General features: G+C 49.3%; 1 protein-coding gene, 2 long non-coding RNA genes and 1 other non-coding gene across 4 annotated transcripts; 3 read left to right on the top strand and 1 right to left on the bottom strand.

Moving 5' to 3' along the window:
* Positions 1-557: 557 nt before the first annotated feature.
* DUSP5 (dual specificity phosphatase 5) lies at positions 558-13331 on the bottom strand. The gene is made up of 4 exons (NM_001304282.2): positions 12788-13331; positions 8045-8193; positions 4813-5032; positions 558-2053 (listed from the first exon to the last, which is right to left on the bottom strand). The coding sequence occupies exons 1-4, from the start codon at positions 13164-13166 to the stop codon at positions 1647-1649; spliced, it is 1155 nt and encodes a 384-aa protein (NP_001291211.1). The 5' UTR covers positions 13167-13331; the 3' UTR covers positions 558-1646.
* Positions 13332-14634: 1303 nt separating this feature from the next.
* Positions 14635-14702, top strand: MIR2394 (microRNA mir-2394). Its single transcript, NR_031170.1, has one exon. It is a non-coding gene; the product is annotated as a microRNA mir-2394 (primary transcript).
* A 26579-nt stretch (positions 14703-41281) lies between these two features.
* On the top strand, positions 41282-43605 carry LOC101905817 (uncharacterized). Its single transcript, XR_240220.5, has 3 exons — positions 41282-42081; positions 42994-43049; positions 43383-43605. It is a non-coding gene; the product is annotated as an uncharacterized lncRNA (long non-coding RNA).
* Positions 43606-62847: 19242 nt separating this feature from the next.
* On the top strand, positions 62848-69085 carry LOC132343962 (uncharacterized). The gene is made up of 4 exons (XR_009493001.1): positions 62848-63378; positions 63521-63601; positions 68550-68662; positions 68909-69085. It is a non-coding gene; the product is annotated as an uncharacterized lncRNA (long non-coding RNA).
* Positions 69086-70497: the final 1412 nt, after the last annotated feature.

Below are 70497 nucleotides of genomic sequence, written 5' to 3'. Positions count from 1 at the left end.
GAAGGATTTACCTAGGAACTCCTCAGGGAATTATCTGTAAGAATTAATCCCAAGGGTAAAAAAGAACAAGCATTTAAAGCAAACCTTCACTTCATTCGCTTATTTGTCCCTCGGTCATTTTTCCATACTTTTCTGAGAGTCTGCCATACGCAGGTACCGGGGAGAAGGCTGACCACAAGCTTGCCACTCAGGTTTGCTGCCATCAAGGGTCTCAGGTTCTGAGGAACTTTTGGGACCATCTAGCTTAGTTCACTCATTTCATGGATGAAAAAGCTGAGGTTCAAGTTGAACTCTACCTGGGGCTTAAGGGAGTGAAGAGCTCAGGGTGGATAGATGCTCTGACCACCTCCCCATGTGGCCTGGATCTAAGAATTCTCTTGCAAGCGAACTTAGGAAAGCCTCCCAACTGGAAAGCATTGAGTAGACAAACAGCCTCATGCCTGCACACTCACCACCATCACCTTAAGAGTTCATTTGGATAGAGCCCAGAAAAGTAGGCTGGGTCCCCACCTCAATGTACCCCTGCCTGAACTCATTAACGTGAAGAAGCACTTTCGTTCTTTTTACTATTTTTATTTTGTACTATAAAAAAAAAACGACAACCAGTAACATACTGCTTTTCTTCACATTCATATGGATTTTAGGAAATTATTGCCTTTTCCCCTGGAGAAATAACCTATAGACAAAAAAAAAAGTAGTACCACATTGAGAAATCTGCAAATCCCAGAAGTCAACAGCTTGAAGACAACCCCCAGGGGCAGGGAAGAACACAAGTGTCATCAGAGACGAGACAAGCACATATAAAGACAGCAAGCTGGGCTGACGACCGTTGCAATGCCACTGACCCAGGAAGTGGGTACCCTTTCTCTCTCGTGGCACCCACTGCCACCACCTCAAACGGGTGATTTTTGGTCTATGGTCTAAAACTCTTTTCAAATGACACAAGAGTTGCTTTGAGGAGAGGTGCAACGAGAAAGGTTCAAGTATGAATAAGAATCATGCCCAAGTCCAAAGTCAGGGAAGAACCCACAGTGAGAAGGAAACCGGAAGTGTTCCCGTCTCGCTACTTCACCCAGCTGACTCCACCTGATCCAAGACAGAGTCTCAAAAGCATCCGAGGGTTCAAATCGGCATATACTTCATGTCCCTAAAACCCTGCAGGGTTACTTTCCTGACTAGGTGGTGATCAGCTTATGCCCTGAAGCAACAGAGACAGATATAGAGACTGCCAAAATTTAAAAAAAAAAAAAAAGGTGGAAATTGTGCTTCCTTCAAAATGAATTGGCTTCATGACTGCCTTTTCTCCTGGTCTAGCAACAGCTTTCTCCCATGTTGCTGCAGGTTATTTATTGCCTTATGCTTGAAATGAAAAGGCGAATTTTGAGGTGCAAAGACTGGGCAGTCCTGAGGGCGGGGGTCTGGAAGTACAGTAGTCAGCACGCACTGTGCTCTCATAATGGCTTGGCCTTCCTTCAGTCCCGAGGTCAGTCTCAAGTTTGTCTGCAAACCTAGTGACCCCTTCGCTGTCCTACCAGGACAGCAGGACAGGGTGAGGTCTTCAGTATTGCACAGGTGTGAAATGTCCACGAGTCAAAATACAAAATCACAGTTGTTCTTGGGGCTGGGCTGGCTCCCCCAGCTCGGGTTTAGCAGGATGTGGCTGTGGCCAGGGGGCTCTGGCTGAGCTCTGAGGCTGTCGAGTGGGTGGGCACCGGGGCCAGCACCGAGGTAGGGAATGTGCAGTATGAAGCCTGCACATCAGGGCTCAGTGTCTGCAAGTGGGCGAGGAATGAAGGGCCGGCTGCCTCTCCTTGGCAGGAGGGAGCCTGAGGGGCGGGCGCAGAAGGCAGGATCTCAGACTCATACTGTAGGAGCTGGCCCATGAAGCCAAAGTTGGGCGAGACCACACTCCTCCTCTGCTTGATGTAATCAAAGGCTTCCTTCAGGTGGAACTGCTTGGTCTTCATGAGGTAAGCCATGCAGATGGTGGGCGAGCGGGAGATCCCAGCCTCACAGTGAACCAGGACCTTGCCTCCCTTTTCCCTGACACAGTCTGGAAGAAAGAAGAGACAGTGGGACTGAGTTGGGATGGGGACTCAAAGGCAATTGGGTTTAAAAAAAGTGACTTTAAAAAAAAGTGACCTAGTTATCAAGTCTCATCATGTCTGCTCAACAGCAGTGGTCCCACAGTAGGCTTCTGCCAGTCTTTAATCCTCACTGGCGAGGAGAGACCTCGGAGTCCCACTGATGTCCATCCCTCTGTAGGACCTACACAAACCTTAGTTTGTCAGGGTACTTGCACAGGTTCTGCCACTAGAGAGGCTCTAGACCTGGAGTAACCCCTTCCTGGGGATGCCATCTTAACTTGGGTTTCACAAATGGGTTTCAAGAAGGCTTTGGGAATATCTTTCAAACTGCATGCAAGTTTTTATTGCACATTCACATTTTTCTGAGAGGCTCAAAGACTGACTTGGAAAAGCAATTCCTGTCTCTCAGGGTCTGATTCTAATGGTGATAACCTAGTCCCCCATCCTGGGAGAGGCCTTCCAGCCTCCCCGGGCACCTTGTTTGGCTATGCCAGGGCGCGATGCTTGGCTCAGCCCCCAGGGTTCCCACCAATGAAACATACAATAAATAGTGTGCAGCCGCTAATTATAGCCTTGGCTAAGTGACGCTTACGAGACGGAGGATATAAATGGCTTTGGCAAACTCCATCTTGCACAACAACGGGAGTTGCTGCTATAAAGCTACCACCGTCAGTTAGCATGGTTTAGCTCAGTTTCACAAAGGTGGGGGGCGGGGGCGGGGTGCCCTCCTTTTCTGTTCTACTCCTACCCCAAAAAGAGCTCTAACTGTTAAAAATGGGCAGGGGTAAAAGGTTAAGCATATATACACATCAAATTAAAACCACAAAAAAGAGTCTTTCCAATTCCCTCTTTTGCTAGTGAGGAAACAATTACATCACAGGAAGTTAGACATACCTGGCACTATGTCAGGCCACCAAACGCAAAAACATTTAAGATTTTGAAAGGCCAATAAAAGTCAGCCCCCTTACCCACCTCCTTCCTCATGTTTAAAAAAGGTTTGCAGCTGCATCTCTAAGATCTAAAAGATCATGTTTCTGAGCAGTCAGGAAGGATCCCTTGAGTTTCCAGAATGAAAATCTCAAAGGATGCCCCATGATAGTTCCTTAGAGGTGCCCCCAATATAGTCTCTGATTCAAAAGGAAAAAAAAAATTGTAAATTAGTTCAAAGGGGACTCCAAGTTCCTAGGATTACAGGGTCATGACTCCACAATTTTCTTCTGCTCCTCCACTGGCCTCCTTGTCATCCAGCTTTTAGTTGGCCCAGAGCCAAATCCCAGAAACCAAAGAGCCTACAGAACATTGCTTCTGGATTCCATTCCACCCCTCGGGGCTTGCCTTCCATGTGGCCCTTGGAAAGGGGCAGTGCGAGCATGGTTTGGCCTCAGTCCCTCCCTCCTTCAGCAGGGGGAGGGGTCTGGGGAAAAGTAGCTCGTGTGCCTTCAGAATGCTGTGGGTTTGTGTGCTTGTGTACACAACAGACACAATACACACACCAGATGGGGAGGGAGGCATCTGAGAAGTGATGGGGGCTGTTTCATGACCTCACTGAGAAGCTATCTAGGTAATTAAATAACAGGCTGAAGGGCAAGGCATTCCCAGGGACAGGGAGAACAAGTCAAGGATTTCCCACCCTGAGCCCATCATTTCAGCTGCCCCTCGGAGGCTCCAGAGGAACCGTCTCAGCCCAGAGGCTCAGGGCCAGGGAGGGCAGGCTCAGCCTTTTGCTTGCAGTGAGTTTCTCGGTGGGTTTCCATGGAGTAGAAATTGTGTGTGATGAGCAGAGGGCCCACCACGTGGCAGAAGAGGGGAGCCCTTTAATGGCTCCCTGCACTAAGATATCACTGCTACACTCAATACCAGCCTTTCCCCTCCAACATCCCTCACAGCCAGAAGCAGGAAGACCGCTGCTCAGCTTCAACAGCTGTGCAACGTTAAAGGGGAAAGAGGACTCTGGAAAGGGAAGCAAGTCCACAAGAGTGGGGAGCGGTGCCCAGCCTAGTCCCCAAGGGAGATGGATGGGAGAAAAAGATGTCAAATGAAAGAACAGTCCAGTCTGCCCTGAGGAGTTGAAATCCCAAGGCCCAAAAGCCCTTTCTAGGCAGAGGGACCAGAAGTTCCCAGGCCTACACAATGCAGTAAGTGATAACTACCTTACGGAACATACAAAGGATGCAAAAAGATGCCAACTTCTCTGTGCATAAAGCACGGAGCTTGAGTCGAGTGTTACTGTTAATCCAAAATGAGCTGAAAATGCAAAACAAATTGCCCCCAAAGCAGTTTGCCAAAAACCGTGGAAAGCTGCTGGGGCCCCGGGGGTTCAGTGCGTAAGTAATGCTCTCTCGATCCTTCTGTTTGCTTTTAAAAATATCCCAATCTACGTAGAAGCACAGTCTGCGTGGTTCTTTCCCTCCTCTGCGTCCCTGGCATGCAGCATCACTCTTGCACGCACTCTGCTTCCCATCCATCCAGAAACACTAACAGAGCGGTAGTGAGTACTGCCTTAAGATGATATTAACTAATACATTTATCCTGCAAATTAAAGCTCCTATTAAACAGCAGCTCAAATCCTCCCCTCTGTCCTTCTGAGGTGAATCTCTTCTTGGCTCCCACTTGTGGTGGTTGCGCAAACAAGATGCTTTTCTTCTCAGCGATGGGGTGACCTCCATCAGTACATCAAAATCCAAGAACAGCCCCCCCCCAAATAACTGAGGACGGTGGCACGTACCGATGAAGTCTATTGCTTCTTGAAAGTGGGAGCTGATGTCAGCTGCATTGCTGTCTTCCACGGGGATCCATTTGTAGTGTAGGTGCATTGTGCAGGCCTCGGAGGTCCGCCGGGAGACATTGAGCAGGGCTGTGATGTGCAGGTTGGCAAGGAACTCGCACTTGGATGCGTGGTAGGCACTTCCAAGGTAAAGGAAAGGAAGGATTTCAACTGGGCCACCCTGGAAGCAGGGGCAAAGGACAACCAGGAAATATTGATCAGCTTGCTCTTTGGGGAGAAGAAAGAAAACAATCCTGACCTATTTGTTTTCAATTCGGAGGTTCCCTCTCTGGTTCCCAGGTAGAGAGTTGAGAGCAGGGCAGTTTAACCAAGAGTTTGGGTAGAGCCTCCATCCTGGTAAACTCTCTACCCTATGCCACTGCCTTGGGACTCAGGGACAGTAAATCCCACACAGCTGAGATTTTCATTTCCTTACATATATCGAGGTGGAGGGAAATGTTGGCAGCCCTTCTAGACTGACAAGGATGAGAAGCAGGGTGGGGTGGTGGAAGACTTGAGAAGACCATGTTGAAGTTCTAGCTGCCCCATGAGTGCCAGGCCAAGGCCTGAACCTTGGGAGCAACCTCGATTTCCTTCTAGAGCCCCATCCTTTACAGTCTTGACCGTGGATGTAATGTGTTTCATCAAACCTAGGACACTGTTGATCCTAAAAGGCATTTGGATCTAACACCAAAACGTGCCTCCCACTATCCCCAAAAGTATACGTCTCAGAAGTGAAAATAATCACTATCTATCCGAAATCCTCAGATAAGGAAAAGCTGTTAGGCCATGATCAGAGGCTTGGTCTTTTTTTGTTGTTTTTTTCTTAGCTATGCTGCTCAGCATGTGGGATGCAGGATCTTAGTTCCCTGACCAGGGATCAAACCCACGTCCCCTGCAGTGGAGGCACTGAGTCTTAACCAGTGGACCATCAGGGAAGTCCCAGGCCTGATCTTTAGTAGAGCTGAGTTTTGCTGAGAGATGCTTACATCCTTACCCTTTTGGGAGACAACCTATACCTGAGGTTTCTAGTTACGAAGGATCCAAAGAACCAGAGACCATCTACCCTGAGGCAAAGCTAAAAAGAACTGCTGGCTAATCAGACTCTGGCAGTCTCAGCATTTCCAGGGTGGCCAGAAAAGCTATCGTTCCACAGCGGGAACAATGGGAGCCCGGGATCTACAGAGAAAAACACTGAGCTGGGGTGACGGTGGCTGTGTCTTTGGCTGCCTTTCTCGTATCATCCATCCGTTTCCTGTGTTTCCATTTCCTGTCCTGGAATAAAAGTGGAATGGAAACTCTCTGCCAGCCCCATGGTAGGGAAAGGGGCAATGGGATGAGGGCCGGCAGAAGAAGGCAGTTCTCAGAATACTCCGCATGGGTGCCGGCTTTTCCTTTCCGGAGATGTCGGGTGTTTAAGGCAAAGGCCAGTTTGACCACTTGAAAGAAACTTAAAGTGATTTTACAAAATGTAGTAATAGTAACAACCAGTACTTTTGCTAGCTGGCCCCTGGGCTTAACATTTAAGATGTAACTACATAGACGTCTCCCTCTCTTTAGAGATTGGAAAATGCTGCCACACCAGACCTGGGATCCTACTCAGTTTCTCCTGGAGCTTAGCCCAACCAACACCCCTGAAACCATATTTCTTTCCTTTTTTGAATCTTCTTCTTAGACTCAAGAGGAAGAAACCAAAGGGCTTCAGAAACCTCAAAGGTTAACACGACCTCCCCCAGCTTTTCTCAAGGCAGAAGCACTTCTAAGAAGTAACACTAGGGGCTTCCCCAGATGAGTCTTGGAGACACTTCAGGGCCTCCCCCGGTTCTTGCTTGGCCAAAGAGCTGCTGCGCTTTCACAACATCCTGCAAATTCTCATTTCTCTTTCACTTTCTGAGAAAGGGAGGGGGGAAAACACCACCCAAACAAACAAACGCAAATGGAAATCCAGCTAAGCCGGATGCCCACGGCTTGAAAGCCCAGGGTTCATAATACTCTGTAATTTTAACAAAGGAAAACAAACAAAATAATAACCTTGGCACCTCGCCAAGCGAATAGGTTTCCTGACCAAAGATTCCATTCAAGGAAAAGCCACCTGGCTGAACTTGGAAGTCTATCCCCAGGGGGCAGAGCTCTGTTCATGGCAGGCAGCTGGCATCTTAGGTAGTAGCATCTAGAAGTCTTCCTTCTTATGATTTGGGTATGTTCTTATTTTGTGTGAAGAACCTAAAAAGTTCCTCCTACCAAGTCAGGTACCTAATGGAATGACCTTCTTCCAAAAGAAGGCAAGTGGCAAACAGAACAGGGTCCTAAAAAGGACCAGAGCAAGGGATGAAAAGAAGGGAGTTCTGAGCTTAGTGCTGCCATGAACCGAGCAGCAAAAACCAATCACCCACGAGCTGTGACAGTTTTTCCCTCTATAAAATGGGAAAGTAGGTTTTGACCTCTGGTTTCTGCACATCTGGGTCCTTGCTTGCTTCCCTCCCCCTCCCCCCATTCCTCCTGCATCATAGGTAACCCCCTAGCTGAGCTGTCCACTTTTTTTGCCTTTAGTGGGTTGCCAGAAAGTACAACTCTAGGAAGGGAAAAAACCCACGTGTTTGTAGACACATGAAATCCTCTAGTGTCTCTTGATCTCTGGTTTCAGAATTTATGGAATTATAAGCATCAGAAACCCCTAAAGGAAGCTGCATAGCCTTCCAAACAGTAGTTTCTCTACAACCCTCCCCCAATCTTCTTCCTTCAGTTAAAAATGCCAAGACACGCCTTTACAGGTACCGGGTTGGTTTGCAGAAACTGCAGAGTGTGAACAATTACACAGAAGACCAACACAGGAAGCCTGAATGTCATCTCTGAAAACGTCTTCAGGGAAACCTAAACTGCTATTTCGATGCTTCTCTGCACCTCCCAGGCCAGCTAACAATAATATATCTTTCACTTCCCCTTTTCCCCAGAAGCCACCAAGCATCCTGAAGCGTGTTTGCTCTTGACAGCTTATTTGCTGGAAGGAAGCCCATGTACTCTTGGATGGAAACTCAAGTTGGCAAGCAACAGAGGTTCTCCAAAGCTAGAGGCCTCTGCCAGCTCCCTGATCCGCAAAAGAACCAACCTACGTTAGTGATCAGGGAGAGGGAGAGCCAGGGTGCTGTGCAAGGAACAGAGCCAGGGGCCTGGATGGCACTTCCACACTACGTACCTGGTCATAGGCCGGCCTGTAGCTGATGTTGAGCACTGATTTCCCACACTGACTGATGAGGGCTCTCTCAGTTTCAACCTTCTCTTGTGAAATGGGTTTTACATCCACACAACACTCAGGATATTCTGAGTAGAAAGTCTCATATCCCCCTAAAAGACAAAAATAAAAAAGCAAGAGAGATATAAGTTCGGACTTTTTTTTTTTTTTCAGTCTGTGAGAAAATGCCTAGAATTGATCAATACCCTGAGAGTGGAATATTAAAAAAAGGTATTAAGTCACTATACATTCTGGTCTTATAAAAAAAACTGAGCCAAAACAAGTAATAGTTTTAGAATAGAAATGGGCTCCACAGACAAACACATACTCACTCTCTCTTTCTCTCCTAAAAAGCTATAGTTCAAAGGCAATGATTAACTTTTAATGTCTATCAGAAGAAGCTTAAGCTGTGAAAGGAAATATATCTGACATCTGGCAAATATTAACCAAACCCCTCCAGACAACAAAAGCCATTTTCTCATATTTATCTAAAATTCAGGTGTGATTATGCAGAATTTCATTAATTCTTGAAAGAAGCTCCTAAACTGGTCTGTTTCATCCATAGCCAATCAGCTCTAAACAGGATTATAGATGAAACCCCCTCTATAAGGGAATGGGGTCTTACATGAGGTTTTAACCTCAGGGCCATAAAATAGCCCTGCCCTTTCTCCTTCCCAAGGTGCTAAGAACACTGCTGACAGTCCTCTCCACAGGTCCAGTGTAATCAATCTAGTTAATTACCTTCTAAACCAAGCTAGAGGAATGAGGCCTTCTGAACTTAATTCTTATCTCCACTCCCAACCCCCGCTGCTTTCCCCTTGATGGCCACCTACTCTCCCCTTTATTATTACCCTCCCCTCCTGAACTTTCTCCCCAGCTACACACGCCCTTGTGTGTGCATACACACCCTCAAACTGATAAGTCAACTACCCACAGGTATGATTCTATAAAAATCCTAACTACATTTAAACTTCTGCAATTGGATCACTTAAGGTTAGAACTACTCTGACCAAATCAGAGAAACTTGAGGATGTAAATTCTTGGGCCCATACAGGAAGTGGGGAGAACCAAACAAAAAAACTGGCCCTGAAGCCTGAGAATGCCAAGTGCTGCTGGGTGACTAGGCCAGCCTCATGTGGGGAAACCCCCTGCTTCCACTCCAAAGGGACCTAAGCCATTTCCTAGAGCCTCCAGAAAACCTGCTTCTTTTTCCAGAGAATTGGGGTCAAAACATCACTTTTTTTTTGGCCACACTCTGTGACTTGCAGGATCTTTAGTTCCTGGACCAGGGATTGAACCTGGGCCCTGGCAGTGAAAGTGCCCAGTCCTAACCATTAGACTGCCAAGGAATTCCTTCAACCATCACTTAAAGAAGCATTCTGAGACCATATATTTTTTTTCCCAATGGCCCCCTTTTTTTCCTTTTGTCTTTTGGTGCTGTGATAGCCCCACAGTGGAGCACATGGTGGCTTTTTTAAACCCCTGCCATAGGCAAATGGTTAATGGATTACTCGGCAGTCTCCAGTTCTCTTTCAGAAGCTGCGGCCAATTCCTAGAATGAATCATCTCGCCATTACTGCTTCCTCTCAGCGTGCTGGAACTGCCCCCGCCCCCACCAAGCACACCCAAATCTCCCGTGTGGTCACTTCAACAAATAGCCACCCGGGCCTCCCCAGATGAGCTTCCGGACCTCCACAATGACCAATTTCCCGGTCATGCTGACAGGTCATGCCGGAGGGCGGCAGAGGTGGAAAGTTTGGAGTTATCTGTGGCTTAGTTTCCCCTCCTTCACCACCACTGCCTCCACCCCCTGAACGGACCCTCAGCTTCCTCCGAAGAGGTGTCCCTAGTAAGCAAAGCACTTCTTGTGCCTCAACATTTTCGTTTCTAGGAGACACGATGAGCGATAGGGGACAGGATTCTGAAGTAAAGCGGCCCAGGCCCTCTCAAACTCCAGCATGAAGCTTGGGAAAGAAAAGCGTTCAGGTCACCCCATCTCTTGGCTTTAAATAGAGCACTTATAAGAGCTGGCTGTTAGGAGGACAGACAGGAGGTGCGGGTGTGGGCTGGGTCCTGCTTGCCTGTTGACAAAATATGGCAGGCAGACAAAGAGTCTCAGTGTGATGAGACAGATAAACAGGGTCCTGCCTCTTCAAGTTGGGGTCAGGAGTCTTCCAGATTAGATGGTCTCTGTTTTTCACCCACTCCCATCAGAAGGGTGAAGAGATGGAGCATTCCTCTCTGGTGCCTCACTTGAGATGCAAGAGCTGTAGCAACTCTTGGCTGCTTCAGTTGTCTTCAGAGTGGTTCTGAAGACACTCACTCATTGATCACACTGCAATACCAGGGTAGTTGAGCAGAGAAAGAGGACGGACACTATCTATAAAATACACATTGACAATGTCATTTGGTCAATTCATTTTAGTGGGGTGTGTGTGTGTGTGTGTGTGTGTGTGTGTGCAGAAGGCATTGACAGAAATGTACAAGGCATTGCCCTCACGATCTGAGATGCCACTAGATCAAAAACCTGAGCTCCTACCTGGACATGAGTTAGGTGAAGAAATTATTTTCTTTGGCAACAACTTAAAAGTTCAGCATTGTTGTAAGGCTAAGTATCAAACAATTTCTACTGAAATTTAAAACAGACATAAACTGTGACCTGGCGATTCTCATAATTTTACCAGAAGATAGTGCACACACAAAAGCATTTGGACAGAGATATACTCTCCCAGTTCAGTCACTCAGTTGTGTCCGACTCTTTGCGACCCCATGAAGCATGCCAGGCCTCCCTGTCCATCACCAACTCCCGGAGTTCACCCAGACTCACGTCCATCGAGTCAGTGATGCCATACTCTCCCACACTGCTTCAAATTCTAAGGCATGAAGCAATCTACTTACTGGCTATCATCAGGGGATGAGTTTAAAAAGTGAATAGGACATGTATGCTCTGATATGGACAAGTCTCTCAAAATCTAGTTAGGTGAAAGAGGCAGGAACAGGAAATACACAAAATAATTCTATTTTTAAAAGATACTCATGGAAAATTAATTTATCTAAAGATGAACAAGAAATAGTTGACTGTTGCCTCTGGGGAGTGGAACTGGGTTCTAGGGTGTGCAGAAGATCCACTTTTCATTGTACAGCATGTTACTTTCATTAAAAATTTAAAAAAAATCATTTTTACTTGAGATGTGAGTCTACAGAGCTGCCTACTTCCTGTGGCAATAACTTTCAAATGGCTTGCACGGCCCCTTGGAGAGGGCTGAAGACCAGAGGTAGGACCAGAAGGGTTTCCTGGAAGATATCTTTCATGCTGCTGGAGAGGCAGAAGCTTTCCCTGTACTCACAGCTAAGAAGAGACCAAAAAGGATATCAGGAAGACAAATAAATCAGGGGCTCTGTGTGAAAGCTCTGCAGAGTTTAGAGGGCACTCTCCATCTCCTGGGGGCTGAGGCTGGGTGCAAGAGAAAGATCTTCTGCCTCTGGTGTCTCCCTAACAGGAATCAACTGGGGACAGACAGCCTGCAAGAGGTGCTAATCGAGGTGGGAGCTGCCCCTGAATCTCTGGAATCTCCCGATCTGGAAGATGTAAAACTCCACACGTTGCACGGTTCTAAAACAGCGCCCTCACGCTCTCAGCTCACCGCACCTGAGTTCTGAATGCCAGCTATGTTATATCTCAAGGCGACCTCCCAGAGCTGGCTGGGCTGAGTCCTCGTCGTCTCTTCCCTACAGGATAAGCCTTCCATACACTTGAGGTTAAAACGGACTCAAATAAAAGGCGGCAGCAATCACAGGAAGTGATACAGAAATCAATACTCTGTAATTTGACAGTAAATCACCCACCCACTAGCAAAGTCATCTCCCCCAGCAGGTGTAACGTGCAGACTGGTAAAGCAGCTACTGGAGGGTCTCAAACCAAATGCACCGCAGTCCCCTTCACAAGCACCCTGTGGCCCCTCTCCTAGGTCCTGGCTCGCCGGCCAACCTGCCGCCCGCCCCCGGGAGACCGTGTTAGGTGCCCCAGCTCTGGCCCACGACCAGTCCAGGGGATGATCCCGGCGCGGGAGAGAGGTGAAAAAGAGTGAGAAGACTAAAGACTGTCAGCTCCAAATGGAGCTAGAAAGGCCTGGGAGGGGAGAAAGGGAAGCCGAGAAACAATAAAAAGCAATAAAATGAAAAGTAAGAGAGGGGAGGGACTCGCCAGGGTCAAAAAGGCAAGAGGGTCGATGAAGACACAGCCTAACATACGTTAATTGTCCAGGCGGGAGGAAAGGGGACACCGCGGCGCCACGCTCCTGGCGGGGGTGGGGGGGTGGTGGCGACCCGCGGATCCCTTCAGATCTGTCCATCAGGAAGGCTCCAGAGCGCCGGCCCCAGCGAAAGACATGAAGCCGACGCCGGGAAACCCGGCTCGTGCTGGGCGCTCCCTAACTGCTAAGAAGCAGCGCCCCCAGCAGCGTGCATCAACCCCACCCCCCCGGGCACCCAGGCCGTTAAACGCTTTCGAGGAACACAGGTGGGGACGGAGAAGCTGCGAGCGCTGACACCGGCCGTGGCCTTCCCGGCGCACGTCAAGCCCCAGGGTGCAGAACTTCCCCGGCGCCAGGATCGAGGAAGGCGCCGGCGCCAGCAGGGGACCCCAGAGCCCGGGGCCGTCCTGTCGCGGTGGGGTGACCAAGGATCCGCGGCTCCGACGCAGCTCACCTTTAAGGAAGTAGACCCGCGGGCCGGCGGGCAGGCAGGCGAGCAGCGAGGTGAGCACGACGCGGGCGGCGCTCTCTTCGCGCAGCTTCTGCCAGTGCCGGCTGCCCTGGTCCAGCACGACCACGGCCGCCACGCCGCCGCCGCCCTCCTGCAGCAGCCGCGCGCGCGCCGCCTCGTCGGGCAGCACGTAGCGCGCCGACACCGCGCCGCCGCGGGCCCGCCGCAACACCACCGAGTTGAGGTTGACGTTCAGCGAGCCGCGCACGCTCGAGGCGGCGAAGGCCAGGTAGGGCCGGCAGTCGAGCACCACACAGCGCGCCGCCGCCTCCTTGCGAAGCATCTTGCGCAGCTGGCGCCCGTCGAGCGACGTGACCTTCATGCCGCCGCCCAGCGGCCCCGCGCCGTGCGCGCCGCAGGTGCCCACAGCCAGGGTTCCCGCCGGCGAGGCCCAGGAGGACGACCCCACGGGGCTGCGGCCGGCCGACCGAGCCCGGCGCCGGAGCGGACGCTCAACTCTTCTTTCCCGCCCCGCACGCTCGGCGCCCGGCCGGGCCACTCTCTGCCGCAGAAGCCGGGGATTCCGCCGGCAGCGCAGCATTTTATGTGAATGGGTGTGCAGCCTGTGACGTGGCTGCCCATATAAGGCGGAATATGGGTATTTCCCCGCCCCTTCGGGCTGCGGCCACGCCCCCAGGGGGCGGGACGCGCGGGGCGGGCGCCCAGCGTTAGTCAGCCCGAGAAAGAGGAAGTGGAAGGCGCCTCGCTGTGTTCTCTGCGGCGCTGCGCGCAGACACTCACTGGCGCATCACCGGGGACTGCCGGTGGGTTGTCAGGAATGCTAGGAGGCCGAGGTGACCCACGCTGTGCGGGAAGAGGAGGAAGCGGAGGAGGCAGAGCTAGCGTCGCACCATAGGCTTTGAGTTTCATAGACGTAGGTTCTGGACCTTCTGGGGGCCGTGCCTGACAGTGCGGTAGGCAGAGCTAGGGGCGCCCTCGGTCGTGCCCCCAGATGAATCAGAAGCAGATTTCAGGCGTTACGGAAGTCTTTACGCGGGAAATGAGATGATAGCTGGAATTTGCTTCGAAGTCTGAGTTATTGATGACTCAAGTTTGGGCTTGTATTGGTAATCACTGGAGATTGGTACCTGGGTGTTCATTATACTGTTTTCTCTACTTTTCTTTATATTTTGAAATTTTCCACCGTAAAAGTACCCGAAAGTAAAAATAAGAAGAGAAGAGCCAGCAGTTAATCTCCCCAAATGGATTCTGCCCTCAAAGGATTGATGGTCCTTTTCTTTGTCACACTCCCAGATAAAAATTAGAATGGTTGTAATGACCTATTGCACAGCACTTGAAACTCTACTTAATGCTTTGTGACAGCCTGGATGGGATGGGGGTGTTTGGGGAAGAATGGATACATGTATATGCATGGCTGAGTTCCTTTGCTGTTCACCTGAAACTACCACAACATTGTTAATCGGCTCTACTCCCCCCCCCCCATAAAAAAAATAATAAAGCTAAAATTTCACTGAAAAAAAAAATTAGAATGGTTGTTTTTTGAGGAAGCATTTTCTGTCACCCGGAAAATATCTGTGGTGAACTCAGCTGCAGCGTCAGCATGCACTGTTGATGGAGCTCAGCCCAGCCAACTGTCCAGGTGGCTTCTGGGATTTAGGGGATTATCTGTGGATAAAGTATAATCCCAGGCTGTCTGCCCCCACCACTCCCCAGCAGCTTTAGGCTTCCCATCCCCAGTCTTGGGGAACTGGACACACTCACCCATTCAGCAAGTATTTATTGAGGAGCAGCTCTATGCCCCGCTAGCTGCAGAGACACTCTTAGGGAAACAGGCTTCTCCCCTCAATCTCAGGACTAACCATTTTATTGTGAGCCTGAGAGGAAAGGGGAATGCCTGATGGAAAATAGGCTGCTTCCACTAGGGAGGGGCTTGTTTGCTACAAAGGGGAATGACGTTTTTAGAAGGAAACAGAAATTGAATTCTGAAATCAAATGCAATCACACCAGACACCAGCTAGCTGGCCATTGCCTCTGGGTCTCAGCTGCCTTCAGTCAGAGGGACTGTCCTCGCCTTACCATAGGAGCCTTAATGAAGGCGTGGAAGGAAGGTTTTCTTTCTCTTTGCGGTTATCTGTACCAGCCTTCCCTACAATCTGCTCCTCCTCTAGTGTCACCAAACCTCCTACCTCTAAACATTTCAACCTATGACCACACATGTATGGAGCACCCACATGGCCAGGCTATGTACTGGTCGCTGGACACTAATGTGATCTGGACTGCTCCAACTGCCCCCAGCTCAAAGAGGCTCGGCCCGGCCACAGACCTATAGTCAGTGTGACAGACACCTCATCCGTGTGTATGAGGTGGGGTAGGCTGGAGCTCTGGAGAAGGCCACCTAGAGCAGAGGAGAGCTGAGGTGAGCTTACAGGAATGAATCGAGGAGAGCCAGGCTGTGGAGGGAGGGAGTAGAAAGCATTCCAGGCACAGGTAACCCCTTGCTTAGTTGCTTAGTTTTTGTCGCTTAGTTGTGTCTTGACTCTTTGCGACCCCGTGGACTGTATCCCACCAGGCTCCTCTGTCCATGGGATTCTCCAGGCAAGAATCCTGGAGTGGGTAACCATTCCCTCTGCCAGGGAATCTTCCCAGCCCAGGAATCAAATCCAGGTCTCTCACATTGAAGGCACACTCTTTACCATCTGAGGGAAGGTAAAGGAATTAAAAAAAAAAACAAAACAGTAAGAACCCAGAATGGTGTGTGTGCTGGCGGTATGTGGAAGACTAAGGCATTTCTGGTATTTATTAGAAGATTAAGCAGGTCAGGTGGCAGAAGGACTTGTGTGTCATGTAAGGCCTTTAGTCTTAGCCTTTGGCTGGCTCAGCCCCAGATGAAGATGTTACTCAGGGACCTGGTCAGGTGAGCATTTGGGGACCTCATTTAGGTCGTCCTGTGGAGGAAAGATGTTTTATTTGAGGGTGGGGGTGGGGTCCAGACTGGGCTCAGGGAGACAGATAGGAGGCTTTTGTGGGTAATCCAGGCCTGAGCTGATAAGGCCCCAGCCGGAACTTGGCAGTGATAGCAGCAATTGAAGAGGCCACACAGATGGGAGAGACAGTTAGGAAGTAAATTGCCGGAAGGGCTGGGATGAGGGAGAGAGGGGTAGAAGGTGACTGAGTGAATGGTGACACCTTTAGATAGGGACCCTGCAGGAACAAGTCTGGGTGTGTAGCAGGAGGAGGAGTTGGAGGTGAAGTTTAGATTATTAATAAGTAGAAGTTGATCGTGGGCAACCCAAGGGGATAGTGGTAGGGTGGGCTGGCAAGCAGTGCAGGAAGGTCATCTGTCAACGGGATTTGTCTGTCACTTCCTATGCCCAACAGTTCACCAAGTCCCAGGACTCTGCTTTTCAGATCTCCTTCCTCAGCTGCCCTTTCTAGTCCCGTGGCCAGGGCCAGCTTCCTGAGCGTGTGACCTGTGTAGCTGGACAAGGCTGTACTTAGAAGGGCACAATGCTTGCTTTAATGCTTGCTGTCACTCTATTGACAATAATTTTCGGACAAGGAACCCTGACTTTTCCTTTGGTACCGGGCCCCACAAATTATGTAGCCAGTGCCTCCCATTTGTTGTTCTTGTTCAGTCTCTAAGTCTCTAAGTCGTATCTGACTCTGCGACCCCGTGGACTGCAGCATGCCAGGCTTCCTGGTCCTTTACCATCTCCCCGAGTTTGTTCAAACTCATGTCCATTGAGTCGGTGATGCCATCCACAGTATTAATTAAAGGGCCCCTTTAGCCCTGCCACTGGGCCCTACAGTAGCATCCTGTTTCCCAATCTTGAGGTCCTCTCCTTGCTCTCTTGTCTTCTGCAATGTGATCTTTCAAAGCTTAGATCAGAGCACAGAGCCCACCGTCTCTGCTCAGAAACCTTCAGGGACACCTACGCACTGTCTGATAAAAATCTAGATTCCTTAGTGGAACACCAAGATCCTTGTTCTAACCAACTGGCCATCACCCACCTCCAGCCTTGTTTCTCTCCTTCCGTCCCCCTTTCCCAACTCCAGCCTCCAGTCACACAGAACTGCCCATTTCCTAAACCTGCACAGCATTTTGCTGCCTCCACTCTTTTCTACAGGACTTGAGTGCCTCCCTCACTCCTTTGTTAGGAATCCTTCTCCACCTTCACACACCAGCTCCAGAGCTACGGTTTCACCTCCAAGAAGTGACCCCTTGATCCGCCAGCCTGTTTATCAGTTGCCCTCCTGGGGTTCTCACGCTCTTGCCGTTTGCCCCTCCCCCAGCCCGTCACAGGAGTGTTATCTGTCCTGCTGTTAGTCTGAAGGCTCCCAGGCCACACTCAGGACTTTTCCCACTATCGGTGACCCCATCATAACACCCAGCACATGGCAGGAGCTCACGCAGTTTTGGCAGAATGAAATCTGGTGCTTGCTGAGACTTGAAAGCAGCAGGCTTCTTAGTAGGCATGCAGGGGAAAAAGTTGGCCACAACATAAATAAGGGCCTTACACCCTGGATCAGGAGACAAGACAGGAAGCTCTAGACTCACAGGCCCTAGGATCAGGAAGTAAAATGTGGAAGAGGAAAATGTCTGACTCCTCCTCACCCCCAGCCCCACCACTGCTTGGGAATGGGAGTAAGGGGTGAGGGGGGGGGGGGCGGCGGGTGGGCGGCAGTGTGGTTCAAGAAAAAAAGCAGAATTTAAATTAGCGTGAGTATATGAAGCAAGACCTTGCTTTATTTGTCATTCTCTCTCTGATGCCAGTTCCTCAGAGCTGGGCAAGATTTTTGTGTTTCTTGCCCCCTCCTTTGACCGGTCATCTTAGCCCTCAAGCCCTGACTCATTATTGTGATCTGGTGTTCTTACCTGGTGGAGGGTCACAGTGCCCCTCTCTAAAAAGCGCAGGCCTGTTCCTTGGAAAAGTCTACACGCAGTTTTCAGCTTCCAGCGTCGGGAAGCTGCACAGACCTGGGACGCCTGTGTCTGCCCCTGCTGCCTTCATCTGCCTGTGAAGTGGGGCCAGGTGGCCTGTGGATCAGAGGGTGCCCCAGAATGCCAGGGCAGGGGCCCAGAGCCACTCTGAAGACAACCCAAGGGTCCACTAGCAGCCCCAGCCCTCCAGGGGATGCATTTTGCCAGCTCACTTCATTGGCTTTTTTGTTTCTCATCATGCAAGTAGCACATGCTCATTATTGAAAATGTGGGAAAAGCAGAGATGTGAAAATGATGGTATTTTTTTCTTTAAGAGCACTACTTTCTCTGGTTTCTTCAAGACTGCTATTGGGTCTGGACCCAAGACTTGCTTCACACCATCTTGGTAAAAAGGAAAGAGCACTGGGCTAGGAGTCAAAGAGCTGGATTTTTGTTCAGCCTCTGCTGTGACCAGCTTTTGTTGCTTCTTTAATATTTGTAGAGTGCCTTCTGTGTGTATAGGTGTTTTTCTCCCCATGGCCCTCCCATCTCCCTCACCCCCAGGACCTTAGAGTGGAGTGAACACAAAGTTCACTTCAGGATGTAGGCACTTGCTGTGTGACTGTTGAGAATCACTCACCCTTTGCTGTCATGGTTTCCTCTTCTATAAAGTAGGGACATTAGCGTCTATCTGTACACGGTGAGTGACAATGACATAATGTACATAAAGCTATAGCATGATGTAAGCATAAGGTATTTGTATGGTTGTTGTTGTTAATAATAATAATACCCATCAGCAAAGCATTTACTCAGTCAAATGCTGATACACTGGTACACTGTTTCCTCCTCTATAAAATGGGAATGAAAATAGGACTTAGCTCATAAGTTACTATCATGATTCAGTAGGTTAAGTTACTTAGAACGGAGGGCTACTTAGAATGCCTGGTGCATATTAAGAACTCAGGAAATGTTAACTAGGTGAACAGACTGTAGTATTTGTTCCAGCCAAGAAACGACTTTTTAATGGCTCAGGAAAAATAAGATGGGAATAGGCATGGCAGGGAGAAAGAGGGGTACTTGCTGTTTAATTCAGCTGGCAGTGAAAGAATTATTGGAAGCCCTTGAACTTGTTCTCAAGGCTTACTGAGTTCGAGGGGATATTTAAAGAGTAAAAATCCCCAGACCAACTTACAGTAAACTAGAAGTGACAAGAAGCCATTCAGATAATAATAAGTGCTAAATGGATGGTTTTGATATTGAGACCCGAAGAAACTTTGTAGAAGAGAGATCAATAAAGCCAGGAGCATTAGAGCAGGTGAGTCTGGGAGGGGGGTTTAGGTTTGATTAAACAACTCTTCCAGTTCTAAGAGCAAGGACTTTGGAGTGTGACATTTAAGCCCCTGGTCAGCTGCTTACCGATTGTGTGACCTTGGGCAAGTTACTTCACTTCTCTAAGCCACAGTTCTCTCATCTGGAAAAAAAAAAAATGTGGATTGGGGGGAGATAATAATAGTACCTACCTCCGAGGGCTGGTGAGAAGATTAAATGGAGTACCTATGAAAAGCTCTTCTCTGCGTGCCTGGAGCATGGTAGGGGCTCCGTGTGAGCCAGTATTTTTCTTTGAAAAGTCACGGGCAGCACGGAAGCACAGAATCTTGGCAGTAAGGAATTGTAATTCTATTTTGAAATTTTCCAGAGAGGGAGCTTACTGCCTCATGAGGCATTTTTGAATGAGGCCAAAAAAGGAAACAAGCATATCCTGGGGTTTTTATGAGATTCCAGGTATGTCCTGTGCACTTCACTAAATCCTCACAACCGCCCTATGATGAAGTACTATTGCCCCAATTTTACAGTTGGTCAAGGACAAAGAGAGAGGGCCAAGGACTAAGAGAGGGCTTTCCTGGTGGCTCAGACGGTAAAGCATCTGCCTGCAATGCGGGAGACCCAGGTTTGATCCATGGGTTGGGAAGATCCCCTGGAGAAGGAAATGGCAACCCACTCCAGTACTCTTGCCTGGAAAATCCATGGATGGAGGAGCCTGGTAGGCTACAGTCCATGGGGTCGCAAATAACTGGACACGACTGAGTGACTTCATTTTCTAAGGACAAAGAACTGAAGCCGACTTTCCCGTATCACCTACTTTTTGCTTCCAGGTCTGGAGAAATATTGTGTAAATCTAGACTCTCTGAAATATTTGAAGATGGTCATCTTGTCCCTTCCCCACCTTATCTTTTCTAAGATAACAGTCCTTGTTCCTTACATAACTGTTTTCCGGATTCCTGGAAGACTTTTCATTTATTTGCCAGAACTCTTTACTTGTGATCCCTGAATGAAACTGGAGTGCAAGAGAGAATGTCCGTTTACTCAGAATTCAAAGGTCCAACTGAAAGAGTGGCCATTAAGGTCCCTGGACATGGGTAGAGAAAGGAAGAGATGGAAGAGTACCAATACTTGAAAGCAAAGATGCAGGCTGTCCTCTCCACTGGGGAGCCACAGACCATCTCTGAAGAAATCAATTCAGTTCAGTTCAGTCTCTCAGTCGTGTCTGACTCTTTGCAACCCCATGGACTGCAGCACACCAGCCTCCCCTATCTGTCACCAATTCCCGAAGCTTGCTCAAACTCATGTCCATGGAGTCAGTGATGCCATCCAACCATCTCACCCTCTGTTGTCCCATCTGAAGGAATGGGAGGGGCATTTTTTACTCCCCACTCCCAGCCTCCCCCTTGCAGCATTTCAAGTCTGGTCTAAATGAATGGGGAAGGGGGCCATTCTTGAAACTACAGGAAGTGGGCTGGAGGTGGGAAGATGTTAGAAGGAGCAAGTTTGTGGTCTCTCCAGCTTTGCTATGGAGATTATGGCCGGAAAGATAAATAACTGGTAAAACTTACTATTATTTTTTTTTAACAGGGAGTGTATACCCTTAGGTGAGCATCATAAATGCTCTATACTAAGACCCTTGGGGCAAGAAGATGTGAAAGCTGTGGGGAGAAAACCACCTATAAGTGAAAAGTCCACAGCCTCTGGGTAGAGATCTCTGGTTGCTGGTTTCTCCCCCTTCCCTCTCAATGTGGTTCCTGAAGATGATTTCCAGACTCCAGTCTTTTACCACCTTCATGGGTTTCACAATACCTGAGTATTGTGACACCTCCTCTATCATTCCTGAAATTGGCTTTACAGAGACTCATTAAAAACAATAAGCAAAAAAAAACAACCCACATTTTGTCTTAAATTGTAGTCTCTGAAGTTTAATAACCTAATTCTATTTTTTTGTAGTAGAAATTAAAATCTATGACAATTCAGATGGGAGACTCTCATCTGTATACCACCTACAGTCTCCTCTCCTGCCACCAGGATGCCAACTTGTATGTGGAGAAACAGTGATTGGGTTCTGGAATAAAGAAGACCGGTGTCGAGCCCAGATTCTGGAAGTGGCCAGCAGTGTAGCCTTGTACAAATGCCTTAAACTCTTCCAAGCTACAGTTGCTTCTTGAGTAAAGTTGGGATAGTTAAGTTATAAAGCAGAAACAAAATAATTGAAGTGGAAAGCCTTGTAAAATGCTTGGGCTATTCCTTTCAGTAACTTCCTTGCTCCTGGGGAAGGTGGGGCCTGGAATCCTACCTCCTCTGGGCTAGAACTAGTGGAAAAACATTCCTAAAACCTAGACTTCAGAGAAAGGCAGTGCCCAAGGTTCCACCAGCACTCCGCACCTGACCTGCTGTGGGACTTTGTGGGAGTCACTCCTAACCCCACCCCCACCCCATCCTGAAACACACACTCCTCCCCTGCCCCAAAGCTCCGTTTCCTGTTTAAAGTGGGAAGAGTTATGGCAGTGCTTCTCAAACTTGATTGTGCCTAAGATCACCTGTTATTCAGTCGCTTGGGAGCCTATTGAAATGCAAATTCTCCTCCTAGGACTGGAGATTCTTCATTTCCAACCAACTCCCAGGTGATACTGATGCTGCTGGCCACAGACCACACTTGGAGTATCAAGGAGTTACTTAACTCCTAGAGGTTGTGAAAGGCTTAAATTAGACAATACACCCTAAACATTTAGGGACTTAACATAAGTCCTTCAGGGACTTATGCAATAGATGTCAATATTATAGTGATTGGTATATATGGCGGGGGGTGTGTTGAGAGGTAACTCCAGATAAAGCAAGAAAAAAAATGAAAGTGAAAGTCACTCAGTCGTGTCTGACGCTTTGCGACCCCATGGACTGTAGCCCTCCAGGCTCCTCTGTCTATGGAATTCTCCGGGCAAGAATACTGGAGTGGGTAGTCATTCCCTTCTCCAGAGGATTTTCTTGACTCAGGGATTGAGCCCGTGTCTCTGTCACCGCAGGCAGATTCTTTACCGTCTGAGCCAAAAGAGAAGCCCATATAGACCAGAGGATGATGAGAGTTCTTTTAACTGTGGGTTTGGAAAAAGCAAGCCCTAGTTTTATGACCCATGCCATAGCTGTGTGAGGTGAGTTTGGCCAGATCTCTTGACGTTTCTGAGCCTCCAAATACCCCTCTGCAGGGTGACTGAATTAGATGGTGTCTAAGAATTCTCTCAGCTTTAAGTCCAAACTTGTGCAGTAATCTCTGCACACCCCCACCACTAAGGACACATAACAGGCTTGACCTTGGCCATAACCTTGAGCCACATCTGTCACAGGGATGGGTCTGCTCTGAGCCTGCTTTGATTGCAGGGAGGATGAATAACTGGAGAGCCCAGCTTGGCATTCCTTGAGCTCTTAGTGACATCACCCCGGAAGCCTCTGTTCCTTGGGCCTCATGCAAGGTGTTGCATGCTTGGCAGGGGGAGCGGGTGTGTGTGTGTGTGTGTGTGTGTGTGTGTGATGATTTGCAGCCTGAACGGGAGAAGGCTTGCTGCGTGCTCAGAAAATGGATGTAAAAGGAGGCATTTCAACATTCCATCCCACTGCTTCACTGCACTGGAGGTGAAGGTGATTCACGAGAAAGCTCCTTGCTAGCATATATCACATGCAGCAGACTCCAGCCTTTCTTCATGTCCCTCCAGACTCCAGGCTGGAAACCAGGGAGCCAGAACCTGTAAGAAACTTGCCCCGCAGTGGAAGAAATGGGCATCCAGCAACCTAGTTCCTAAACGAGAAGAACAGAGATGCTTGAGTTCCAAGGCTGTAAGCGGCCTGCCAGGGCCCCTTTATTAACCCATGAGTCTGCACTAAGCCCTCACCATAGGCAAACATTTATTGAATACCTGCTAAGCATGTTATTCAACTGAATAACCGATTTAACCTCATTGTATCCCAGTGAAGAGAGCCTGATGCAGATGGGGGAATCCAGGTTCAGAGAGGTTAAGTGACTTGGTCAGGGCCACACAGCAAGACATCCAACAAGTTTCACACCTTGGGCAGGGTCCAGGTTAACCTGACACCCTCCCTTCCTCTGTTATGAACTTGTGTCAAAAGCCCCGGCCTTCATGGTTACTCTTGATTATTGACATTTTCTTTTCTCCCCTTGACCGACGAACCAGCTCTTAAGGACCCTGTAGCCATAGTGCCCAGCCTGGCCCACAGCTGACCCCAGTAAGACATTTTTTCTCAGTGAATACTTGGAATGGGAGCTCAGGTCCTGGCACTGTAAGGCTCATTCTGGGGCTGAGAGGGGAAGGAAGAAGAGCCCAGGACTTCATTCCTGACCTCGGGGGCTTATTGTCTGGTTGTTATGGACCCAAATTCAAATCTTGAAAGGGAAAGAAGGTTCTTGAATCAGGCTGGGTTTGATTACAGATTCAAACCAGAGGGCTAGCCATCAGGGTGGGTCAGGGAGAAGGGAGAAGGGAGAAGTAAGAACTGAAACCAGTTCTTAACCAGGTAAGTAAGTTCTGAAACCAGGGAGGATTTACACAGGCAGAGGTGAAAAGGCTCCGCCACTGCAGGAGGAACAAGAGAGGAGAAGGCAGGAATGGGAGATGGAGGCAGCCAGGTGTCCTCTCCAGGGAGAAGGAGGCCGTCCCGGTGGGAAGCAGGAAGACTTTGGGGATGATAAGGAGGTTGCTGCTGCTGCTCCTGCTGCTGCTAAGTCGCTTCAGTAGTGTCCGACTCTGTGCAACCCATAGACGGCAGCCCACCAGGCTCCCCTGTCCCTGGGATTCTCCAGGCAAGAGCACTGGAGTGGATTGCCATTTCCTTCTTCAATGCATGAAAGTGAAAAGTAAAAGTGAAGTTGCTCAGTTGTGTCCGACTCCTAGAGACCCCACGGACTGCAGCCTACCAGGCTCCTCCGTCCATGGGATTTTCCAGGCAAGAGTACTGGAGTGGGGTGCCACTGCCTTCTCCAGATAAGGAGGTTAGGTCTAGGAAATAACGCCTGCCTTGTGCAATCAGGTCCTGTGCCTATAAAGTCTAAAAATGGTGATTACCCTTTGACCTAGTGATTCCACTTCTGGGAAAAGATCTTAACTAAAATCTCCAAAATACAGGGGAGGTAAAGCTACATTCACAACAGTGTTCATCACAGAGCTATTTATACAAAGGTAAAAATGGAAGCAGCCAAAACATTTCTCATAAGAGACTAGTGAAGAAATCAAGAGACTAGTGAAGAAATCGGCATATCCAACAGCCATTACATGGGATGTTTTCAAAGATTCTGAGCAACATTCAAAATCAATTATGTTATAATGTTGAGGGAAATGGCCCGTTACAAATAATAACAGTGGCTGCGTTTATTGAGTACTGTTTCCTAGGCACTCAAGCTTTCCATATTTGGCCTCATTTAATCAATACAACCACTCCAGGAGGGTGGAATGACTTCCATGGAACAGATTCACGGAGTGAGGCTCTCTCAGGGAGAGGTGGAAGAGCTGGGATTGGAGCTCTGGTCACACTTGACTATGTGCTGACCACCGCCTGATGTAACATGACCGCTTCTAGCCAGGAGACTGAGAGCAATATATCAAATATTAACAATGGCTCTTTTTTGGGGGTGGGAGGCCTGGGGGGGTGGTGATTCCCCCCTACTTTTCTGTATTTTCCAAATGTTTCCTTATGTAGGTGTGATTCGCTTTTTGTATCTTTTCCATTTTTTCAGTTACTCATTTTGCTTATCAGGGCTTCCCCAACGGCTCAGCGGTAAAAAATTCACCTGCAATGCCAGAGACTCTGGGTCGGGAAGATACCCTGGAATAGGAAATGGCAACCTACTGCGGTATTCTTGCCTGGGAAATCGCATGGACAGAGGAGTCTGGTGAGCTACAGTCCAGGGGGCTCGCAAAAGAGTCAGACACAACTTGGCTACTAAACAACAATTCTGCTTATCAGAACTTGCAACATGTTTGTTTGTTTGTTTGTTTTTCCATTTACCAGTAGGTCTCAGTGATCTTAACATCTTTCAGATGCCCTTTATTCTTTTGTGGGGAGAGGAGGGGGCTCAGAACATTCCATGGTACAGATTTGGCATACATTTTTTATCTATATTTCCTATTGAGGGCCATCCTAATCTAGACTCTTTTGGACAGAGGGTGTTTTGTTTGTTTGTTTTTCACAGAAAAGAATAAACTAGGGGGGAAAGTACTTCTAGGTGGCTCCGGCAGATTGGAGTTGGAGGGATTTAATTAGGGGCTCCAGATTCGACTTCCCTGGTGGCTCAGACGGTAAAGTGTCTGCCTACAATGCGGGAGACCTGGGTTCGATCCCTGGGTTGGGAAGATCTCCTGGAGAAGGAAATGGCAACCCACTCCAGTATTCTTGCCTGGAAAATCCCATGGACAGAGGAACCTGTTAGGCTACAGTCCAGCGTCGGACACGACTGAGCGACATTTACTTACTTTACTCCAGATTCGAGGACAATCCCTGTTGGTAGAAATGACTGGCTGGAGTGAGCAGGTCTATCTGAAGGATGAGTTTCTCTTCAGTCTTTAGTTTCCAGTAATAATATCCCCACACGTACCCTCGGGGCAGTTCTATCAGCTGACCCCTCCTTGGCAGGAGCAAGGCTTGTCTCTCTGGAGGAAGTTATAGATTAGGATCCCTCCTGCCCTGGATTCATACTGACATGTAGCTTAATTCTGTTTGGCTGTGGGCAAATCCTCTTCAGGAAGTCAGTTATTCCAATGCCTCTGGGCTATCAGGATGTAGGACTGACTCCACTCCATTCACTTCTACCAACTTCCCTGGAGGTCTTTTATAACAAATAGAGTTCGAAAAACCGGAACCTCAGCCAATTTCTTACACCTGCTGTGTGCTCGGCAGCCAACTGTGTTAGGGCTCTGGGCTGTGTGCTTCATTTACATGCAATCTGGGGCCAGAGTTTCAATCAGTTCCAACCTTCTCTGGCAGTTCTCTGAGGGCTTAGGGAGAAAAACCGGGCTGACTCTGACTAGCTGTGTGATCCTGGGTAAGTTAACAACTTCTCTGAGTATCAGTTTCTCATTTGTCAGATGGGGGCAGTGAGAGCTACGTGATAGTGTTGTGCAGATTAAATGAACTACTGGCATGACTTTGGCATCTAGCACAGTGACTATGCCTGGAAGCTGAGCAATGAGTTATGGGCATAATCCTTAAGGAGCCTAAGAAGGCAAGCCTTTTGTCTCCCTTTAGCCCAGCCTGCCGGAGAAGGCGATGGCACCCCACTCCAGTACTCTTGCCTGGAAAATCCCATGGATGGCAGAGCCTGGTAGGCTATAGTCCATGGGGTCACTAAGAGTTGGACACGACTGAGCAACTTCCTTTTCACTTTTCACTTTCACGCATTGGAGAAGGAAATGGCAACCCACTCCAGTATTCTTGCTTGGAGAATCCCAGGGACGGGGGAGCCTGGTGGGCTTCCATCTATGGGTCGCACAGAGTCGGACACAAGTGAAGTGACTTAGCAGTAACAGCAGCCCAGCCTGCATTGAGATCACCTAGGACTGTCCAGGAGAGCTTGTCTTTGAGATCCTCTGATTCAGGGGTGGTGGTTTAGTTGCTAAGTTGTGTCTGACTCTTTTGTAACCCCACGGACTGTAGCTCGCCAGGCTCCCCTGTCCATGGGATTTCCCAGGCAAGAATACTGAAAGGGGTTGCTATTTCCCTCTCCAGGGGATCTTTCTGACCCAGGGATTGAACCCCACTCCCCTGCATTGCAATCAGATTCTTTACTGGCTGAGCTACCAAGGAATGGAAGGGAAGCCTATTCATTTCTCAGACAATGGGATGGTACCCTGAACTATCTAAGCTAAAAAGCAAGAACGAAACAAATAAGCTCCCACTTCTAAAGGCAGCTCCTAAACCTGTAAGAGCCCAAACTCATCCAGCTGCTATCTATCCAGCATGCTGTATACCTCCTTACTATATCCATAGATGTGTCTTCATCACATCACTCCATCCTTAGCTCCTGCAGCCAGAACATCAAAGCTTCTAAGAGTGGAGGCATCACTGAGTGAAGACCTGGTCCAAAATGTATTATAATATTAGACAGTGAAAAAATTAGGTGAAACAAAAGGTCTGAGACAACTATTGTAGGAAAAGAGAAAGCCCATGTACATACTGCTGGTATAAGAAGTTCCCTAGTATAAAAGCTTTATCAGCTAACAGCAGCCTCTTTGAGGGGGTTGGGGGAAGCTCTCCTTGTTTACTTTTTTTTTTTTAATTTATTAAGAAGATTCATTTGGCTGTGCTGTACTGCATGCTGGGTCTTAGTTCCCTGACCAGCAATCGAACCCAGACCCCTGCCGTGGAAGCCTGCAGTCTTAACCACTTTATTGTTTGACTTCCTGAAAAGGAACGCATCTTTTGAGAAAGGCAGTTATTGCAGCAGTTAGGAATGAGGGATATGTTGAAATCAGACCACCTGGTTCACCTTCAAACTCAGATGTGTGTCTGAGGACCAGACAGAAGCTCTGGCAGCACATGTGTAAAGGTGGGACGACAGCAATAATACAACCAATGTCACAGGGTTGTTGAGAGGGTTAAACAAGGAGATGCACGTGCTGAGCACCATGCCTGGCATTCAGTAAACTCTCAGGGAAGGTCAGCTGTTATTGTTACTTGTATAACCAAAAACAATACACATGTAAATGTTTATATATGTAAACATAGGACAGGGGTATTTTGAGGTGGCCCCTGTCTTTCTATGATACACTCAGCCCCATAAAAAGGAATGTGAGAGAGGAAGAAAGAATAGGGAATGACTGCCTGTTAACCGGCCAGCTCTGAAAGCACCCCCCGCACCATGCAATGTTCTCTATTCTCACAAGGGGAGCAGTTAAAGAAAACACTGGCATGGGGCAGGGGGAAACATATAATAAGAGTCCAGCAAAACGTTTACAGGCCATCCCACCCCCAACACTGCCACAGGGACAAGCTGGTGACAGAGCTGGAGAAGTGACACATGTTTGTCCTGTCTCGAACTGGGAGCTTCTGGGGCAGGAAGGAATTAGAGCTGTCCAACTCATTTGCCCATTCGGTGAGTGTTTACTGAGGGCTGGTGGTATGCCAGCTAGTAGTTCTAAGCCCAGGGATACAGCCTGGACAGAGAAGACCAAAGGAAAACAAAACACCAAATAAACAAACAAAAGCTCATAAGCAGAGAGCTTCCATTGTAATGGAGATAGATAGACACTAAACAAAATGAGTAAGACTTGTAGCCTGCGGAGTCGCTGTAAATGCCATGGAGAAAAATTGAACAAGGAAAGGTGTTAGGGGTTACTGGGAGAGTTACCCAGGAGGTAAATTATGGGGAGTGAGTGAGCTGGTGTTCTTGGGAGCTGAACTCTGCAGATTTCTGAACCCCATCCTTATTCAGAGTTTCCTTGAGTCCCAGCCATCAGAGATTGCAAACCAGGCGTTTCTCTGATTGTATGTGGAAGGCTCTGGCTTGGGGAAAACTGAAGGCTAGGTGAGACACTCTGCCTCTATGATGCTCCCAGGAGAAAGCCATCCACACGCTGCTTTGAGAGGCAAAAACCAGGGGAGTCTGGCTTGAGCATGGTCACACTGAAGCAGTGGTTCTTGGCCTTGAGTGGCCAGAACGTCACGGGGTGAAGAGGGTGGGCATGGCGAGGGTTATTAAACTGTGGAGTTTGGATCCTACCACAGTCTCTGGGGTGGTCTGCTGGGGACCCCACCTGGAGAAACACAGGTGGGTGAATTATCTATGACCCAGACAGAAGTCTGGAATCTCAAAAATACTGAGATTCCCACCCAGTGAACCACCTACTTATTTTAATAATAATGGCTTTATTTTATTGAGCACTCACTGTGTGCAGGGCTCTCTGCCGAGCACTTAAGATTTATTATCTTCCTTTAAGTCTCACAACAACCTGGTGAAGGAGGTAAAATTCCCATAAGGACACTGAAGCATAGTGGTTAGTGGCAGAAATGGGGCAAAGATCTAGGCTTGCTGATGCTAAACTGAGGCCGGAAGTTGTTCCCTACACTGCATCGCTCCGAGGCTCCGGTGGTCACTTCCGGAGCTCCTCTCCATAGCTAGATTGCAAACTGCTTGGGGCAAAAGTTGGCTCTTAGGCTGCCTGCACGCCTCAGACAGACTTTTCTTGAATTAACCATGCTTTCCTTCCCAGAAGGAGCTAAAAGAACATCTTCTAGACCTTTCTCCCCAGCTATTGAACCCCTGCTGCTGCTGCTGTGTCGCTTCAGTCGTGTCCGACCCTGTACGACCCCATAGACGGCAGCCCACCAGGCTCCCCCATCCCTGGGATTCTCCAGGCAAGAACACTGGAGTGGGTTGCCGTTTCCTTCTCCAGTGCATGAAAGTGGAAAGAGGAAAGTGAAAGTGAAGCCGCTGTCGTGTCCGACTCTCAACGACCCCATGGACTTCAGCCTACCAGGCTCCTCCGTCCATGGGATTTTCCAGGCAAGAGTACTGGAGTGGGGTGCCATTGCCTTCTCCAATTGAACCCCTAGCCCCTGTAATAGTGTCTCCTCCTTCCCCTAAGCAGAGCCCGTCCTCCCTGAGCTCCTGGGACTCAACTCTCCCTGCTTGGGGCCTTGTATTTGAGTTTTCAGCCTTCTCTTCCCTTCCCTTCGCTGAGTTCCTCCTGGGCTGTGAGCTAGCTCCTGGCTGGCTTCTCCCCATCTGCCTCCCACGAAACAGTACATAGTAGACTTAGTGAATTCAAGGGGAGCTGGTTGATCACATTCAGACTCTAGATTTCTGTGGCCATATACCAAGGACTGTCTTTTTTTTTTTTTTTGCTTTCCTAAATCACATTCACTATTCATTTTTATTTATTTTAAAATTAAAGTACAGTTGATTTATAATATTATATTAGTTGCAGGAAATCAACCCTGAATAGTCACTGGAAAAACAGAAGCTGAAGTTCCAGTACTTTGGCCACCTAATGTGAAGAGCTAACTCATTGGAAAAGACCCCGATGCTGGGAAAGATTGAGGGCAGGAGGAGAAGGGGATGACAGAGGATGAAGATGATTGGATGGCATCACCAACTCGATGGACATGAGTTTGCGCAAGCTCCAGGAGATGGTGAAGGAGAGGGAAGCCTGGGTGCTGCAGTCCATGGCTTGCAGAGAGTTGGACGTGACTGAGTAACTGAGCATGCATACGTGCAGCAAAATAATTCAATCTGCCCACCTCAAAATCCTCAGCTTAATCCTATCTGCAAAGTCCCTTTGCCACATAAGGTTATACTTTTGCAGGTTCTGTCATGAGGGGGGCATTCCTCGGCTACCCCCACCAACATGAGCAACACTTGATTTTGTTCAAGTGTTGAGAGGAGGAGAGGGAGAAACCTGCGCTTCCTCTACTTTCCTCATCTAAGAATGATACCCCATTTACCGACACAAAACCTGAGGTCCTCTTTGATTCCTCTTTCTCTTGTGCCCCACCCCCGCCACATTTACACATCCAAAAAGATGTCTTTTCACAGGAACATTTCCTCTTCTACCATGCAAGAGATCTGGGTTCTATCCCTGATTTGGGAAGATCCCCTGGAGAAGAGAATGGCTACCCACTTCAGTATTCTTGCCTGGAGAATCCCATGGACAGAGGAACCTGGTGGGCTATAGTCCATAGGGTTGCAAAGAGTTGGACACGACTGAGCGACTAACACTTTCACTTTCACAGAAACGTTTCCTGTTCTACCTCCCTCATCCAAGCCCTCTTTGTCCCTCACTTGGACTTTGGCAGCCTCCTAACTGGTCTCTGTGTCCACTCTATCCAGCCAGTAGTCCTTTCTCTAAGTAGCTGGTGGTCTTTCACCTGCTTAAAAGCCTGCAGTAGCTTCCCATCTCAGAATTAAATCCATTCTCCTCACCTTGGTCTGCAAGGCCCCATATAATCTGGGAGCCTTCCAGACCATCTCTTGTTTTTCCCTCTTGCCCATTCAGGTAGATGAGCTAGGACTACTTGAGAGTGTTTTCTACCCAAAACAGCAACAATGCCATCCATTAATTGACCTCTCCTCCTTTGTCTGAGTTAAGCATTTAATCCTCACAGCAACCCAAGAGAAGCAGTTGGGATTGGATTCAAGAACAAAGATTTCACTCAAAATAACATTACGATTAATAAATGTCCCTCTGCCCCTCCATCCTCATTTCCCCTACTCCCACACCTTCCCTGCAGACCCTGATCAAGGTGCTTTGAACTGTGGGAATTGTGCCTGATACACCACGTCCTTAGCATTGGCCACTGGGAGTGAGGCTCTACAGAGAACATACAAGTCTTCAACAGACTTATCTTAGGTGACTTCAATCATAAGGAAGGTGATGCTAGTGAAACCTCTCACAGGAAGTCCCCCTTGATTGCTTTAGTCCCCAGAGTTCTTACTTTTCTTTCCAACTTGCAGTTTATTTCATTTACTTCCGGGCAGGCCTTGCAGAGGTCATTATCACTTCACTTGTACATAGAATATAAACTCCTTGTGGGGAAGGGGGTTTTGTTTGGTTTTACACTGCTGCATCCTGAGCGCCCACAAAAGGCCTGGCACAGGGTAGGCACAGAAGTATTAGGTGGGTGAATATATCCTATCTGCAACCCACAGAGACTGGAGTTGGTCTGGGCAAGGCCTTGTCCTGGCTTCCAGGGGTACAGAAATGACCTAAATAACTGTTCACCCTATAAACTTATGGGGGAGACAGACAGACCTGCATGCTCACCACAGACTTCATCAAACGAAGGAGGTGGCCATCAGCAGGGGGGCTGGACCTGCTTGTTGGAAGGGTGCAAATTGAGTTTAGAGAGACAGTTGTTGCTGAGTCCCTGGTGCGACAGGCAGACGTGAGCCTGTGGGGAATAGAGACTTACCATCAGATAAAAGTCAGGCACACACAGGCTCTGGAGCCCCACTGCCTGGGTTTGGTCCTCCACTACTCACTAGTTATGTGATCTTGCCTGAGTTTACTCTAACAAAAAGTGCTGACTTCAAAACCTGCTGCAGAGATTCTGATCTAGCAAGTTCAGGCTGGCTAGGAGCCTGTGTAGTTTTTTTGTTGTTTGTTTTCCCAAGCATCTTGTGATTCATTATAGATGGGCCACAGACCATGTCTTGAAAAGCACTGGCTTGCAGGCAGAGATCATGCCAATCAGCAAACTGGAGTGTCAGACTTGTATCTCAGTGACGTTTTTCAGTATGAGATCATGAATTGTCATTCGAAGTTAGACATTTAAACATAATACCACCCAGTAGGTGCCATGGAGAAGGCTTCAGGACAGCAGCCAAGGAGGATATCCAACAGGCTCTGTCTCCCCAGGCCAGCCCAGGATACTCCCCAAAGGCAGGTAGCAAGGGACTCTGCAAATGTTTATTGATGGTCTATCAATAGACCTCAGAGAAGGCAATGGCACCCCACTCCAGTACTCTTGCCTGGAAAATCCCATGGATGGTGGAGCCTGGTAGGCTGCAGTCCATGGGGTCGCAAAGAGTCGGGCACGACTGAGCGACTTCACTTTCACTTTTCACTCTCCTGCATTGGAGAAGGAAATGGCAACCCACTCCAGTGTTCTTGCCTGGAGAATCCCAGGGACAGCGGAGCCTGGTGGGCTGCGGTCTATGGGGTCTCACAGAGTCAGACACGACTGAAGTGACTTAGCAGTATCAATAGTGGTATCCGATCAGTATCCATGATGGTCTATCAATGGTCTATCTAGCTAAACTCCAATTAGTTAACCCCAGTTCCCCACATAGGTTCTGGGTGAACCACAGACCCCAGGGAAGACCAGGTTGGTATGGGGGTACAAGAGGTGGTACCCAGTTCTGGTGACTCCATGGCTTGACTTGAACCAGGACCTCACGCCCAGGAACTCTGAGAAGCTGGATGTAAATAAGGCCACGGGAGATGTGAGCGAACCTCTCTGAGCCTTAGATGAAACGCATGGCCTGAGGTTTATAAGGGCATGCTTCATCTATTCATTCCACCAATATTTAAGCACCTGTCAATGTGCCATGCTGGGGTAGGCATACAGTGGCGAAACAGGTGTCTGTACTCAGTAACCTTATGTTCCAGAGGGGAATCAGATTATTAATATAAGCAAATAAAATATATAAATTAACATAAAAGGGTAATAATGAAGGCAAAAGGAGAAGAGGGTAGCAGAGGAACAGAAGGTTAGATAGCATCACTGACTCAATGGACATGAATTTGAGTAAACTCCGGAAGTTGGTGGACAGAGAAGCCTGGCATGCTGCAGTCCATGGAGTCGAAAAGAGTCAGACACGATTCAGTGACTGAACAACAACAATAATGAAAGGAAGATCAAAAATGAGAGTAATTGGATGGAGAATAGGGAGGTTACATTTTTAGTAGGGTGATAAGAGGTTTTTTGAGGAGATGACATTTATCCTTAACCTGGATAAAGAGGAGTGAGCCATGTTGGATCCAAGGAAGCATATTCCAAGCAAAGGCTGCGAGGTGGAAACTGCTTCAAATGCAGGGCCCTGTGCCTTCTACAGTGCCCTCAGCATGGGGTCATTGAGCCTCTCTGTGACTGTCTGCACTGTCAGGGGCTCACACCTTTCACCTCAGGGACTCTAGGTGTCATTATCCTCTGGAGGAGGAATTGGCAACCCACTCCAGTATTCTTGCCTGGAGAATCACATGGACAAAGGAGCCTGGAGGGCTACAGTCTATGAGGATCACAAAAAGTCAGAAATGACAAGCCAACTAACACTGACTGTAACTATGACAAACACTGATGCAGAACCTCCTGCCAACCATAACCTTTTCTCACATGGGCCTCACACTCGCCCCTCAGGTAGGTGCCTCTCAGGTAGGTATGACACTGTGTTATGGGCATTTTCCTGACTGGGGCTCTGGGAACTCAGAGAGTGAAACACGTGGCCCAGGTCCCGAATTTGTCAAATGTCAGAATGAGGATTTGTATCCTGGGCAAACGCCAGAGCCCCGGACTCATAATGGATATGTGGCCGTTGTTGAGTTGATGTGACTAGACACCCCTGCCCCGGTTCCTACTTCTCTCTGAGGCAGGGACTCTTGGGCCTGCAAGGACCCCTCGTCTTAGGCCACTAACATGGCCGCCGGGCCTGCTAGACCCTGGTCCTCACACTGAGGGTCGCCCCTCTGCCATGTAACTAGCGTGGGATTCCTGAGAGCTAGACTTGGGGATGGTGAGCCAGATCAGCTGGGTGGAAACATCCTTCTAGGCAACTCCTTCTAGAGGGAAGAGCTCCTGGCCCCATGCTGCGCTCTGTTCCCAGCTGCCTCCAGCCTGCCCCCTCCACGGCCCCAGACGTCCGCTTGACTCAGCCTGAGCCCTGTGTGGGGGCGTCCGTTGGGCTTCCGCAACTTCCTGTGTTCTGCCTTCTACATACCTTTTTTTCCATTCCCAGGGAATCCCTCCCATCAGGGTTTGTTTTTACACCCTGGAGCCGACCAGCCCACAGAACAATTAAAATGGCTCCCTCAGGATCCCCCGGAGCCATTCCTGCCTTACACAGTCAGCCTCATGCCTCCAGGGTCTGGCAAGAGCCTCCCTCCCTCCCTAAGGCTTCAAGTTCTGACCCTTGTGCAGTCTCCAGGTTAGGACTTTCTCTGCCAAAGAGCCTCACTGTGTTCCCCACACCCCAACTCTTACTCCCTTTGCTGTCTGAGCCTTGGGAGTGGACACCTGTCATGGTTGTCTGTACCGTCATCCCTTCTGCTTCCTCTTGATATGACTTCCTTTTTTCTGGGTAACCCTCCCATCCCCCCACCCCCTGTGATTTCTTCCAATCACGTTAATACCCTTTCTCCTGGCCACTGTGATTGGCCCAGAGGTGGACATATGACCCAAAACAGGCCAATTGGAATCCTTGCCTGGGACTCTGTGAATAGAATATAGGGAGAAGAAAATCCCCCTCTTTTGCCTTTGGGTTTGCCAAACTGACGTGATGCAAGCCAGGCTGGCACGGTCCACACCCCTTCTTCTCTTCCTCTTACAAAATGGAAGCATCACAAGAAAGAGGCCAACACACAGAAAGAGGCAGGGAGAGTGAGGAAATGAGTTGCTCATTATTTGAGGTTTTAGAGTTTAAACCTCACCTGGATTAATGAGCCAGATTTACTTACGTATTATTTGCTTACTACTTACTTTTGCTTGGAGAAGGCAGTGGCACCCCACTCCAGTACTCTTGCCTGGAAAACCCCATGGATGGAGGAACCTGGTAGGCTGTAGTCCTTGGGGTCGCTAAGAGTCGGATGCGACTGAGCGACTTCACTTTCACTTCACTTTGCTTTTGCTTGAACTAGTTTGCATTTGGTTTTGGTCACTTGCAACAAGTTCAAACAGTCATTCATTCATAAGGTTTTTTCTTGTACTGTGACATACAAAATACCTTTTCAGGGGTCTGTGCTTCTGTTTTTTTCATATGATTGGCAATCTCCTTCAGACCAGGAGTTATTGCCTTAAAATGTTTTCGATATCAAATAATATGCATTGATATGCAGTGAATAAAATATAATAACAAAACAAACACTTGACAACTGCTATGAGGTCCAAGAACTAAAACATGACTGAGATCACTGGCCCTACGGGTGGGCTCCTCCCCTTTTTTGTAAACTGTCTGCCCCCAGTGGTAACAAAGATCTTAAATTTTATGTTCAGTATTCCTGACCCTAAAAAATTTTGAGACCTATTTTTTTGTTTCCTTAAAAAATGTTACTTAGCTTTGCTTATTTTTAAGCTTTAGAAAAAAATGACATAGTATATGTAGTCTTCTGAAACTTGTTTTTTAAAAATTTTATTAAAGTATATCTGATTTATAGTTTTGTTAATTTGAAACTATTTAAAAACTCATCAGCTGTTTCTAAGATTCATCCATCTTATTGCATATAACTATAGTTCATTCACTTTCACACTGCATAATATTACATTGTGGGAATAAACCATAATCCACAAAGTGTTCCTTCTCCTGGTAGTGGATATCTGAGTTTTTCATAGCTTTACTATTATGAACATTGCTTCTTTAAACATCATTATGCACATCTTTCACACAGGTGCAAGAATTTTGGGGGTATATAGCTAGGAGAGGAACTTAGTGTACAAGTTCAACTTTTGCAAATGGTGCCAAATTATTTTCCAAGGTGATCACACTTACTTCTACTCCCCATGACCAGTATAAGACCCCCACTGCCAGTGTCCCAACAGCACCCAGTAGCCCTGCTCTGATTCTAACATGGTACCTTGCGTGGTCTTTGATTTGTCATGGGCTCAAACGGTTTATTTACTGACTGCTTGAGACAGAGGAATGGATGGGCTGGATGGGTACATGGTATGGAAAATGGAGGAAATTTCCAGAAAATTGAAGGAGTAGAGACCATCTTCACCCAGAAAGATGAACTGGAAACTCTAGTATCTCAGAGAGTCAGTTCCAGATACAAACCACACTCTGGGCTTATCTGGGTTGATGCCCTAGGACTCCCTTGAGGGCCTTCATGGTTGCCTGAGTCTGACCTCATGGCTCAGCAAACCCTCTCCTTATGCACACAAGCTTCAAGGATGAGCCTGCTTTGAGAGCCTGGCCCTTCCCATCTTGGAACATTCCATGTTTTCAAATTGCTGCACAGTGAGTCTAAGAGGGTGATCTTTGGAAATCCACTCCTTTGGGCAACCTATCTCTGTCTAATACCCACTGCACTTGGATGGGCCCTAATGTCAGTTTCAAAACAGTCACACTTCCCTGCCCTCTTAACTCTAATTTTTTCTTTAAAGTTTTTTGTTTTCTTTATTGTTGTTTGTTTTTGTTTTGTTTTTAAAAAAGCCAATCTTAGTTACATGCTGGGATTTTCTCTTTGGTTTCAGTCACACCTGAAATTCACAATCTTAACACACACACCCTCTCAAAGTGCACATTCCTTACTTCAAATCCAAGGCCTATAAGAAGAGTTTTTGTCGAAGGTCAGCAGCTCTGATTGCATTTCTTTATTTAGAACATTGTTTTCTCTGAAACTGATTCCATTACCTTTGAGTTCACGGAAATGGAGCCCATTAGAAAAGTCAAGAGGCTCCCAAACAGGCTTAGAGTGTGATGCTAAACTTAGGTTCGTTTGGCTACTGTGGCTTATTGACAGGGACCTTTCTCAATTTTAATGGAGCCTGCATCTTCCTGCTTTGCAACCGCCAACCTTCATGGTGGGAAGAGAGGAAACTTGGGGCTTTAGTCCCAGATGTCAACATCCACTGTTATCTCTGCTCCTAAATTCCCTACTCCTTCACAGAGTGGCTGACCTACTTCCCATAGCCTTGATATGGCTCTCTGACACCCACATCCCGGGCTCAGGCTGGCGCAGGCATGCACACAGAGCAGGGAGCATTTTGTCCCAGGTCCTGGAAGAATGGGTTTATAGACCTGATCATTGAAGGGTCTCTTGGCTTCTAACCTGCAAGTTCCCTTCCCCATCTTGATTGCCAGAGCCTGAGTGTCTGCGTAGGCGACCACAACCTTGCCTGGCCTTAGCTTCCTCACTCCTGGTCTTGCCTATCCTGTTCCCAGCTGGGCTTTCTGTCATCTCTATGGTTCACAGCAGTGCTGGGACACTGGCTTTGTCCTGGGGTGAGTGAACTACACTCTCTGATCTGCAGAATGAGGGTGATAACACCCACCACACCAATGAAGGTGGACTCACACTTGACACATGCAAGTTGTCAGGTGTCATGACATTGGCAAAAAAGAAACATTTGGATGGTGCCTTGTATTGACTTTGTGAGGGGGTTGCTGTTAGGGTCAGCGGGAGCTAATGGGAGTGAATTGCTCCATCTGCTCTAAACAGCGATTTGCTAGTACTCATTCAAACTGGAAATATGTAATTATCCCTTGAGCTATAAATTCCATTTCTATGAATTTATCCAATAGAAATACTGAAGACCTATATATATGAAGGTGTTTGATGCTATATTGTTGGTATTAGCCAAAACGTGGAAACCATCTAAATACCCACTTTCCTATATGATACAGCTTTGTGATGGTGTAACATGAAGCCACTAAAAAAGAATGAAATAGTGATTCATGTGTTCTGTGCTCAGTTGTATCCAACTCTTTGTGAGCCCGTGGACTGAATCTCCTCTGTCCATGGGATTTCCCAGGCAAGAATATTGGAGTGGGTTGCCATTTCCTTCTCTAGGGGATCTTCCCAACCCAGGGATCGAACCCGGGTCTCCTATGTCTCCTGCATTGTAGGCAGATTCTTTACCTCTGAGCCATATGGCTTGGGGGAAAAAAAAGACACAAAACAATTTACTATGCTATTTCCATGTTTGAGCAAGCTTCGGGAGTTGGTGATGGACAGGGAAGCTTGGCATGCTGTAGTCTGTGGGGTTGCAAAGAGTTGGACACGACTGAGCGACTGAACTGAATTGATTTCCATGTTTAAAAATAGGATGTGTGATGTATATGTATGTATATGCTGAGAATGTTTCTGAAAAATTAAAAATGAATAGATAACAGAGAATATGTTCTAGGGATAGAGATAGAGTGGAAGGAGAGTTATCTCTTGCTATGTGCTCTGTACTCTGAAGGTTTTTATCATGTGTCTGTGCAAGTTAAACACAATTTTGAAATAGAAAAACAAATATAGTAAGCTGTCTTCTGTTCTAATTGCTTCCAGGTTCTTATTTCTGGAACACTGATCTGTCACAAGTAGTGCCTCTGACAATGGCCTTTTAAGAAGAGAAAGACATCATATATGTTAGGGAACTGAAAGGAGGATGTGAGACCCCCAGAATTTGTCCCTGCAGGCTCCCACCCAGGGCTGCTAGTCTCCTGTGGCCTTAAGCCCAGGAAAAGCAGCCCCCAGTCCCCGAACCCTGGCCACATAGCTAGCCACCAGCACCCCTTCTTCTGGGGCCCCCACTCTGTTGAATATCCCTTGATGCATGCCAGGCCAGTGCTCAGTGCTTCACAGGTGTTGGTATCAGGTATTGATCTGCTTTCCTCTTCGCTCCACCCCCACAGCTGGCATGGTTGTCCAGGCCATTGGAGCGTCCTCACAACTCCTTGCCACCCTTCCCTCTATCCTTCACACAGCTTCCTGAGTGGTCTTTGTAAATGACACATCACAACTGTCATTGTGCTTAGAAAGCTTCCTATGGCTTTCTGTTGCCATCAGAATAAAATTCAGACTCATTTCCATGGCTGTGGGGCCTCTTGACTCCCTCTCCTCCTCACCTCCCTGACTGCCCCCTCTCCCACTGCTTCAGCCACTCTGGCCTTTGTGTTCCTGAAACAGCCCAAGCACATTCCTGCCCCAGGGCCTTTGCACCTGCCATTCTTTTCAGCTGAACGCCTCTTCCTCCCGCTCTTCACATACCTGTTTCTCATCTTTTCAAAATGTCAAAAAATGTCACTTTTCAGAGATCTCCTTGACGACTGTAGGTAGAGAGCGACTCCTCCCCTAAATCCACCCACTGCTCCATCTGGCACCCAGATTTATTTTCTTCATAGAATTTATCCGTCTCAGCAATGACCTTTTTGACTTGTGTGGGTCTGATCCCTCTCCATAGAATGTCAATGCCATTCCTGTCCCTGCCTCCCTGGAGCCTGGCATGGGAGCCATGGGTGTTTATCAAGTGGATGGATACAGTACCGGCTGTGTTGGATACAGTACCTGCTATGTTGGATAGATACAGTACCTGCCCTGTCGGATACAATACCTGCTATGTTGCAGGTGCTCAGTGTTGGTGGAATCTCTGCTGCTTACTTGCTGTGTGGCCTCAGGAAATATCACAACTTCTGCAGCTATGAAGTGGGACAGGCTAGGAGAACCCTGGGCAAAACAGGTTGCTGTTTTCTGAGTGAAGTTTTTTTTTTTCCTACAAGTCTATTATTCTGAAGAAGTTGTGTGGAAACACAAACTCTGATTTTCCAGCTGGGGCCGTTTTCTGCCCACCTTCCTGCTCTGGGAAGCAGCATATGTGCCCAGGAGACTCCTCCAGAGAGGGTTAGCCTGGAAAATATCCCAGTACCCAGGGGGAGGGAGGGGCCCCCCTGGAGGCATTGAACTGTCTCTTGAAAAAGTGTGGGAAGAAAGACTGGGGTAAAAGAACACAGACTTATGGGACGCACATCCTCAGACGATGTCTGACACTCATTGTGTCAGCACAGAAAGTGCTAAATGAATAATGCATGTGACTGTGATTAATTTTTACTATTAGTAGACTGTGTATACTTTGGAAGAACCAGACTGACAATCTCAGATTTTGTATTTTCACAGTCTTCTGCCTCGTTTAACCTTCACAGCCGCCCTATGGGGCAGACACTCATGTTATCCGCCCACTTGGAGATGAAGCCACCAAGGTGCAGACAGGGTGTCTTGTTCAAGTTCACAGGTGGCTGCACCACCAGGAATTAAATACATTCAGACTCTTCCTGCTACAAGTCTGAGGTTTCTTGGAGTTTTCTAGGATTCTTTACTTTTGCGCGGCCTGATCTGTTTCCTTGCAGTTATCAGCAGTAAAACGGCCACTATGAAATGAAAGGAGGCTGTGGGCTTGCTCGGGAGGGAACAGGGCTGGGAAAAGAAGATGGGGCACCACCCCCCCCCCAACCCGGTTCTGTAGGAGAAGGATGCCAGAGGGCCGATAAGTCAGGAGGGGAAGGGCCGAATCCCGAGACCTCCTTTCAGCATTGAGGCAAGGCGGCTAAATCTCTAAGAGGCCCTGAAGGAGGCTGGACTCTCTGGAAGGGGGCTCAGCAGGAGTAGGTGGAGACAGATGCCTGAAGCAGGCTCCTGTGCGCTGGTCTCCTGGGGCTGGAGATCCAGGCCTATCTTCGTCTCCGGGGGGTTGGGGCGGGGGCCTCAAATCCCAATCTTCAAGCTGTGGGACAAACCCAGCCTGCAGGTTTTTCCTCCACAGCCAAGTTCCAGGGGCCAGGCCCCTTTGAGGGGAGACAACTCACATGTAAAGAGCTCCTGACTCAGAAGCAGACTCCTCCCAAGATGTGCTGGGCGAGGTCCAGCCCCTCATCCTTACCCCCCAGAATGACACCTCCAGCCTCACCATTACTGCTGTTCCTTTGGGATACACACTGGGGTCAAGCCCTTTGTTCGAGTCTGCAGGGAGGTGACATGAAGTCTCTAACACCTTCGTGGGAATTTAGCCACACAAGGGCGAGTGTGGGGTGAATATTCTATTCCAGGGGCTGCAAGGGGTTGGGGGTGGCACATGGATGAGGGTGCCATACACTAGAGAAGCAGGTCCCAATTTGGCCCCGGGATCAGGGCCTGAAGAACAGGTGGTGGATCCCCGAGGGAAAAAAATAAACTGAATTAGGTGCATTTTAATGAGACCATTATATTTTAGGAAACACCTCTGCTAGAGAGTTCCTGCTTTAAGAACCGGATGAAGGCAGTGTGGTCAGGGGTTGGTGCTCGGGGAAAGGCCACCTGGGGTCTGCACAAGTCTTCTCCCCCCAGCCCTCACCCCTACTCCCTAGCCCAGGCTCCCTCCCCACCAAGGTTTCCGGAGCCGCCACCCACAGAGCAGCCTCAGGGCTGGGGCTGAGTCACAGGCTGTGGTACACGCCAGGGGGGCGAGGGTGGCAGATGGCTTGACGTGGGTGAGAGTGGGGAGGGAAGGGCCTGTGGGAGGGGGCAGTGACCCTGGGCCCAGCAGGGAGGGATTCGAGGAAGTGACCTAGGAGGTGGGCCGGGTTCTATGTCGAGCCCCCCCAACCCCCTGCTCTTCCTTTCTCGGTTTCCGGGGATGCCATTCCTGTAGGGGCAGCCAGCCGTAGCCAGGTTGGGGTAGAGAGTGACCCTGAGGGGGCCTGAGGCCCAGGGCTTCCGCACAGCCTGCCTGGCCCCGCTGGTCCGGCCGTGGGAGGCAGAGCCTGGCTGTGTTTACCCAGGCCGGGCACTTCCGGAGCAGATGGGCGCCTGTCAGCGCTGCCAGCCAGGAACTGGGCTGACATCCTCTCAATGCCAAGTGGCAGGTGACTCGGGGGCCTGGACGGGAACATGTGTTTGGTTTTGCTGCTTATTAGGAGAAATCTCTCCAGGCTGAGAGCTGCCTGCACACCTGAGTGAGCACAGCCCCAGCGAGGGGGCACACGGGCGCAGACTCTCTGACCTGAAGAGGCCTGGCTCTTTTAGTTACTGAGAGCCGGCGACTCTGGTCTGTTAAGCTTTGCTTTTTGTCCCGTTACCTTGGCGTGTTAGGGTCCTAGGACGGTCATTACAAAGCACTGAAAACTGGGTGGTTTAAACCACAGCAGTGCGCTCTCCTACAGTTCTGGAAGCTAGAATTCCCAATTCACGGTGCCGGGAGGGTTGCTTTCCGAGACTTTCCTGCCTCTCTCTCCGAGCTTCCGGTGGTTGCCAGCAGTCCCATAGACACAGCCCATGGACGCATCACTCCAGTCTCTGCCTCCACCATCACGTGGTGCTGTCCCCTCTGTGACCTCACTGTCTCTTCTCTTCATATAAGGACACCAGTCATATTGGATTAAGGGCCTACCCACTCTGGTATGACGTCATCTTCATTTAATGACTGCAACACTCCAGTAATAAAGAGTAGATTGCTACAAAGCCTTGTCTGATAAGGTCACATTCTGAGGTTCTCGGAAGGACATGGATTTTTGGGGGCGATGCTTGGCCTGCTCACCAGTGTCACGCCTCATCTCATCTCTAATTCTTCCTCCTTCTCACTCCTTTCCTCCCTCTTCCATGCTGCCCCCAGCCCCAAGCTCAAGGGGAGGGGAAGTCTGCCTTACTCCCAGGCAGGACGCTGGAGCCTGCAACTGTAAATTAGAAAGAACTCCAGAAAGAACTGAATTGTTTTTGCTAAGATACTCTTCCCCATTAAGAGGCAATCAATTTACAACTGTGGTTTTAATCCTTTTTAGAGTTTTGGAGGCCTTTGGGACAGAGGGAAGACTTTGGACTCCCACTCAGGATAAAGGTACAAATGCACACACCTGCCTTCCAATACCCATCCTCCTTTTCTTGGGTTCCAGGGAAGGCTTTCTGGGAGCCAAAGAATGCCTGCCCTGGGGTCGAAGGAGGTCGAAGCTGCTTGGCATCCCAGCGCTTGGGAGCTTAGGGGTTGCCACTCAGGTCAAGGATCTGGGGAGAGTTTCCTCAGTTCAGACTGTTGTCAGTGTGTGCATGGCCGGTAGGGTAGGCATGACTGGGGTAGGGGTGTGGAGGGCCCAAGAAAAGAGGATGCTTTCATGTGGTGTGAACATGTTTTTTTATGTGTTTGGTTTTTTGTTTTTTTCACTTGCTTCAATAGCCACCACACCAGAGACATCGTTGAGAGGAGACCCAGAGCCTGAGTTCTCCAAGGACAAACCCTGAGCAGATAACAGTGGCTTCTTCTGGAGAGGGCTCTAGCACTGGGGGCCTCAGGGGAGGATTTTCCTTGTTGCTCCCTGTATTTTGGTATGATTTGACCTTTTCTGATGAGAATGTACCTAAATATTAATTTTGTATGAAATAAAAGTTTTTCAAAGAAAGGCTCTGGTATTCTGGGGTTTCAGATCCATTTGAACAGCTTATGAAAACTATGGACTGGTTCTCCCCCGTGCTGCCCAGCATGTGCATCCCCAGCTTGGAGGGAGGACCAGACTCCTGACCCTGGAGCTGACCCAGCTTCTTCCCGTGTAGAAGCCCACCTGCTGCCACCAGCCAGGCCCCTGGGATGTCCTCTCCCCTGTCCCCACTCCTTACCTGCTCGTGTGCATGCATGTTAAGTCACTTCAGGCATGTTCGACTCTTCGCAACCCTATGGACTGTAGCCTGCTAGGCTCCTCTGTCCATGGGATTCTCCAGGCAAGAGTACTGGAGTGGGTTGCTATGCCCTCCTCTGGGGGATCTTCCTGACCCAGGGATCGAACCAGCATCTCTTTATGTCTCCTGCATTGGCAAGTGTGTTCTTCACCACTGGAGGCACCTGGGAAGCCCTGCTTCTTACCCAGTCCCCCCACAAATTCTAGACTCACTCTTCTTGGGGTCACTGTTTCTCTAACTAGAGGCATCAGAATCACCTCCTGTTATTCTTTGAGCCACTGCTCCAGGTAAAGAGCATTCACTGTGCCTTTCAGACTTCACCCAGATCCAGAGATGGGCTCCATCCTGGAACAATGCTCATCCCCTCTCCAGTACCCCTGGGAATCACTTGGGATGGGGGAGAAGGGGAAACCATCTCCTCTTGAGTCAGAATGATGAGATGGGTGGCATTGAAGACTGTGATGGTCTCAGCTGGAAGAGACCCTGGAGGATCACCCCACCCCAGTCAGGGACTGAGGATCCAGAGGTAAGGGTGGCTTCTCCCCAGTCCTCCACTGTCCTCTGAGCCCTGTCCCTGGGCCTGTGCCTCTCCTCAGCACTGAGATGGGACAGGGCTACAAGGGGTGCAAGGTAGGGGCTCTCTTCCAGGCTCTATGGATCTTGCCTCACTCTCACCTCAAGGGACTCGACTGAGTGAACAAGGTATCCCTGTCACCTGACCCAGAAACTGGCATGGAGTCGGGAAGGGAAGAGAGGCAGGAGGAAGCTCGGCCCCACCCCACTGTGAGGAGGCAGCGTTGTGAAGGAGGGAAAGGTTTGCTGAGGTCTGTTTCCACTTCTTCTGCATCTTCCTTTCCAGCCGGTTCTGTTCTGCCTGTGTCTCAAGGCCACAGCTGTGGGGCTATTTTTTATTCTCTACAGTAAATGTGTTCCACCCTGGGGTGTGTTTTCATCTTAAAGGAGGACTCACAGCAACCCCAAGGGTGGAATGCAGGGTTGCAAGGCCAGCAAAGTTTTGCAACGTAGGGACTGAGGAGCGGAGGGTTCTCCTAGGAGCAGAGGGTTCTCTTAGGCATCTCTGCCCCAGCCCACATCAGATTAACCCTCCCACATCACTCAAGATCCTCAAGATGCAGGTTTCCTGGGGGCTGGCCTTGGTACCACTATCACTGATACAAGCGTGGCCCTCCTGGGGACCAACCCAGCTGCTGTTTGGAGCATCTTTGCCTGCTGGACTGCCCCGGAAGAGATGAAAGGGGGTCCAAGGTGTCAGATTCCTCCAGCGGCTGAGATTAGAGCCCCCACCACATTGAGGGGCAGAAGTCTTGGCTACCCGCCAGCTGGTGACCAGTCTGGGCTGCCCCTGGGAAACAGTGAGAGGCGCAGGCTCCCCTGTCCCCAGTTCCGTTCACTTGCTGCTGGCGGGCGGTGACTTTTGGAAGGACAGGGACACATGGAATGTCTGCAGATCCCAGGTCAACACTGCAACGCCCAACAGCCACCAGTGAGTTCTTTTCTTTTTTTTTTTTTTTTAAGCTTTTGTTTGTGTGCTTGCTTTTGTTGTGGTGTGCCACTCTCAGGCTCGGTAGTTGTAGCCTGTGGACTTAGTTGCCCCCAGAATGTGGAATCTTACTTCCCTGACCAGGGATCGAACCCGTGTCCCCCACATTGGAAGGCAGATTCTTAACCACTGGACCGCCGGGGAAATCCCACCAGTGGCTTCTCAGGTGACAAATTGCGTGGCCTCTTCTTGGGCCTCTCCTCCTCCTCCTCTGTAGAGGTCAGTGGGGCAGCTAGTGCTCCTTCTATTCTGCTACCACCCCCTGCCCTCGACATTCCCCCAGTGCCTACCCTGTGGCAGCCCTGTACCAGCTGGCCTCTGGGATACAGAGAGAACAGGTCTTGCTTCTTACCTGAGGAACTCGGGTGGCAACAGGCAATTTCAGAAGAACAGGTGTGAGAGCCGTGTTTGGCGTACACCAGGAAGAAAGCAACCCTGCCTGGACAGGCCTCTCCTTTCACATCCATGCTGTATCCCTCTCTCCTCCCACTTAATTAATACCAGCGCAGGCGGGCTGACCTCTGACACTCTGAGGTGGGATGGCCCTGCCACCTCCATCCTCACCGCAGCATGGCACAGGGAGTCCGTGAACTCATTTAACTGGAAAAGGAGACTGAAGGTGAGAGTAGTCAGAAGCCAGCCCCAGGCCACACACACACCTTCCACTGAACTCTTTCTCTGTTGTGGTAAGGGTCCCACTCCCTGAGGTCTGGACTCCATTCTCCTTTCTGCTTTCTTTCTGACCCCACCCATGGTCACATCCTCCCACACACTCAGCGGCTGCCTCCCTCATCTGCATCAGAGGCTCTAGCACCCTTCAGACTGGCATCCACTCTTCCTTCTCCACCTGCCAGGCACCTCTACACAGGCATCCTGCCAGCACCTCAGCCCTGCTCTGCCCAAGCCCCACCATCTCTTCCAGAAATCTGACTATTAATGATGCCCCCTGCTCTTGGGTCCCAAGGCATCTCTCCTGCCTCCATCCAGAACTCACAGTGCTCTGCAGCATGACAGAGCCACAGGGGGCAGTGACTCAGAACCTTTTGGTTGCAAGTGACAGAAAATTTCCATTCAAACTGCTTTGGTCAACCACAGACATTTGAGTAGAGCTGGTCTCAGACCCAGCTGAGTCCAGTGCCTCAGATGGCACCATTGGGTCTTACCTTTCAGCTCAGCACTCAGCATGGGGCTTGATTTCACACCTAGGTCCTATGGGATGGCAAAATGGCCTTCAGTTCAGGCCTCCACCCACTAAGGATGAGCAGAAGAGAGAGTGCTTCTTGCCCTGGTAAATCCTACACAAGCCCTGGGTTTTGCCCTCTCTGCACCAATCAGTTTGTGCGCAGTCACTGAGGGTAGGAGGATTCAGTGCTCTCACTGGCCAGGCTGGTCCTGGGCTCCACTGGAACCATATGGACACAGTGGTGTTACTAATAAGGGTTTTAACACACATAGGGGTTCCATGAGCTATGTCCTCTCCATATTTGTGGTGTGCAGGGGAAGGAGAGAAGTGACGGATTTGTTCTGGGGATTTTGGTGGCCATCACTAGGTAAGATTCATACCAAGATACTTTAAGGGTTGAGCTTTAGAATTCACAGTTGAGACTGAGCTGGTTGAGCCTTGATCCTCTAGTGGCTGACTAGGAGATGCATGGTGATAGACAACCCCCCAGATTTCTGTGGTTGACATAATGCAAATTTATTTCTTCCCAAGCTGCATGTTCCATGTAGGGCAGTGGGGTACTCTGCTCCACACAGTGACTTAGGGATCCAAGTGGTTGAAGGTGCCATGGGCACATCGCCACTGTTTCATGTCAAAGGAAAGGAGAGACTGGAGACTCATGCCTGGGCTTTTCACTGGCCTCCCTTTGGGCATGACAGATGTCTCTTCCGCTCATATTTCATTGGCTAGAACAAGTCTCGGCCTCATTGGAAGAGGGTGGGAAACAAATGGTGTATTTGCAGACATGTACTATTGCTATCCCACTCCAGTGTTCTTGCCTGGAGAATCCTAGGGACGGGAAGCCTGGTGGGCTGCCCTCTATGGGGTCGCAAAGAGTCGGACACGACTAAAGCGACACAGCAGCAGCAACTATTGCTATCACATCCACTACTTAGCTGCATGTCCATATGTGAAGTGCATACTCTCTCTGTGTCTCAGTTTCTCCATCTGTTAATTAAGAATTACAATGGGTCCTTTCTCACAAGGCAGTGTCAGGATTCAATCAGTTTCTACATGTAACTATCTCAGAAAAGTGTCAGCATATAGAAATAGCTTGATGAGGGTTAAATAGCATTGAGGGTTCAATAGTATTGATACCTCCTATTCTTAGGATCACAAATACCCTCTTTACCCCCAATAAGAATTAAATGATCAGACATCATTCAATGATATTCTGATCTAAGACAGGAACATAGAACTGAGTAATTTTTGATGAGGAGTTTAATATTTTTGAAGCTCTACTTCATCTTCCTTTAAAATAGATTCCCACTGACCTTTTGGGTCATCCCCCTTGTCTTCCCAACCTTCTCTGCCAACCCCTGGGATTCGTGAGCTGATGAGCATGGGCGTCCTCTGCTCCTTTTCTTCCCATGAGGATGCCTTTGCTCTGCTTCCCTCCTCCTCACTCCCCATCCCCGCTTCTCTGTCCAATTTTTTGCCCTCTCAAGGCTAAGTTCACCCCACTTCCCTGACTCCTCCACCCTCTAGCTTCACTCACCCACATCTCTTGTGACTTTCCTTCAGCCCTCTTCTGGTGTTCTTGTCCACAGTCTGCATTGTCTTCCCTCTGGGGGGTCCAAGTAGAATCTATCTCCCCCATTCCATGAAGGCAAAGGGAGAGCATGTTGCAATTCTCACTCATCTCCCATCACAACCCATCACCAGAGGGAGCAGGGAGAACAGAGGGAGCCGGTGAAACTAGACCAATAGTGAGGCAACCACAGGAGAGGAGGGTGAGGGCTTCTCAGAGGAGATGGACTTACACGAACTCATCAGGCCCTGCAAGGAGTGAAGGGAGGGTCCTGGGGATTAGCCTGCTTCTGCCACTCCATCACCCTTCCTCATCAAATTCCTGGCACCCTTCTCCTCATTCCTGTCCTGGGGCATTTGTGGCAGAAATGCTTTTCCCAAGGTGCTTGCAAGACCGATTCTTCAAGAGTAACCTCCTCTTCAAGCCTTTCCTTGACTGCTCTCTCTCATGTTGCTAGTTCCTTCTTTTTTTTCCTCTCTCTCTCCATTGCCCTGTTTTATTTTTCTTTCTGATATTTCTCTGTTCCCAAAGGTCTTTACTTTTTTTCCTTGCTGTTGTTTGTGGCTCGCACCAGCCCATTTAAACAGGTCTTCCTTCTGCACTTCTGAATTCCAGCAGTTTGGGCAGCCCTGACACATAGTAAGTCATTAATAAATACTTATTGAATGAAGAATAAATGAAGAGCCAAATGAGAGCATCTTGTTTGCTGTGGACCGACACAATAGGCCTGTGGTTCTCCCACCCTCTTTGGTTGGGAAAGACCACTTGGGCCCACATGTGGCTGCAACACAAGACCTCCCCCAGACGATTGCCTTTGGCAAGACCCCAGTGAGGCACTGGGGGCCAGTGGGGGCAGTCAGGATATAGGGGGCAGGAGGAAAAGAGGACGACAGAGGATGAGATGGCTGGATGGCATCACTGACTCGATGGACGTGAATCTGAGTGAACTCCGGGAGTTGGTGATGGACAGGGAGGCCTGGCGTGCTGCGATTCATGGGATCGCAAAGAGTCGGACACGACTGAGCGACTGAACTGAACTGAACTGAACTTTCATCAAGAGGCATTTTAGTTCCTCTTCACTTTCTGCCATAAGGATGGTGTCATCTGCATATCTGAGGTTATTGATATTTCTCCCAGCAATGTTGATTCCAGCTTGTGCTTCTTCCAGTCCAGCGTTTCTCATGATGTACTCTGCATATAAGTTAAATAAGCAGGGTGACGATATACAGCCTTGACGTACTCCTTTTCCTATTTGGAACCAGTCTGTTGTTCCATGTCCAGTTCTAACTGTTGCTTCCTGACCTGCATAATTCTTCATGCCTGTTTCCCCATCTGTAAAGCAGTGATCATAACAGTACTGACCTCATTTTATGAGGCTTAAGCAAATTCACGTTTGCAAGCACTTGGACCAAATAGTACCTGGTCCCAAGTGAGCGTGATATATAGATGTTGGTCAAATTGAATGGATGCTGGTGAGCAAGTAAGACCCAGCTCTAAAGGCAACTGGAAGCTCTTAGCTATTTCTGGGTCGGATGGTGCATGGATGAAAAGGGTTCTCTACTTTGGTTCAATTGCATCTCTTTGCAGGCTGGCTTGGAGACAGAGGACCTGGGAGTAGGAAGACAATTAGGGGTCCACTGCTGTGGTCCAGGCATGAGATGACTGGTGAAAGGGCTGTCAGTAAGACTGGAGGGGATGAAAATGTGGGCCTGGCAGAGGAAGTGCTCTTAACATCCAGAGACTGGAGAATTGAGGAGTGGGCTGCAGATGGAGGCTGTAGGACGGGCTGATGGGGGGGGAATGTGAGATTGTGGTCAGAGAGGGAAGCTAGAAAAGACTGGTTTGGAGGAAGATGGTGCACTCAGGTGGAGCTGTGCTGTTTTCAAGGCCATGGCAGGCCCACGATGCTAGCTCATCTCCTGGGTTGGAGGAGAGGAATCCTGTGGGGCTGGATTCTGGCTCCTAGAGAGATGTGAGAATGGGGATTTCAGTCTGGTCCTCTGCACACCTGCCTGTGTTAGCAGGAGGCAGGGTAAGCTGGGAAAGGGCAGTAAATATTGAATGAGGCTAGCCTGCACATCCTCTGTGCAGTGTATTGACAGGGCAGTCAGGAAGGGAAGGCCTGCCTGTGCTCACCACTCCCAGACACTGGACAGAGATGGGGCCAGTCCCTCTGGTTACCCATTCCTTTTGTCAGGGAGGGGAGCTCAGCGTCTCCCAACCTTGCCCAAGGCTGATGACACTTACCCTGGATTAGGGTCGAAGCCGGGATCCAGGGATAGTGGTTGAGAAGGATAGCATTTTATTATTGATTTCCATTAGCAGATATTGACTGTGTGCCTGCTTCAGGATCCAGTGAGCACAAGTCAATTATCCATTAACCAGTGGGTTTTGGGGGGTATCTACTGTGTTCCAGGTTCCATTTAAGGCATGGAGCTCAAAGTAAAATGAAATGTTTCATTCCAAAAACTGCATTAGCCTACGTTTTAGTTTTCCCATGTTTAATTATTGATGACAGCAGTTTCAGTGCAGATATCAGAGAACTGTATCCTGCTTTTAGTCATGAAAATCTTGGTATAGCTTGGCTTTTAAATATAATTTATACCCTCTGATCTTCCCCAGAAAGAGTCCTTTGTATTTATTTTTTTTTTAACAAATATTTGTTTTGTTTTGTTCTTTTTATGTGGACCATTTTAAAAGTCTTTATTGAATTTGTTACAGTATTGATTCAGCTTTATGTTTTGGCTTTTTGGCCCCAAAGCATGTAGGATCTTAGCTCTCCAGCCAGGGATCAAGCCTATACCCCATGCATTGGAGGGTGAACTCTTAACCACTGGACTGCCAGGAAAGTCCCAAAGAGTTCTCAGTTGTATGAATAAATATATTTGTGAAATTTTCTTGGGATTCAGTTTTTATTAGCTTCTCAATGTCTTTTTTTTTTTTTAAACAAATATAATTCTGTTTTTGGTTTTGTTTTTTTGGTATGCAGGATCTTAGTTCCCCAGCCAAGAATCAAACCCATGGCCCTCTGCATTGGAAGCTTGGAATCCTAACCACTGGGCTGGCAGGAAATTCCCTCTTTCTTTTTTTATCTCAGAAAAAAATCAAGAAGACAATGAAAAATGATCCATACTCCTACTAGTCGATGACCCCTTACTTCTGCTTATGAAATGCTCATGGAAAATCGTTCCAGTGCTACAGGAAGACATAGAATGAGATGCAAAATGCTCTCATTATCCCTCCCCCTATACCAGTTTCTCCTCCCAAAGGTCTGTGCTATTCATGGCTTCTTATATATCCCTTCAGAAACTATTGACCTCGTTTATCAGCATTATAAATGCATTATGTACATCCTCTTCTCAGAAGGTTCTCTTGGAAGTTAAGAACATTGCTCTCTCTGTCCTTTGATAGATTTATGGTTTCAGTTTGTTGTCGTCCTGTCATATCTGCATTTAAAAATTAACAGTCAGAGGAACTGGATTGCTTAGGCTTCTCTGCCTTGGACTAGCTGGATAACATTAGCAAGTTTCTTTACGTCTCTGAGCATCAGTTTCCTCATCACTGAAAGGAAAGTTCTTGTGGGAATTTGACGATGGTATGAATGCAGAAAGGCCTGGTTAGCCAGTAGTCCTCCTGCAAATGTCAGAGCAGTCCCTCAGTCTCTTCTGGAAGGAGACAGGGCTGCCAGCTCTAAATAAATGTTACGGAGGGGTCTGTCACCAGTTGCCCCTCAGAGTGACCTGTCACTTCATTTCCAAGCTGCAGGAAGAAGAGTGCGGGAGTCTCCTGATGGGAGATGACAGGGTCACATGAATTTCTCACCCTTGGTGTCAGCTTCCACCCAGGTGCCCAATCCATCCCGACTCTGGAGGGCTGGTCCCATCTGTCCTTGATGGAGAAGGAATCCCTGCTAACAGCTGGGACAAGCCCCTAAAATATGGCCTCTGTCACCCTCCTCCTCATCTTTCTCTGATCTCAGGTTTGAAGACCTCTGTGACCCCGGCATCAGGGGGCAAATGGCTCGCAGGAAAGGTCTCCGGCATCCTCCGGGGTCCAGAAGGCGACTTGGCCACTGTCAGCAAAGCTGCATCCTGCCCAGGAAGTCAGAAGGAAGGGCAAGATTCCAGCCCAGCAAGGTGGGAGATGGTGGCAGATGACGGCAGTGGGTGGACGAAGGCCATTTGGTGTGTCATAAGAAGCTTCTGCCGCAGTGTTGAATTCTTGGCAGGTGTTGCTTCCTTGGCCCTCTTAATGGTACACCCACTTTGCAGATGAGGACACTGAGGATTTGAGAGTTGAGCCAAGTTGTTACTCAGTGAGTAAGAGGCACAGCCAGGACTGGATTCTGTGGAGTCCAGAGATTATATTCTGCTCCTGTGCCTGGCATGGATAGATGTGAGAGCGGGGTAGATGTGAGAGCGGGAACCAAACAGGGCCCACAGAACTCAAGACCACAAAGTGGCTGCTCACTCACAGGCCTGGCACACTTCTCCCAGGCTCCACTTTGATCAGTCCTGCTCTGTCTATATCCTCAGTATCCAGAAGAGTATCTGTACAGAGTAGGTGCTCAGGGAGTCTCTGTGGAATGAAGAAGAGAAAGAACAACAAGAGGGACTGACTGACTAGCTAACTAGTCAGTTAACTAGCTAGTCGGCTAACTAGCAGGCCCACCTCATACTCTGAGGCTGACACTCCCTAAACTTGTCTCAGGGCCCAGGGACAAAGCTTATGAGCTTAACACTGAGTCACCAGCCAGATTTGGGAAAGGGGCCCAGACCTTGCTCTATTCCACAGCCCACCTTGCCAGACCTACCTGGAGAGGGGAAAGAGCAGTGCCCAGCCAGGAGAGGGGACGTGTCAGATCTCTCTTTCCTGTGACACATGGAGCCTGGGCTGCTGGAGGACCATGGCCTCCTGCTCACACCTCTCAGATGGCCTGGGGTCAGTGGCCGGGCAGGTCTAGGCAGGGAGGCACTGACGAGAGGGCTGGGGACTGGGAGCTAAGCCACAGGGCACCTCATGACACCTGGCACAGTGCTCCAGCTGGACTCTAGGGGCTGGGGGAGGGAGGAGCTGACAGAAGGTCACAGCAGGGTCAGGCTTGGTTCCCTTGTTCTCAGGGGGTCAGACATTCACAGCCAGGCCTAAGAGCAGCACTCATTAATAAAGTAAGAGCAGTGACTATGGAGCATTGCTTCATTCCACATAGAACACAGGTGCCTTGTGTGTCATTTCCTCATTGAACTCTTGCAACAAACCCAGGAGCCGGGTACTGTTCTATCACTACTGTGCAGATGAGACAATCCTGAACAGTTAGGTTGTATGTGGGATCTGAACCACAGAGCCTGGCTCCAGAGCTCTTGCATATGATCACTGGGGTCCACTGTCATTATCAAGGCCAGACGCCCTTGCAGTCTTTCCCGCAGGGCTGCTGAGAAGGACTCTACAAGCTTCGGGCCCTGCCTGCCTCCACTGTCCAGGTGAGCCACTGTGACCTGTGAATGAGTGGGGGAGAGTGGAGGAAGCCAGCTCTGGGGCGGGGGGTCAGGAAGGGTTCTGGGAGGAAAGGAGCTGATGGAGAATGGGCTGGAGGGGTAACTGGAGGACAGGCATTCAGGGCAGGGAGCAGAGCATGCAGAGGTCCCAAGGTACAGGTTTATTTGGTGAGGCGCCATTCAGTTAGTGAGGGGACTTAAAGAGGAGGAGCTTTGAAGATAAAAGAAGAAGGCTCAGCAGGGCTTCATCACATACCCAGGTCAGGGAGGCCGAGACTGGTTCTTTAGACACACAGCACCAGAGCAAGCTGCTGGCAATAGCTCCAGACCCCAGGATAGGTCTGCACATACATCCCGTCCTGCAACCTCAGAATGACCCCAGGAGATAGGGTCTGGTGTTCTTTCTTTCTGGGCCTCAATGTTTAAGGCCTTGCAGCTTCTTCAGGGCCCTCAGCTTCTTAAGTCCAGCTCTTCTCTGGAGGGGTTAAGTTCAGAGGGGCCGACCTGATGCTGAAGGAGAGAAACCCAGCCATCCCAGTGTTCCCGCTGAGCCTGGGCTTCAGTCAGCCCCTCAGCCAGCCTGATGCAGCCACACACATGACCCCTCTCCCTCCAGAAAGACAAACAGAAGAACAGTTCCAGCTGATGCCCTGTGAGTAGACGTAAGCCGTCCCCACCAAGCCCTGCCTGGGCCGCCCAAACATGAACCGTTGTCCTTTTAAGCCACTAAGTTTCAAATACTTTGTTACTTACAACCCATACTTGAAACAAATGGATCAGGAAGCTGCCCTTGGAGATGCTGAATGGGACTGGAGTGGCCTGGGTGAGCCAGGCAGGTGAATCACTGACTAAGATGCTTCTGTCTTCCTTGGAGAAGTCTTTCCAGGCAGATCAGAACCAGCCTGGCTCACCCAGGCCATTTCAGTCCCTCTACTTTGTTTATGGGCCAATACTTGGCTCAGTTGTGTCAGTTTATTGAGTAAAGACAGAAGGTTTCCAGGGCTGGGGTCCAGGGGGCCTTGTTCTTCCCCCCATCCCCGAGGAGCCTAAGCTACAGATATGCAAACAATGGGGCTTGGTTCAGACTGCCATCTGACTCACACAATCAGTTTTTTCTAAATCAGGCTTACATCCCAAACCAGATGGTGTGTGTCAGTAGCTCAGCTGTGTCCGACTCTTTGTGACCCCATGGGCTTTATTAGCACGCCAGGCTCTTCTGTCCAGGCAAGATTCTCCAGGCAAGAATACTGGAGTGGGTTGCCATGCCCTCCTCCAAGGGATCTTCCTGACCCAGGGATCGAACCAGCATCTTTTGCTTCTCCTGCATTGGCAGATGGATTCTTTACCATCCTTTACCATTCTTTACAGGAAGAGAAACCTGTGGAGCCAAAGTGCCCAGGTCAAAGCTCAGCTCTACCACTTGTTTGCTGTATGGCTTTGGACAATTTGAGTCATCTCTCTGAGCCTCTATTTCCCTATCTGTAAAATGGGGAGAACACCTGACCTTGCGAAGGTTAAGAGCTAAGCTTTGTAAAGAGCCTAACACAGTGTCTGGCATACAAATACCCCTAGACATATCCATATTTCCCTCTCCTTATCTACAAAGAGCGAGAAACTGAAATTCCAATACCACCCCTGAAAGCTCTTCTCTACAGGTCAAACCTGGACTGAACTTCTAGCATCAGGCATTGTTTTTTGTTCTCAGTGCCCAACCGTGGGTCTGCTAGGAAGAGGCTAGTGATGGAGAGAGTCCTACTTCTAGAACTAGAAGGCCTGGGCAGCTCTACCTCCCTGTCTCTGATAGGGAGACCTTGGGCGAGTCATCTGGCCCTCTGTGCAGGGGGGTTATTAGTTCCTGCCCTGGCCTGGCAGTGTTGCTGGGAGGCTCCAAAGAAGATGGACATGGAAGAACTTGGCATTGATACAGCATCAAACATGCATCTTGGAGGCGACCCCATTTTTCGTCCCTTCTGTAGGAATTGGTTTACTAGAGCTGTGCTTTCCGAAATGAAATGAAATTAAAAACCCAGTTCCTCAATCACGCTAGCCACAGTTCAGGTCCTCAGTAGCCATGTAGTGGCTGGTAGCTACCATGTTGGACAGCACACATAGAGAGTATTTCTGTCATTGCAGAAAGTTCCTCTGGAGACCATTTGTGCTACAATTTCTCCAACAGGGCAATCAGTGTGGGAACGAGAAGAAGAGATGGAGATAGAGGAAGTCTGAGCAGAAATGGGTAGGTGGCATGGAATTTTTTGGTTGGTTTGTTTGTTCATTTTAGGCCAAGCTTGCGGCATGTGGATCTTACTTCCCCGACCAGGGACTGAACTTGTGCCCCTTGCATTGGGAGCACAGTTTTAACCGCTAGACCACCAGGAGAGTCCCCGGGTTGTTTCTGGAGACTCGGGGATGGCTACCACCCTCAATCCCCTCCCTGCCAACATCCACGCTGGGCAGCTTCTCCAAAAATGTCACTTTCTTAACATAAGGTCCAGAGGCCTAAAGGCTCTTCCTCCAACAGGAAGTGGACAGAGCCGGCCAGGACCAGGAGGCTGGGTTGAGCACTGAACACTGATTTATTCCCTGGCCTGGCTGCTGGTTGGGTGGGCCTGTAGGCTGGCTGAGCTTCTCTTTCTATCCCCGGAGCAGCCTGTTTGAAAGGGTGTGGCTGGGAATAGGAGTGGCAGTGCCAGGACATTGGCGCCTGGGCCCCGTGCTAAGGGACCAATTAGGCAGTCAGGGCTGCATCCTGTGACCCTGTGCCCATCCTCAGAGGCTTCCCGGGCCCCAGATCATCTCCCCGGTTCTGGCCACTGCGCCGAGAACCCAGCATCCTCAGGGTCACCAGCGCCAGCCGGTGGAGCTTGAGTAACAGGCTCTGTGCCAAGGGAGGTCTGCAGAGCAAGACCCTCAAAGGCTCATCCCATGAGAGGCCCAGCTGGGAGGAGACCCAGGGAACTGACATTTTCAGACTTGCTCTGTAGAGTCCTTCCTGCTCACCCCAAACCAACATACAGACCATACTCATGTATGTACACAGACTCACAGTCATGTACACACAGATTTATCCAGAGATGAGTGCAGGGATGCAAAGCAGACATGCCCTCCTGGACACAAGCACACAGCTGCATTTACATATGTGCACTTCCAGCTACCAGTGGGCCAGAATTCCCCCACATCCCCACAAAGATACTTCCCGTTAACCAGAAGTTTCAAGTGTGTGCTTCTAAACAAAAACAGTCCCAGAGGCCTCCCGGGCCCTCATTGACTATGAATTAAACACCCTGCAGGACCTCAAGCCCCATATCTGGCACACAGGCTAGGGGAGGGGGGCCACCCAGCTGGACATGTGACATCCCTGCTCTCAGCCAGAGGCTCCTTCTGTCTCTAGACAATGAGAGCGTGAGAACAGGGCACCTGGTCCCCGGGGCTCTCCCAGACACACCTGCCTCCCCCTTCTCCCCCTTCTAATCTACACAACAGCTTCGGTTTTCCCACAGAGCTTCCGGGGCCCTCCCCACCCTCCGGAGCAGGCTGGCAGCATGACAGGTGACAAATCAAAAGTCATTCTCTGCTGAACAGGTGTGTATCAGGGCTGGGGGGCAGGGCCGGGGGGCCAGCTGAAGGCCTAGAGGTCTGTGGGGCCCTGGAGGGTGGAGAGGCCCGTGGCTGGAACTCTGTTTTTAGCAGTTCATCAGGGCTCCTGGAAGTGGTGGCAGATTTCCTCCTTTCTCGCAAAGCCAAATTCATTTGCCCCCCTTGGCCTTATGGACTTTAGCCACCTACTTCGGGCCAGGCTTTTTCCTGAGGCCAGCGTTGCACAAGGATTCTCAGGAAAAGACCAGCACCCACCCTTTCTGCCTCTACAGGCAAACCACCCTCACTTTCCACGCCCAAGTTTTCTCTGTCCATCCCCTGCTGACTCCTGCTGCTGCTGCTGCTGCTAAGTCGCTTCAGTAGTGTCGGACTCATTGCGACCCCAGAGACAGCAGCCCACCAGGCTCCCCCGTCCCTGGGATTCTCCAGGCAAGAACACTGGAGTGGGTTGCCATTTCCTTCTCCAATGCGTGAAAGTGAAAAGTGAAAGTGAAGTCGTGCCTGACTCTTAGCGACCCCATGGACTGCCGCCCACCAGGCTCCTCCACCATGGGATTTTCCAGGCAAGAGTGCTGCAGTGGGGTGCCATTGCCTTCTCCGCCTGCTGACTCCTAGGGTCCCCCAAACCCTGATCCTGCAGGACCTGTTACTCCTCAGCTTTTCAACTTATGTGCCTTGAGGTTGGTAGGTTATCAACCGCCTCAAGCCCCATCTCCAGACCCAGTAGGGGTTTAAAATGAAGTCACCCGCCCATCTCTGAAACCACAGGAAATGTCCTTGGGCCAACTCAGAGGATTCAATATTTCTCTGCTTTGTGCCCTCTGAAGATCAACAGAGCATGATTTATTAAATAATAACAGATCACCTAAAATAGCAATTTAAAAATGCTAACAGTTAATATTATTTATGTAGTAATAGTTCACATAAAAATAATAATAGCTGTCAAGAGAAGGTAAGCAATAGTACAAACTCTACAAAGGCAGGGTTTTTTAATCTGTTTTGTTTGCTGATGTGTCCCAATAGCTGAGACCAGTGTTTGGAACTTTGCAGCCATTCAGAAAGTACTTGTTGAATAGAGTCCTTACTACACGCCAGGCACTATCCAAGTGCTTTTCAAGTATTAATTCATTTAACCCTTACAATGTGGTAAAGTGGGTAGTTGCTACTGCTGCTAAGTCACATCAGTCGTGTCCAACTCTGTGCGACCCCATAGATGGCAGCCCACCAGGCTCCCCCGTCCCTGGGATTCTCCAGGCAACAACACTGGAGTGGGTTGCCATTTCCTTCTCCAGTGCATAAAAGTGAAAAGTGAAAGTGAAGTTGCTCAGTCGTGTCTGACTCTTAGCGACCTCATGGACTGCGGCCCACCAGGGTCCTCCGTCCATGGGATTTTCCAGGCAAGAGTACTGGAGTGGGGTGCCGTTGCCTTCTCCGAAGTGGATAGTATTACTCCCATTTTGCAGACAGGGAAACTGAGGTGCAAAGAAACAAAGTAAATTACCCTTTGACCACCATGTTTTACTGCTTCTCTTGATAGAAACTTGTGTTATAGCACTGATGCTCTTTCATTAAACATTTTTTTAACTTAGTTTTTATTTTTGACTGTGCTGGGTCTTAATTGTTTCGTGGGCTTTCTCTAGTTGCAGCAAGCCAGGACCCCTCTTCGTCGCAGTGTGCATTGTGATGGCTTCGCATTGTGATGGCTTCTCTTATTGCAGAGCCCAGGCTCTAGGGCGGGAGGGCTTCAGTCGTGGCACTTGGGCTCAGTATTTGCAGCTCTTGGGATGCAACTCTAGAGCCCAGGCTCATTAGTTGTAGTGCAGAAGCTTAGTTGCTCCACGGTATGTGGGATCTTCCCAGACTAGGGATTGAACATGTGTCTCCTGCAATGGCAGGCAGATTCTTTACCACTAAGCCACCAGGAAAGCCCCATTAAGCATTTTTGTTTCATTTCTTTAATAATAATTATTGATACTTGTCTCTCCCACTAGACTTCCACATGTCTTAAACACAGACAATGATTCAGAAATTAGTGGAAGGGACTTCCCTGGTGGTTCAATGGCTGGGACTCTGAGCTACCCAATGTAGGGGCTCCAGGTTCGTTCCCTGATCAGGGAACTAGATCCCACATGCCACAACTAAAGATCCTGCATGCTGCAACAAAGATCTGGTACAGCCAAATAAATAAATAAATATTTTAAAAAGTTGATAGAAGGGATAAATGGAGTTTCTTTTCATCTCACTATATATGTCTTTCACCAAATGTTTTGGAAGTGATTGGGGGTGAGGAGAAGAGGTGGGGGAAGGAACCAAGGAGTCAGCACCTAAAAGCACAGACTCTAGAGTCCAAATGGCTGTTGGAATCCCCATTTCTACCCCTTTCTAGCTATGTGACTCTGGGCAAGTTGCTCAAACTCTTGTGGCCTCAGTTTCATCATCAGTTAAATGGGCATAATAATAGCCTTTACCTTCTAGAGTTGTTGTGAGAATTAAATGAGATAATGCTTGCTCAGTGCTTGGCACATAGTAAGGGCTCCATAAATGGCGGTTATTATCACTGTTAATGTGATGTTGGTGTGACTTCTGCTTGCCTCGTATCTGATGCGGAGTCAAAGCCTCCTATTAGTTCTTCCACAGGCCATACCAGTGGCTTCTTGGCAGGCGCCCGGAGCAGGTGTGACCCACTCCTCCCCATCTGTCAGGGTGAATCCTCTGCTGGTTCCGGTCTGAGCTTACAACCTACTTATTAGGTTAATTAGACGTGACACCTTTCCAAAGATACCCTGGCTCCAAAGCCAGCCCTAACATCTGGTGAAGCGTGCAGCTTGCCAAGGATTGGGGAATGACAAGTTCTCACCAGCCTTCCGTTGGAGCCAGTGGAGTGGGGCGAGGGGGAGGGTTTGGAGAACCAGCCCTTTCCTCTCATTTGGTTGTTGGCTGGCTCCTACATGTTCTCTGGGTAGGACTGCCAGATAAAAGTACAGGATGTCCAGCTCAATTTGAAATTCAGATAAGTGCCAAGTTTATTTCTGAGTGTAAGTAAGTTCCATATAGTGCCTGGGACTTTATATTAAACAATATTTTAATGTTTATCTGAAATTGAAATTAAATGGTATCTTTTTTTCTCCTGAATCTGGCAATCTTAGCTCCGGGGCAAACAGAGGAGCTGAGGAGGAGAGAAGGCCCTGGTGTTTGAAGGAGCAGAAGCAGAATTTGCTGGGGCTTAGCTTCCCACAGCCCTGGCACCAGGCCTCCTGGGTCCGAGGCGAAGCTGCCTGGGGACTGCCTGGGGACTTCCTGGGGACCTACTGGAGCTCACTCCCGGAGGAAGCCTCAGAAGGAGGAGCAGGGCACCACTGCCAACTCCGAGTTGTTTGCACATCCTTGGCTCCCTGGGGCACAGGCCCCTTTCCTGGTTAACATCCTGGCTGGGAGGACCAAGAACAACAGCGTTTGTCCCCTGAGAGGCATTGAGGCCCAGTCCCAGGAGCTCTGCTGGTGGGGATAGGCCTCCAAGGCCCAAGTGTTGCAAGGCCTGGAAAGCCCATCAGCCATGTTACCAGAGGGTCCCCGACATGGTCAGAGGCTTGTCCAGTGTCACATGGGGAGTTGTAAACCTAGAAGGTGGTCCCTGGACATCTCATTTCCATTCCTCCATGACTATGTGGCTACTACTCTGTACCTGTCAGAAGGGGAACAGTGATAGTCAGAACAAGTTTGATCCTCAAGCTCAACAGGCCTCGAACTAGACCCTTAATTCCCTTTCCAACCTGTTCCTTGACCTGGCACCACAGCTCAGTACGTGGCACCCCACCCACCTGGCTTTGCAAACTAGAAACTCAAGCATCACCCTGGGCACCCTCACTCTTCCCGTTTCCTGTAACCGCTGAGCCCTGTTGACGCCAGTTCCTCTGGAGCTCTTGAATTCACCTACCTACTTCCACTGATGCTACCACCTGCGTCCAGGCGGCCGTCATCTCCCACCCAGACTGTACATCATCTCGCAACTGGTCTCCCTGCCTCCACGCCCCTGTCTACAATTCATTCTGTGCCTTGCAGCAGGTGAAACACAAATCTGTTCATGTCAATATCTAATTGTCCCCCTCACAAATCCATCATTGGCTTCTTACTACTTTTAGGATCAAATTGGCTTCCTTGGGAATTCACTGGTGGTCCAGTGTTTAGGACTCCAAGCTTTCAGTGCTGAGGGCCTGGGTTCAATCCCTGGTCAGGGAACTAAGATCCCACAAACCATCCGGTGCAGTCAAGAAAAACAATATTTTAAAAAGTGGCTTCCTTAACATGGTTTACAAACTTCGGTGTGATCTAGCCCTGTCTGTCTTCCCACCTCCCATGGGTATCCCTCCATCCACAATGCAGTGGACTTGAACTTCCCTCATGCCTTCCATGAACCAAGCTCTGCCTCACTTTGAGGCTTTGCACATGTCTGACTTGGAGCTTCCCAGGTGGCACTAGTGGTAAAGAACCCGCCTGCCAATTTGGGAGACGTAAGAAATGGCTAGAGAATCCCCATGGGCAGAGGAACCTGTTGGATTACCGTCCATATGGTCGAAAAGAGTCGGACACAACTGAGCACACACCCACACGTGTGGCTGACTCACTCATCTCTCTCTGCCTCCCACTGGCCAACCCCCACTGTCCTGCCTATCCATCAGACCTCCACATAAGTTGTACCTTCCCCAGAAGACCTCCCTCATCCTTGCCAGACTTCAGCAGTTGAGGCAGGGGCTTCTCCGGGGCACCCCTCTAACACCCTATATTACAATAATTAGGAATTATTACTAGTCTGTCTTCACCACTAGCCCATGGGCCCTGTGAAGGGAGGAGCCAAGTCTAGCCTATTCCCTACTGTGCCTACAGTAACCAGTGCGATGCTGGGCACACAGAAAGGGCTCACTAAGATTTGCAGTCATTATTATAAGTGTCTGGGTAATGTGAGGCTGCAAGAATTAGGAGGAGAAAGGAGAGGAAAGGAGGGGCCAGTCCAGCAGTTTTTCAATTCTAGCCACGCGACAGAACTACATGGGTTGCTTTACAGAAATATCAATGCTTGGGCACCATCCTAGAGGCTCTGATTTTTTTGATATGATATGGGCCCAAGCCTGGGTATTTCTCAAACCTCCTCAGATAGTCTACTGTGCAGCTGGATTGAGAGGCCTGGGGTGAGCTCTAAGTCAGAGCTCATGGTCTCAGCTCAGTAAATTCTTGCTGACTGGTGTCTGCTTCTATTTCTAAGCGGGGAGGGGAACAGACATTTACTTCTGTCCCCAGCTTCCCTTCCTTGGAGAACGACTTTCCCCTCTGCCCACTCTACCAGCACTCTGCACACCCCCACAAGATGCCCGTCTGGCCGTCCCCACTGGCTCTGTTGGGGAGACAGCCAGCTTCAGAGTAAGGACAGGGGCTGGGGTCTAGCCCAGAGGCTGGGTCCTTGGTCTTCTGCTGGAGTGGCCCCAGAGTTCAGTTGGCTTAACAAATATTTGCTGAGCACCCAGGCTTGGTCAGGTACTTTGCCAATGGCTGGGAGACAGTTACTGAGTTTGGCTGCTGATCAGCCCTGTATCCAGCTCTGGGCTGGGGCTCAAAGAAAGACTGGTTTGGGGAGTGGGAGTGGCACTGGCCATCAGCATCATTAATCCCCAGATCCAACTCCATTGTCACCTAAGCAAAGGGGGAGGTGTGGATATCATGTCCCCACCCCAGATGGCCTCCATGTTTACTGTGACCCAGTGTGACCAGAGCTCTTGCATCAGAATCCCTTGGGAAGCTTGTTAAAAACACAGGTTCCTGGACCTCACCCAGGGTGGGGGGTGATTCAGACAGTCTGGGGTGAGCCTAGTACTCTGCATTTCCAGCAGTCTCCCTGAGGGATTCCAATGCAACAGGTCACTGGCGATTCCAATATGTAGCTGCCTTTAAGAACCACAACCATCTCGTTTCCCCAGGTGGACTTAGACATGCTGGGAGGAAGGCGGTGCAGGAACAGCATAGTGGTTCCTGGGCTCCCCCCGGCCACCCCAGGCTGTAACTGACTTGGTTCATGGTCATCACTCCCCACCGTTCTCCAAACAGGTAGTAAAGGCACTGAGCTACGCGATTTGCTTAGTCCTCACCCCAACCAGGAAAAGCTGGTGTTATTCCCGTTAATAGACCAGAAAGTTACTTCCCTAAGGTCATAGAGCCAAGTAACTGTGCTAAGGTTCTGTCTTTCAAGTTGCTCATTGACCCTGGGAGAGACTAATTTGTGCAAACCACCGGCAGCCCTGGGCTGAGTGAAATGGATGGACCCAGGGAGGTAAGTGCAGAGCTCTCAGCAAGTGCCAAGAAAGGAGCAACGATCATCTCCTGGGGAATGGCGGGGGGGGGGGCCTCCGAAGGAGGTGGTGGCATTTGAGCTGGACCTTAGTAGATTAATTCAGTTTTGACATTCAGAGGAGGGGAATGAGTACCAGGCTGAGGATATAGCACAAGTGAAGTCAGGGAGGTGGGAAAAGAGATACTAAAAACAGCAGGTGATCAATGCAGTGTAGGGTGCAGGGAGGGACATGGGAGTGATGGCACCAGGCAGGTCAGCCCAGGCTTTTCACTTGCTGGGCCCTGGGAAACGGCCAGAAAGGTATGAGAAGGGAAATTACAAGGCCCACCTGGCTTTAGGAAGATAACTCTGGGGCCTGCAGGCTGGGTGGAAATGGTGAGATGCTCTGCTTCTCAGATCAGTTTGTTCATCTCTAAAGTGGGGAGGATTGCCCTCCCGAACACCTGTCCCAGGATTGTTGTGACGATGGAAGAAAATAAAAGGTGGGAAAGGGTGTTGGTGAGACCCATGGGGACAGAGGGAGAACCAGAATTAGGATTTGGGGACCGTGTGCGCATTGGTATACCTTGGCTGGAGGCCCCAGTGGCATGGTTACAGAAACAGGGACATCCAGAGAACATACAGGAGAAGCATTGGAGGTGGCAGGTGCCACCTGAACCCATATTTGGGAATGGGGAGGGACAGAGAGCAACATCAAAGCCTAATCTGAAGCAGAACAGTGAACTGACTTGTTTTTCCTTGTGAACGGGGCCCAGAGGACAGGTTTTGGTTTCCTAGAGAATTTCGAGGGTGGCTGCCCTTAGCCAACATCTCATGAAGGTTTTGACCAGCTGCCTCTTCTCTAGTGTGTAGATAACTGTGGGAGACACTGCAGCCAGAAGGGCTCTGGCCCCTGTGAGAGGGACATGAGTGCGACCCAGTCCAGAGGGGCCTCTGAGGAAGGGCAGCTGGCCTTGCTGACTGAGCAGGAATGTCTTCTGCCACTCCCCTGAGAACCACCACCACTCACCTTACCCCTCACCCCACTTCAGCCCCGCAGCCTCAGTCATTCTTCCAGCCCATCTCCACGGGGACCAGCACTTAGCTCAGGTTAGCATTGTGAAGCCTCACAGCTCTTAGAACTGAGCCTTTCAGTCCTAAAATTCCCGACGAGGAAAGTGAGCCTCAAGGAGTCCACACAGCTAGGATGCAGAAAAGCTGAGAAATTCAAACCCAGGACTGGGATGCTAAGGACTGGGCTTCCCCCTGCTGCACCACATATCTCTCAGACAGGAGCCGAGGTGTCCTTTACAGAATAAATATCTGGTAGTCAAACCATAGCAAGCTAGTGATAGAAGGGCAAGGTGGGAGTTGGTAAGCTCACTGGAAGATCTTCCTGGAGGAGGCCTTGTAATTCTGGAGGAGGGAACAAGGTCTGGAGGCCTTGGCCTCTCTGGGCCCAAACTCTGAGCTCACTCAGTTCCCTTGGAGGCAGAGGGCTGTCTTTCCAGAGAGACACAGCCCTGAGCCAGGCCTGGAATTCCTTCTAGGTCTGTGGGCGTTTGACCTTCAGGAGCCTGGAAGAGCACGCACAGTCTTCAGACCTTTGATGTCTACATACAGACTGTTGCCACATTCATGTCCTGGATCCTCTTGGGCCACAACATCCGGGGTATCCAGTGTGTGGGCCTAACTCCCCAGGGATGGTTGAGTTCAGCGATTCCCATCATTCAATGACACACTGGCTTCATGGTGGAAACTTTCTTAGTGGGTGGAGAGATCACACCTTTATTTTATGTTTATGTAACCCAAGGCCCCACTCTCAGTCATTTCCCCCAACAAAGGGCTAAAGATCTCAGGGGAGCATGACCTTGTCTTGTAATAACCACACTTTCTTTTCTTGTTCTCCTTTGGTTCTTCTTTTTTTGAACTCTCCTACCTTCTCATAACCTCACCGGTTTCAAGTAACGTAGCCATTCTAATGACCTCTCCTCAAAAGCCACAATCTTAGTTCAGGCCCCATCAACTTTTCTGTGACTGAGCAAACAATCCCAGTCTCCTCTTCATCACAGCCTATTCATGGCTATCCCAACCCCATCCGGGATCAGAACTCTCCTTCTTGCTTTTGCTTTGGATTTTATTTATTTATTTAATGTTTGCACATGAACATCATCATCAGAGCATCAGAGATCTCTACAGAGTTCGTCATGAACAACTGCAGCCCTGATCCATCTCCAAGGGTAACCACTTTAACTCTTGAAACTGATTCTCTGGAATGTTCACTTTCATGTCTCTAAATAGCATTTCACACGGGTTCCTCACCATCTTCGCTTGCAGCTTTAGGAATAATTTGTTGATTTCTTGCCCTGGGAGATGAGGAATTCTATCCCCTCCTGCATGCATCATATTCTTTCCCTTGCCACTGTCTTTCCAATACAGTAATAGATGATGATTTTGGTTATTTCATTATTTACTGTTGCACTTGTACAACTGTGTAAACACTCTGCCTAGTGGAACCACATGTTGGGCTAGATTACTTTTTTTCCACGTTTCCTTGAAATTTGGGTCATTACCAGCTCATGGGCTGTTTTAGGCATCACAGCTTAGTCATCATTTGGCTCAACTGACCCTAGACACTGACATTATGAATCCAAACCCTCAGTTTCTTTTTGTGAAACATCTGCAGTCAGGCTAAATAGAGAGTTTACCAGCAAGACATGTTAAAAAAAAAATCACTGGTGTCTATTTGCTTTATGTGTCACTAAAAGACCACTGAATGAGGTAGATTCCAGAGTCAAGAGTGTGTGGGTTTGGATTCAGTATCTGCCCTCTGTGGCTATGAGACCTTTCAACAAATTACATATTCTCTCTGAGCTTCAGTTTCTCTTCTTGTAAAATGAAATTAAAAGGTGAAACCACCTACTTCATAGGGTTCTAGGATAAAATGAGAGGATACCTGTAACCAAGGCTTCTCTAGTGGCTCAGTGGTAAAAAATCCACCTGCAATGCAGGAAACTCGGGTTGGGTCCCTGGGTCAGGAAAATCCCCTGGAAAAGAAAATGGCAACTCACACCAGTATTCTTGCCTGGAAAATCCCATGGGCAGGACGGCCTGGCGGGCTTCAGTCTATGGGCTCACAAAAGAGTTGGGCACAACTTAGCGACTAAACAACAACAACCTGTAATGTACTTTGTACAAGAAAAGCATTATAAACGGTGAGCATTAATATTACCACTGGGTTAATTGTTAGTGGGAATCCCAGAATAAAAAAGTAGCATGATTCAGGGACTTCCCTGGCAGTCCAGTGGTTAGGACCCCATGCTGCCAGTGCAAGGGACATGGGTTTGATCCTTGGTTGGGGAACAAGGATCCCAAATGGCACAGCCAAAAAAAAAAAAAGAAAGAAAGAAACAGCATGCTTCAAAAATACCAGCACTAGCAGAGTGATGCATGGTCACGTGCCTTGTTTTCAGAAGAGTCCGCTTTCCTGCACCACCTTCTCTGAGGAGCACAGGCCTGAGTGCTGTGTGGGGCTCCAGCCAGGTGCTGGAAGATGCAGGTGTAGACTGGTAGGATCCTGGTTCATGGGGAAAATAAAATGGTCTTTTCCTGCTCTCATTTTCATGGCCCCCACTTCACTCTCTTGGGTGGTAGTGGGGGCATTGCCAGCAACAGGGACTTGTCATGTTAGTACCCCTCCCTCTGGTTGCTCCTAGGAGAAGGATGACTGACCCCCTCCACCTCCTTTCGTGTTTATTGGAGGTGGTATGTTAAATTAGCTCTAGCTTGTGCTAATTTTAAGAAATTCACACATAAAAGCATAGAAGAGAAAAATATCTTTTTTCCCTCCTAGAGGTAACTGCTGTTAGCAGTTTGTCGTGTACTCCTCCAGGATTTTATTTTCTGTGCTTCAAAATGTGTGTGGGTGTGGAGACTTGGTTGATTTACTATATTCAGTTATGTATTACAGGCATATATAGTAATAAAATGAGATCACGCCACACATTCAATTCTGCTGCTTGCTTTTTTAAGTGATACTGTTTCACGAGGCACTTTCCAGGTTGATCTAGGTACGATTCACAGCACACTGTGGACGTTTTGGGGGGTCGCTTCCCGTTTTTTACCCAGACAAGCGGTTTTGTGATGAGCATGCTCTTGGGTATACCTGTGCGTGTTTGCGCTGGTGTTCTACAGAGCAGAGTCCTAGAAAGTAGGTTTCTACAAAGTGAAGGTGAAAGTGGTTCAGGAGTGACTCATCCGAGAGCTCTCTGACCCCTTAGCTCCTTGGAAGACCACACTCTCCAGCTCCTCTTCCTCCTGCCCTACCTCCCTCCACCAACCCACCTCTCCTTTCAGAAGAGTCTCATCTGGGCCAGGCTGAGGCAACTGGAGTGTCTCATGTGTGTGGCTGAAAACATGTCAGCACCTTTGCTATCCATTCTCATGGAAAACAGAAGGGCTTCAACCGTTTGGGATGTAGGAGCTCAACCTTGCTTCACCCTCTGCCCGAGCCTGTATGGTGCCTCCACCACTTGCACAACTGCTTGCAGCGCTTCCCAGTCGTCCAGTGGTGAAGAACCCACCTGCTAATGCAGGGGACACAGGTTCGATCCCTGGTCCGGGGAGATTCCACATGCCTCGGAGCAACTAAGACCATGGGCCACAACTACTGAGCCTGCTGCAGATACTGAAGCCCGTGTGCCGAGAGCCCATGCTCTGCAACAAGAGGAACCCCTGCAGTAAGAAGCCTGAGTACCCTGGAGCCTGTGATCCACAATGAGAGAAGCCTGTGAGCCGTAACGAAGAGTAGCCCCCGCTCGCCAAAGCTAGGGAAAGCCCGTGCACAGTAATGAAGACCCAGGGCAACTGAAAATAAATAAATAATAAATTTAAAAAACTGCTTGCAGATCAGAAATGACTATTTTTCCTACCTTTGGTCTTTCCACAGAGCAACTGGTTTCATAAGATAAAGAAACTGAACCCCACCGAGGAAGCGGCCCTCCTTCCCTGGCCCTGCCCCTGGCCTCTGGGTCAGAATCTAGGCCTCTGGACACAGCAGAGGTGAGGGTGGGGAGCTCTACAGGGGTGGGGACGGAGGGAGTGGGAGGTGGAAATGGGTTGTGGAGGTGGAGGAGGGGAGCTCTATACCAGGACTTTCCCCAGGTCACCCCATTTAGTGCCATTTGGGGGCCCATGACGGGGGACAGCGTGGTTCCCATTTCCCAGGCGAGGAAACCGAGACAGAGCTGGGCGTGAAACTAGAGCTCTCACACTCTCAAACCTCCCCTGCCCTTCCTCTTCTCTCAGACTTCAAATCTGAGCCCTGGACTACATTGCTCAGGTTTGAGGACTCAGGTAGCTAGCAGCCCTTCTTCCAGGTGTTTCCGTCCTGCAGAATATGTTTCCGATGATGACACAGACTCCAGTCCCAGGTGAGCCCAAACCCAAGGTGTCCCAGGCTGGCTGCTGGAGGCCTTGTCTCCCCTGCACACCCCTCTACACCCCTACAGGATCAGAATTGGGGGGCCCCAGCCTCTTCACTCCTTGGTGGTGACCTGGTGACGTTTCAAGTAGGATTTGAGTGGTGGGAAGAGCCCCATTTCCTCCCTGCCCCTCCCTTGGCCGCAGGTTGTCCGGCTCCTCTTGGGGAACCTGCCTGGAGGGCAGGGAGCCTTGGGAACATCCACCTGGGCTCCCTGAACCTGCCCTCTGCTCCTTGGAAGCTGGGGCTCCTGGGGCAGGGCCTTCCTCCCTGGGCCTCCAACCTCCCGATAAAACAGCAGCTCCGGTTGCTGGGCACTGTCAACAAAACACTCCCCACAGGCCCAGCCCTCGCTGGGGATTGAGAACAATGGCCTCCTAGGGAGAGGCCCCATTTCCCAAGCCTGGCTCAGAGGGAGAAGTTGGCAGGTGGCTCCCGCTGCCTAGGCGTTTGGAGCAATTGTCAGAAAATGTGGTCTCTTCCTCAGGCCTGCCTGCCGCTGTTCTCTCAGGCTTTCAGAAGGGTATTCAGATGGAATAAGAGCCCCCTCTGAACCAGTTTGCTCAAGCACCCACAGGAGCCCTCCAAAGGGCAGGGAGGGTCCAGTGGCCCCAGCTCCAAAGCCCAGCTGCTCACCCCTCTGCCTGTCTGATTGGGGTACAATCCCCACCATCTCAGACAGGCAGGGGCTCCTCAGCAGCCCTAAGGCATCCTCTCCACTCCTTCCCCAGGCCTGTTCTGTAGTTTTATTATCTTCAGTACTTTCTTTTTCCTGATAACAAAAGCAGGACTGGCTGATTATTAAAAAATACTACAGACATATCTAAAGTGGAGGGTGAAAGCCATCCCAGCCCCGATAGATTGTATGGCAGGCTCACACTGCGTGCACGCATCTGCAACTTGCTTCTTCGAGGAGAGGTCTTTGAAACTGAAGCCCATCATGTCATCTTCATGCTTCAACCACTCCTGAGGCTCCTCGCTGCTCTCCTGGGCTACGAGGCCCTGCCTGCCTCCCCTGTCTGGTCCAGCAGCTCCCACCTCCTGGCCACACTGCCTCTCTTTCAGGCCCTCTGTCCCTCCCTCTGTCACCTGCCTTCACACAGGCCTGGCCCATCTGTGTCCCCACCTGGCGTGCTAATGCACCTGGTGAATACGTGTTCTTTTGGGTCCCAAGTTTCTTCTTCATAGAAGCCTTTCCTGTTCTCTCCAGCCATGGAAAAGCCCTGCTCCCTCCCATCACAGCTACAAAAATTACAGATTTATGTGTAACTATTTGATGGTCTTGTTCCCCAACTAGTTGTTGTTATCGTTTAGTCGCTAAGTCATGTTCGACTCTTCTGCGACCCTATGGACTGTAGCCCACCAGGGTCCTCTGTCCACAGGATTCTCCAGGCAAGAATACTGGAATGGGTTG

Source organism: Bos taurus, chromosome 26 (genome assembly GCF_002263795.3).
Source record: "Bos taurus isolate L1 Dominette 01449 registration number 42190680 breed Hereford chromosome 26, ARS-UCD2.0, whole genome shotgun sequence".
Lineage (NCBI taxonomy): Eukaryota > Metazoa > Chordata > Mammalia > Artiodactyla > Bovidae > Bos > Bos taurus.
This window is presented reverse-complemented; position numbering and strand designations above follow the sequence as displayed.

Bases quoted from the DNA above. Each gene is read 5' to 3' on its own strand.
- DUSP5 (NM_001304282.2), bottom strand. From the start codon at position 13,166: ATGAAGGTCACGTCGCTCGACGGGCGCCAGCTGCGCAAGATGCTTCGC. The intron at 8,194-12,787 runs GTGAGCTGCGTC...TTTGTCTTTTAG, and splicing joins GCGGGTCTACTTCCTTAAAG to GGGGATATGAGACTTTCTAC. The intron at 5,033-8,044 runs GTACGTAGTGTG...CCCTGCTTCCAG, and splicing joins ACAGGCCGGCCTATGACCAG to GGTGGCCCAGTTGAAATCCT.